General features: G+C 47.8%; 2 protein-coding genes, 1 long non-coding RNA gene and 1 pseudogene across 3 annotated transcripts; 2 read left to right on the forward strand and 2 right to left on the reverse strand.

Annotated features, from left to right (window-relative positions):
- Nucleotides 1–25175: 25175 nt before the first annotated feature.
- On the reverse strand, nucleotides 25176–25451 carry LOC123934377 (60S ribosomal protein L37a-like). Its single transcript, XM_045994439.1, has one exon. The coding sequence runs from the start codon at nucleotides 25449–25451 to the stop codon at nucleotides 25176–25178; it is 276 nt and encodes a 91-aa protein (XP_045850395.1).
- A 3803-nt stretch (nucleotides 25452–29254) lies between these two features.
- LOC123935568 (uncharacterized protein CXorf49 homolog) lies at nucleotides 29255–33033 on the reverse strand. Its single transcript, XM_045996505.1, has 6 exons — nucleotides 31738–33033; nucleotides 31009–31165; nucleotides 30392–30474; nucleotides 30085–30130; nucleotides 29449–29490; nucleotides 29255–29342 (listed from the first exon to the last, which is right to left on the reverse strand). The coding sequence occupies exons 1-5, from the start codon at nucleotides 33031–33033 to the stop codon at nucleotides 29450–29452; spliced, it is 1623 nt and encodes a 540-aa protein (XP_045852461.1). The 3' UTR covers nucleotides 29255–29342; nucleotide 29449.
- An 8473-nt stretch (nucleotides 33034–41506) lies between these two features.
- Nucleotides 41507–42723, forward strand: LOC123934788. Its single transcript, XR_006816826.1, has 4 exons — nucleotides 41507–41584; nucleotides 41846–41891; nucleotides 42488–42529; nucleotides 42636–42723. It is a non-coding gene; the product is annotated as an uncharacterized LOC123934788 (long non-coding RNA).
- Nucleotides 42724–60560: 17837 nt separating this feature from the next.
- Nucleotides 60561–61068, forward strand: LOC123934664 (annotated as a pseudogene).
- The last annotated feature ends 9903 nt before the right edge of the window (nucleotides 61069–70971 follow it).

The raw sequence follows: 70971 nt of genomic DNA on the forward strand, positions 1-70971 counted from the left end.
TATTTATATTCCTGTTTTAAAGATGAGGAAACAGATGCAACTAAGTTAAGTAACTGGCCCATGGTTCAACGACTAAGTGACAGAGCCTGGATTTCAAACCAAGCAGTCTGGCTTCAAAATCCACACTTTTCACCACCCTCTTCTACTGTCTCAGGTTTGAAGAGACCATGATGTGAATTTAAGAGGAGCAGAGGAGCCTGAAGCTGACCCCCTAGCTGGGCCTGGCAGGAGGGGTGTGTTGCTCATGAAGCATATCCCCAGCCAGAGTTCCAGAGTGCCTGAGCCCAAGCAGGGACTGGGGCAAGGCTCGGGAGAAACCAAGGCAGGGCCCCTTCCTGGAACAAGGGAGCAGGCACCTTGGGCATGCCACAGCTGTGTACCAGCACAGATAAATGAAGCACAGGAGTCTGGAACCATCGGTGGTTACCATGGAAACCAACGGGTGAGGTAAACTCAAAGCTGAGCCTGTCTGGGTCTTAAAAAAAACAACGAAAAACCAGGCAGGCAAATGATATTTTTAAAAAATTCTAGATTGTTCTGGAGGATGGCTTAGGACAAACCCTCTGCAGCATGCAGATGAATTTGTAGCATATTTGCTAGTGAATAGAGGTCTTTCACACCCAGAGTATCTGTAAGTTACTGTAGCTTCTAATACAGCTGGAGAAGCACTTGCATAGGAAGAGGCCCCAGATGGGATGGATGGGACACAGGAGGAGGAAGAAGAGGAGGAGGAGGGGGAGGAGGGAGGTGGTGAGGTTCGGAAGCTAGTTGGAAGAGAGTTTGGGAGCAGGTAGGTGTAGGGAAACAGGTTGGAGGGAGACTGCTAGCTGAAGTGGGGGTTGTGGGTTTGGCAGGGAGGGGACAGAAGGTGATCCAGAGCCGGAGTCCACAGCACTGACTCGCCAGCCCCAGCCCAGTCTGCCTCCAGTGGGTCTCTGCCCACCTTCGCCACGAGGATGGCATCCACCATGGCCTCTCTGCTTGCCCTCTACCTTCGTGTCAAGTCTGGGGAGTCCAGCATAAAAGAGGTCTGTTTAGGGGCACCTGGGTGGTGCAGTTGGTAAAGTGTCTGACTTGATTTTGGCTCAGGTTGTGATCTTGTGGGTCCTGGGATCGAACCCTGCATCAGGCTCCACACTCAGCATGGAGTCTACTTGAGATTCTCTCTCTCCCTCTCGCTCTGCCCCTGCACCCCCACTGCTCCCCCGCCTCAAATAAATAAATAAGCAAATCTTTTTTTTTTTTTTTTTAAGAGGAGGATCTGTTTTAGTCTCTTTGAACTCCACCTTCCTGGAGGGGAACCTTTATTTTCTCACATAAAGCCTCTTCCTGTCACTGCTATTACTATCCTGAACTGTGAGTTGTCTGCAGTTCAAACTTTGGCAAACACCAACCCAGAGAACGAAAGCTGTTCTGTGATCTGGCCCCAGCCTCCTGCCCAGCCAAGTCTTCACTCTGCTTTGAGTGTCCTATGTCCCAGGCAAACCGGGCCATATGCTGTTGCAAACATACCCCAGGTATCCAATGCTTGGCTCATCTCTGCCCACATCCTACCCGCCCAGAGTATCTGTAAGTTACTGTGCAGCCCAGAACCAGTGAGCCATAAAAACTCAAAACTCTCTTTATCTGGATCTCATGGCCCTGCTCTGAGGGCCCCAGCTGATGGAGCAGGACAGAAAGGAAAGGTGAGATGACACAGGGGGGAGGAAGTGGGAAGTTTCAGTATCCTGCGCCTACCTTCCCAACACAGAAACAGACTGAAAAATTTCATTTTTAAAAGATTTTATTTATTTATTTGACAGAGAGAGAGGGGACGAGAGAGGGAACACAAGCAGGGGGAGTGGGAGAGGGAGAAGCCCGCTTCCCGCCAAGCAGGGAGCCTGATGGGATTTGATCCCAGGACCTCCGGATCATGACCTGAGCCGAGGCAGATGCTTAACTGACTGAGCCACCCAGGCACCCCAGACCGAAGGAATTCTGCAGGGCAAGTGTCTGAAGAGAAGTAGCCTTTGCCAATCCAATCTCCAGCCTTCTCACCCTCAGAACCATTCATTCCACTGTTGTGGACTGGCCCACCCCAGGTTCTGGAGGCTCTTGCTGTGAGTCCAGCTGAGTACAGACATGATATAGCACACTACTGGTAAATGGACTTTAAGGGCAGTCATTGGTGTTGTTCAGGCCTGGATTTCAATCCCATATTAACCACTGAACAGCTGGATGATCTGGGCAGGTCACTGCACTTCCCTGAGCCTCAGTTTCCTCCTCGGCAAAATGGAGATAATACCTACCACACATGGGGAAGAAGAAATGGTTGTTGAGAAGATTAACATGTGATTAACGTAGGAAATCACCTAGTGAAAGGCTTTACCCAATCTAAAGGAGCGCCCCCCCATCCCTCTCTACCCTTTCAGCTCATTTTATGCTCTTCTTACTGTCAGTCACTACCTGTTATTTATTCGCTTATTTGCTTACTGACTGTTCCGTTAGAACGTACTTTTCACAAGAGACATGATTTTTGCTTTTTGTTTTTATTATTTTTATTTTCACTATTTACTTATCTCTTTATTTTTTGAGATTTATTTATTTGAGAGAGAGAGAGAGAGAGAGAGATTGAGAACACGACCAGGGGAAGGGGCAGAGGGAGAGAATATCCAAGCGCACTCTGGCTGAATATGGAGCCCGACGTGGGGTTCGATCTCAGGAGCCATGAGATCATGACTTGAGCCGGAACCAAAAGTCAGACGTTTAACCGACTGAGCTACCCAGGTGCCCCTATTTTCGCTTGTAAAATCACTATTTTTCGTGGCTTGAGGCTTGAATAATTTCTGATACATAGTGGGTGCTCATAAATATTTATTGAATGAGTTTATAAGCAAGTGCGTAGTAGGTTCTGAAAGGTAGAGGCACGATGAATCTGTGGGTGGCTATAGTTCACACATAAAGGTCTTGCACACAACGCAGCCTGCAATGCTGTGAGTTCCGCTCCCTGCTGCTTGGCTAGCATGTGACCTAGCGCAAGGTGCATTCCGGGGAGCACCCGTCCAGGGCCTGTGTTTGAGAAACATGCCCGTTAGCATAGGAAACATTTGGTGAAGCTATAAAAACAAGAGCTGGGGTGCCTGGGTGGATCAGTCGGCTAAGTGCTAAGTGCTAAATGCCTGCCTTGGGCTCAGGTCGTGATGGTGGGCGTGGTCCTGGGATCAAGTCCTGCATTGGGGCTCTTTGCTCAGCAGGGAGCCTGCTTCTCCCACTGCCTCTTCCCCTGCTTGTGCTCTCCTTCTCTCTCTGACAAATCAATCTTTAAAAAAAATGAAGAGTCACCAAACTTATTAGGTCACTGTATCAGCTTCCTAGGGCCACCATAAGGAATGTTCACACACTGTGGGGAGGGGGACTTAAAAACAACAGGAATTTGTTCTCCCACATTCTGAAGGCCAGAAGTCCAAAGTCAAGGTGTCGGCAGGGCCACACTCCCTCAGAGGCCCTCGGGGAGAATCCATTCTTTGCTTCTTCCAGCTTCTGGTGGCTGTTGGCCAGCAAGCCTTGGCTTGTGACCCTGTCACTGCAGTCTCTGCCTCCATCTTCAGATGGCACCCTCTTCTGTGGATCTAATCTCCCTCGGTCTCTCTCTTATAACGGCACTTGTTGATGGCTTTTGATGTCCACCCAGATAATCTAGGAGAGACTCCTCATCTCAAAATTTCTTTTTTAAGATTTGTTTTTTTAAAAAGATTTTATTTATTTGAGAGAGAGAGAGAGAGAGAGAGCGTGGGTGAGAGAAAGCATGAGCGGTGGGAAGGGGCAGAAGGAGAGGGAAAGGCAGACTCCCCGCTGAGCAGAGAGCCCCACAACATGGCACTCTATCCCAGGACCCTGGGATCATAACCTCAGCCCAAGGCAGCCACTTCACCGACTGAGCCACCCAGGCGCCCCACGTCTCAAAATTTTGAACTTAATTACGTTGTGAAGACCCCATTTCCAAGAAAGGGTATCAGATAATGTACATAGTTTCCACGGCTCTTTGGGAACCATTCAGTTTTCCACAACTCCCCGGCTATCACTATAGAGTATATTTTGAGCCAGGATAACTTGTGAAAAATGCGCTTTTGGAAAGAATGGGCGTGGAGACAGAAGCAGAGTACAGGAAGAAACAACTTGAAATTTGGAAAGGATACTACAGATTGTCAGACCCTTCTCAGCATGGGAGGAATGGGGCTGGATACCGATGGAGCTCTCCTGCTAATTCTTTTTGTGGGTCAAGGACTGGGACCCACTGCTTACAAAGATGTGGAGAGGTAATTATGCCTGATGGAGAGTAATGACTGCGCTATGCTTCTCATTTAATTGGGCTGGGGAGGGTGTCTGGGTTTGGGCGGCTTTCGAGAGCTCTCCAGGTAATTGTAATGCATAGCAAGAGTGGAAAACCACTAGACCGGAGTGCTGAGGAGATGCGCGGTTCAAACATGGCTGTTAATGAATATCATATTGAAGAGTGGTAATAAAGTTCACAATGTTGACATCAATTATTAACCCTCTTGACCTTCTTGGGGGAGATAATACCGGATGTGAAAAGTGCCAGGAACACTAGCTGCCTGGGGGGAGGGGGGTTGTGGGGTGGGATGAGGGCGGGGATGCTGGGCAAGGGGGAAGTGCGGACAGAAAGCAGAAAGCCTAGTGGGAGCCAGGGATAGTCAAAAGCTTCAGGCCCTGGACAGAGACTACAGGGCCAAGGCTAGGGCATGGAAATAGGGAGCCAGCAGAGAACTGCCAGGACTTGTGAGGAAGAAAGAAGAGGTGTTAATTTATTTTTTTTAAAGATTTTATGTATTTATTTGACAGAGAGAGAGATCACAAGTGGGCAGAAAGGCAGGCAGAGGGAGAGGGGGAAGCAGGCTCCCTGCTGAGCAGAGAGCCCAGGACCCTGAGATCATGACCTGAGTTGAAGACAGAGGCTTAACCCACTGAGCCACCCAGGGGCCCCAATTTAATTTTTTTTTAAGGGAAAGCCCTTGGGCAGGGCCCAGCAGTCAGTGGCCTCCAGTCCCTCCTGGCCCAGTAGACTAGGGCACCCTGTCCATGACTGCTGAGGCTGGAGTGGAGGTGGTCAGCAACTCTGCAGGCTCTCAGAGAGACAAGCTGGCCTTTAGGAGAGGCCGAGTGCTTTTAGCGCCCAAGTATTTCTTTCGAGTATTAAATGTGAGGTTCAAGCCAACTGATCTGAGGCCTTACAAAGGATACCTGAGCCCCTTTTCAGGCTGGGGCTGCCAAAAAGGAATACTCTTCCCTTTCTCTATGGGGTCCTTATCCAGGGCTTTCTTATCTCCCGAAGTTCCCCAGCTTCCTGGGGAGAAAAACCACGTAGCATTATTGTTATTTTTTTTTCTCATTTTAAAAACGACAGAAAACTTGCCATTTTAACCAGTTTTGGGGACAAAGACTCCCAGATACCTTTTTATGGTAGGCCATGCCTTGTTCATAGAGAGAAAATCACATTAACCTCAACATCTCTAATCATTTCGGTATATTGAAAGGATAAAATGGGATGATGGCTTTGAAGCTAATCTGTGTAAACTTTAAGTTCTAGAATATGTTGAATCCTTATAAATACCAAGAAGAATACACTAATTATTACCTGTTAGGTCCCTCGGCCTTCTTCCCCCACAGTGATGGGCAGGAGTGAGACCTGTATGTCAACGTGGAATCAGACTCTTTGTTTGAGTTGTTTCATTTAGACAGTTTAGGATTTTATTTTATCATTATGATTTTTAAAGATTTTATTTATTTGACAGAAAGAGATAGCTGAGCAGGGAACCTGATGCAGGGCTCGATCTCAGGGACCTTGGATAATGACCTGAGCCAAAGACAGGTGCTTAACCGACTGAGCCACCCCAGGGGCCCCGACACTTACTATTTTAACATGAGTGTTTTACTTTAGTAACGGGCAAGTCATTTTAAAAACTACTAGCAAAATATGCATCACTTAAAGTTTACCATCTTAACCACTCTTTCCAAAGATTTTATTTCTTAAAAAAAAAAAAAAAAGATTTTGTTTCTAAGCAATCTCCACACCTGACGTGGGGCTGGAACTCACAACCCAGAGGTCAAGAGTTGCATGCTCCACCGATTGAGCTGGCCAGGCACCCCTTGTCGGAGTCATTTTTAAGAGCAGAGCTCAGCGGCGTTATGTATGTTCACACTTTCTTTTTTTTTTTTTTTTTCCTTTTTATTAATTTTTTCAGCGTAACAGTATTCATTCTTTTTGCACAACACCCAGTGCTCCATGCAAAACGTGCCCTCCCCATCACCCACCACCTGTTCCCCCAACCTCCCACCCCTGACCCTTCAAAACCCTCAGGTTGTTTTTCAGAGTCCATAGTCTCTTATGGTTCGCCTCCCCTCCCCAATGTCCATAGCCCGCTCCCCCTCTCCCAGTCCCACCTCCCCCCAGCAACCCCCAGTTTGTTTTGTGAGATTAAGAGTCATTTATGGTTTGTCTCCCTCCCAATCCCATCTTGTTACGATTCCACTTGCATGAGGTGCCCAGAGGAGTCCAGTTCATAGAGACAGAAAGCAGAATGGTGTTTGCCAGAGGCTGGGAGGAGACGGGAATGGGAATGTGTATTTAATGGGTGCAGCCTCAGTTGAGGAAGATGAAAAGAACTCTAGACATGGATGTGGTGATGAGTGCATGAAAGTGTGAATATATTTAATAAATAAATATATTAATATATTAATAAAATAATAAATAAAATAATAATAATAAATAAATAATAATAATAATAAATAATAAATAAAATAATAAATAAATATATTAATATATTAATAAATAAATATATTCACACTTTCATGCACTCATCACCACATCCATGTCTAGAGTTCTTTTCATCTTCCTCAACTGAGGCTGCACCCATTAAATACACATTCCCATTCCCGTCTCCTCCCAGCCTCTGGCAAACACCATTCTGCTTTCTGTCTCTATGAACTGGACTCCTCTGGGCACCTCATGCAAGTGGAATCGTACAGTCTTTGCCCTTTTGTGACTGCTTTATTTCACTTAGCAGGTCTTCAAGGTTCATGCGTGTTGTAGCAGGGGGTAGGATCTCCTTCCGTTTTATGGTTTAACCCTTGTGTGGGTAGACCACGTTTTCTTTATCCATTGGTGCGTCGACGGGCACTTGAGTTGTTTCTACCCTTTGGCTGGTGTGAATACTGCTGCTGGGAGCTGGGATCATTACTTTTCAGGAAAGTAAAATGAGGTTCGAAATGATCACACAGCCAATAAAGGGCAGGGCCGGGATTCAAAGGCAAGTCGTCCCCCGTGGCTGGGCCAGCCACCTCCAAGGATGCAGTTGCCCTGCAATTCACCCTTCCACACCCAACAGCCCTAGCGATCTATCTTTTGAGCTGGGAGCTGGCCATTTATACCCCCTGGGAGGTTGGAATGGGCCCCCTCGATAAGACTCCCCTGGAAAAATCCTTCTCTTTACCTTGCAGAAGCCCCAGGGGCCAGATGGCTGGGTTCCTCTGTGTGGGTGATATTTGTGCCTGCTTCCAGCCAGAAGGAAGATGCTGGGGTCTCCTTGCCTAATCTGTGTCCTGCCTCTTAATGCTTCCTAACCACTCTGGTCTCCAGCAGGGCCCATTTATTCTTGAGTCACCGCAACAGTCCCCAGGAGGTGCTGCAGGGAGAAAGAGCCTGGCCATTGCCTGCCTGGCATTTTCTGTCCAGGCTAGGTCTGAGAAGCCAATCTCTTACAAGCTCTATGGTCCTCCTTCCACCCGTCTCCACCACCCCCCGCCCCCCTGCGCTGCTACCCGACAGGTAGAAAACACAACTTTGCAGGATGCTTTTGAAAACTCAGGTTGCATTTAATGTGCAGGCAAATGACCTAGCTTTCATGCCTGCCTCTAAGGAATGCCAGCCTCTGCAACAAGCCCAAAAGTTAGAGGAGGCATCAACACTCTCTAAGGCTTGGCATTAAACCTTCATTCGAGTGGTGTTTCAGCCACAAGGCTTGCTCCCTTGGTGTTGCGGCTCTACCATAACCCAGGTGGTCATCTGGCCAGGAGTGTGGGAAGGAGTGAAAGCAGAAAACCCACTACTCAGAGCGAACCCCAGTATCCCAGCTGGTGCGGGAGGAAGCAAGATATTGAGCTCAGGATGCTCTTGTGGAGAGGCAGGTTAAAGCTCGGGCTGACCGTGTCTCTGGTGCCCTCTTCTATTTGTCTGCCTGACAGCCATGCTCCTCTCCTCTTCCACTAGAAAACCCTTTCAATGTCAGATACTCACTTTCCCAGACTCCCTGGCAAGCAGGAGTAATCATGTATGACGACTGAGTTCTGGACCATGCTATGTAAGGGGAAACCAGCTGGCTGGCTTTGGGCAAAGGGCTCCCCTGTTTTAAAAAAGAGAAATAGGTAAAGTAGCTTTCCCCCTTAACTTGTTGTCTTTGGACATGGCTGGAAGGAGAATCTGTTTGCAGATCCAAAAACTGTTAACACTCATCTTTGGTCAAGACTTGGTTTCTAGATGGCTTGGAGGGCAAAGAGAGGACATCGATTGTTTAAAACGCTTTCTCAAAAAATATTTCATTTATTTGAGAGAGAGCGCGCACAAGCAGCGGGAGTGTCAGAGGGAGAAGGGAGAAGCAGGCTCTCTTCTGAGCAGGGAACCTGACTCGGGGTTCCATCCCAGGACCCTAGGATCATGACCTGAGCCGAAGTCAGATCCTTGACCCAGGCACCCTGAGGACGTCAATTTCTATAAAAGCCCAAGCAGGCAGGGCTAGAGGTGGGCCATCTGCTCTAACCACACCATCTACCACCGAGGCATGGGAGCAAACATGATACCGGTCTTGCCCAGTGCTGCCTTCGAGCCCTGGGATGGAAGCAGTTATGCTGGAAACAATGATGAGAAATTCACAAGCTGGATTCTCCCTTGTCAGCTTGTACTCCCTATTGTTGCTTTAACAAATTATGACAAACTCAGTGGCTTAAAACAACACAATTTCATCTTACACTTTTGGAGGCCAAAGTCTGAAATGTGTCCCACTGGACTAAAATCAAGGTGCCTGCAGGAGGCCTTTCTGGAGGCTCTAAGGGAGAATCTGTTTCCAGCTCCTAGAACCGGCCGCATTCTTTGGCTTATGACCCCTTCCTCTACCTACAAAGTCGGCAATGTCAGGCTGAGTCCTTTTCAGACTGTCATCTCTCTGGTTCCTTCACTCTGGCTCACCTCTTCCACTTAACAGAAATCCATGTGAGGGGAACCTGGGTGGCTCTGTTGGTTAAGCATCTGCCTTCGGCTCAGAGCATGATCCTGGGGTGCTGGGATGGAGCCCTGTGTTCGGCTCCCTGCTCGGCGGGGAGCCTGTTTCTCCCTCTCCCTCTGTCCCTCCTCCTGCTTGTGCATGCACGCTCACTCTCTCTCTCTGTGTCAAATAAATAAAATATTTTAAAAAAAGAAAAATCCATGGGATTATATTGATCCACCCAGATAATACAACAGAATCTCCCCATCTCAAAGTCAGCAAAGCTTAATTACCCTTTGACATGTAATATAACATAAATTCACAAATTCTGGGGAGCAGGATGTGGACATCTAATTTCATCCACCACACAGGCGTAGGAAGAAAAGAAATTTTGCTCCTAGGAGCAAAATTGGATGCCCCATGAGTACGTGATATGGGGCTAGAAGCCATTTTAAGTGTCTTAAAGTTAGACTGGATGCTGGAATTTTTAAATTATTTTTTAAATCCTAAGCTCCCATATCGCTTTACTCTGATACTATATCAGTTTTCATAAAGCCACTAAGCAGCTAATCACCTCATCTTTGTAGACACCTTAGGCTCAAGGGTGTATTTTTCCTGCTTGTATTTTTCCCTTTTCTCCCCACCGCCCTCCCACCAAAGTGAAGCTGGCTCTGCTCCTCACTGCCTCACTACTTCAACAGGTCAGGGAAGGTATGTAGCCTGGCAGGGGGGAGAGAGAGCACTGTGGGTCTCTGGACCCAGCTTTCTAGCAGTGCTCTGAGGAGCTGGTAATTCCCCAAAGTGTAGTGCTCCCCAACCCCCCGCCCTGTTCACACAGAAACACAAGAGCTCCCAGCCGTCTGACAGATTTCCTCAGCTCCCCCCGACAGGGACAATGAAAGGGTTAGTGGCAGTTTATAGACTACTGATAATCGATGATGAGATGGGGCTCCCTCAGATGTCTGGCACTGTGGAAGTTTCCAAGACCTAGTCTTGATCTCAGGGAGGCAGGAACTGCAAGAATGACTCAGGTAGAATTTCCCAACACTCTGCTGAGATGGGGTGCAGAACTGAAATTGAGCTGATCTAGAAAAAAAAGAGAGAGGTGCCTAGGTGGCTCAGTCAGTTAAGCGGCTGCCTTTGGCTCAGGGCATGACCCCAGGATCCTGGGATCGAGTCCCACGTCGGGCTCCCTGCTCAGTGGAGAGCCTGCTTCTCCCTCTCCCACTCCCCTTGCCTGTGTTCCCTCTCTCGCTGTGCCTCTCCTTGTCAAAATAAATAAATAAATAAATAAAATTTAAAAAGAAAAAAGAAAAAAAAAAAACCCCAGGAGAGAAGGATAATATTCTTCCATGCCCAGATTTATGATCTGGAACTAATAACAAAGAGACATGCCTTTCAATCTGCCAAAGGGCTTGGACACACAGTTACATGGGAAACCACACGCTTAAAATGAAGCTTTTGGGTTTCTTTATCCACAATCAGAGAATACAATCTACTTCACGGAGCAGCGTATACAAACAAGCATTCTAGGGAGACTGAGGGAGAATGGAAAAGCATTGCAGTACTTGAAGGAACTCACCTGCATACACCGGCTGCCGGTGTTTTTGGAGAGCAGCGAGCCATATCCGCTAAGCAGGTGTATCTCCTATGATTCCGTGACCCCGACAGCACGAGCGCTCAAAATTACCTGTGCAAGCTGCCTCAGATCCGTTTCCTCCTCTCTAGCTTTCCTCGCATGGCTCAAGCCAGAGTCTCTCACCTGGCCTACTGTGAATAGCCTCCTCTCCAATTTTCCTGGGTCCAGACTTTCTTCTCCATGGAAAAGATTGTTCAGAATACAAACCTAATCCTATCACCTCCTTGTTCACCTTCCTGTTCAAAACTCTCCAGAACTCTCCTCTACTGCCTTCCATAAATAGACTGATGTTCTGTCCCTGTGATCTGGCTTCTTTTTTTTTTTTTTTAAGACTTATTTATTTACTTGAGACAGTGAGAGAGAGAGAGAGCATGCACACAGAGGCAGAGGGAGAAGCAGACTCCCCGCTGAGCAGAGACCTCCCCCCCCCACCCCCGATGCGGGGCTTGATTCCAGGACCCTGGGAACCTGATCTGAGCCAAAGGAGGACGCTTAACAGACTGAGCCACCCAGGGACCTCTGTTTCCTGGCTTCTTAACAGTGACCCAGTTTTGCAAGCATGCTGCAAGGTTTGTTCACCAGATGGGTCTAGAGGCTCTTGTCTGTGTCCCTGGGCACACTGTTCCCATTTGCTATTCCCGAACTCAGTTGCCTTCTTACCCATCAGGATGCTCTTCCTGCCAGAAGCCGGCTTTCAAAGCCCAGCAAGGTAGTGGTTGTTTCTCCCTGGGGCTCCCACAGTACAGTGTCTACCAGGATGGTATAGAAGCTAGCATATTGGATTGCTATTTTATTTTTTTTTAAGTTTTTTTTTTTTGACAGATAGGGAGTACAAGTAGGCAGAGCGGCAGGCAGAGGGAGAAGCAGGTTCTCCACTGAGCAGGGAGACCCATGCGGGGTTCAACCCAGAACCTGAGCCGAAGGCAGCCACTTAACCAACTGAGCCACCCAGGCACCCCTGGATTGCAATTTTAAAAACAATTCTTTCTCCACCTCGACACTGATGCATTCTTTGAAAGTACAGGCTGTGCCATTATGTTTGTATTTCTGTAATTTTAGAAGAGTCTCAGTAATACTCTCCAACTACGTGGTTTCAAGCATGCAGGGCTCTCATTTTCCTAGACCACCCCCTTCTGGTCCCAGACAATTCAGGCTGAAGGTGCTAGAGCTAGAGATTTCTTCAACACTGAAGGGATGGTGCAGGGAGGGGGGGGCGGGGTTGTAAATCCTACTTACAACACAGTGTCTGGACTGCACCCCTTCATCTGTCACTTCCTGTGTGATTACGGGCAAATCACAGTCTATGAGCTTCTGTTTCTCCCCAGGAGGACAAGCATAATCATGCTAGCTACCCTCAGAGACTGTCGGGAAGGCACCCGAGCGACGAAGTGAAAGTGCTCACCAAATTGTCATGTGTTACACGCGGATAACCTCCAAAGAACCGCTTTTGTTAAAAGTGGCCCCGGAGAAAATGAACTTAAAAAAAAATGAGGTCCCAAGTGTAAGAACCTGGTTCATACTGACGAAACCTTTCTTTTTCATCTTATTTTCATTTATTTATTTGGGAAAGAGAGAGAGAAAGCACGAGGTGGGGGCGAAGCAGAGAGAGAGAGAAAGAGAGAGAGAGACAGAGAAACAGACTCCCTGCTGAGCAAGTCCGATGCAGGACTCGATCCCAGGACCCCGAGATCATGCTGAACCGACTAAGCCACCCAGGCACCCCCGGGCCAAACTTTCCTTATTCCTTTTCCATTGTCCAAACTAACTTTGTGCTTAATTCTACCTTCACCTGCCCTCACCTGGGGAACATCGTCCTCCGTCCATGCCATCTGTTTTATTCCAATTCCCTGTTGGTGGCAGGAGAGCACTGTGTCCCTTTCAAGATGGCAAGTCACAGAGTCACAGATCTGGGTTCAAATCTCAACCCCGCCATCTCTCTGGACCGGCTGCCTCACCTCTTTGGGCCCAAGTTCTGTCATCTTCTGGGTCCTCGGTATGTGATGGGGAATAGATGACTCCATAGAACTTTCCCTTTCAATTTCAGTAATTTCCACCTCTGCTCTTAGTCAGCCTCCCACGGGTTTAATCACACCTAGGATGCCTTCTCCGCTCAACCCAAGTTTCAAGTTTCATTTTCAAATATTTAAACTTGGAAATCCTCTTTTCTGAGTTCCACCTCTGGTTCTTTCAGTTCTCTTCCTTCTGCCAAATTCACTCTGCCTTCAGCTTGGCTTCCAGCCTCTCCAGCCAACCTTGTTTCCCCAGACAGCCTCAGGGACAGCCTCAGTCGCCTCTCTGCCAAGCCAGAACCTGAAGCCTTAGCCACGTCGCCGTGCCCTCAACCGCTGCCTCACATTTCCACACTCCCTTTCCCTGGGTGGCCTCTGGGCCCAGATAACTTTCTGCTTACTGTGTCAGCTTCCAGATGTTCACGTTTGCAACCAACAGGTTTTTTCCTTCTCTGCTGGGGGAACACACTCATCAGCAGAATGCCTGTCTCCCTCTCCCTGACTTCCTTGTGCCATAGCTGAGGGAGAGTCATCCCCCTTCCCTGCCAGCAGTCTCCTCTGACAGGCACCCAAGCTCCTACCCCACAGCCCCTCCAGCAGGCCTTGATTCAGAACGATCCCCTCTATCATTCACCTCTTCAGCTTCTTCTTTTTCCCTCTCCTCTCCTGCATATAGCAACCCAGATCTCCCCCATTCCAAGATGACCTTCTCAGGTTTCCTCTCCAGATACCACCTTAGATGTGCCCGTGGTACCATCTGGGTTCTCCTGTGTGGCCATGGATTTACCTTTACCAGAGATCTTTCCATTTTGACATGGCTTCACATAGCTGTTTACCATCCCTTGGTTTCAACTTGAAGGACTCCTTTTTAGCACTTCTTGTACAGCAGGTCTTGTGGTAAGAAACTCCCTCAGCTTTTGCTTAGGGGGGAAACTCTTCCGGCCTTGTTGACGGAGGGGGGCGGGCAGGACCTGAGATGATGGTGCAAGGGCCATAACGGCCACTGTAGGGGTGAGGATAGCTTCCTTTCATCTCTATGTCTCTCCCCTGTGTCTGTTCCGGTGATCCACCCTTCTGTGTAGACAGGTTAAAAAATACATACATGTTTTTTAAAAAAGAGTTATTTATTTATTTGAGAGAGAGGGAGAGCAGGGGGGAGGGGCAGAGGGAGAGGGAGAGAGAATTTCAAGCAGACTCTGCGCGGAGCATGGAGCCTGACGTGGGGCTGGATCTCACAACCCTCAGATCGTGACCTAAAATGAAATCGAGAGTCAGAAGCCCAACCGACTGAACCACCCAGGTGCCCCATATACAGTTTTAAAAATAACCTAACTGCCCTGTCCTACAGCTTTGGTTGGTACAGAGCCCACTTTTAAAATTACCACAGGCAACATTGTTTGACCAAATGTTTCACCACCAAGTAACTAAGGGTGATAACTTTCTAATCTTCCATAGTTTTACCATTATGGCTCCAAGCCTAATCCTCCTTATTGAGCCAATTCTAAAATTTTGGATTTTGTACCTTGTAGCTCCTACTTTGAGGTACTACATTCCAAATCAATTAGAATCTGAATTTAGCTCCAATAACTGGAACTCCAAAGCCTGGCCCAAATGAATAACATAAAAACATATTTTCCCATGTAAGGAAAAGTCCAAAGATGGATAATCAAGGACTGAAATGGTATCTACACAATGTTTTCAGAAATTCGGACTCTTTTTGAATTTCTGCTCAGACAATGTTAGAACATTTAACCTTCACAAGATGGCTGCCTGACTGCCAGCCTTCACATCTGCCTTCAAAGCAGCAGAGAAGAAAAGTTAATGACACAGGAGATAGGTCAACTGATTCAGCTCTCTCATCTGTGTTTCTTTGCACAAAATATACATGTATAACCATTCAGTCACTTTTTGGTGGGAAAGATGATACTCAGATTTCACTGTTAGGTTCAGTAGAACATAATGTCAAAGGATGACATATCCAATGTGACACACTGAAAAGAATGTTGAATAAAGAGCACTTAATCTTCAAAGAAGTTTATAATACTAATTTAAAGCTTCATGAATAAGGGTTGTGCCAATTTAAAACACTCAGAAATAGGACTATCATGAGAAACAAAATCAGCCTCTGAGGGTATGAAAAGGGATGTAGGGCAAACAAGAAGAAAATTAGCATTCATTGAGTTACGAATATGAGCTTTCCATATGATGAATATTAACTATTATTCAATGGCAAACCTTGCAAATACAGAATAAAATCCAAATTACTGGTTATACAGCAAAAAAAAAATATCTACTTGTGACAAAAGCAAGGTTATAGATTCAGGTTCTCATCAAACATTTCTTGCACTAACATTATCTACAGAAGCATCTGGCCAATTTGTACCATTTTTTAAAAAAAGATTTTACTTATTTGAGAGAGAGAGAGAGATGCCAAGAGTGAAAGAGAGCACAAGCAAGGCTGGTTCAGAGGGAGAGGGAGAAGCAGACTTCCTGGTGACCAGTCTGCCAGAGGTGGGGCTCGATCCCAGGACCCTGGCATCATGACCTGATCTGAAGGCAGACGCTTAACCTACTGAGCCATCCAGCTGCCCTGTACCTAGTGACTCCTTATGCATACAGAATGGGATTCAGGTAAAATGCCACTATGTGCAAATCTGTGTACAAAGCTGAAAGAGTGTTCTCCGTTTCCTGGAGAAATTATCAGTATATAGCAGGAGGTCTAAGGGTTCATATATTTGTTGCTTCATCATAATCCACATGCATTTCTGGGTGTGATTTTAATTTTGCCCAAATGAATATGTGCCTTGAATATGTGCCCTATGGTCACACTTATCAATGAGAAGAAAACAGACCTCCAGCTTTGAGGAGCTGACACACTGCAAGCCGGCTGTGGGATATTACCTTGTGGGACATACTGAGGTCACCTTGCTTCCTGAGGAATTTTCACAAAAGTTTAATGCACCAACTTCTACTGACATCTCACTAGCCAGAATTTAGTCATGTGGTTATCACTCTTTGAGGGAACTTGGGCAATGTAGATTTCTAGCTGTTACGTGTTGCTGTCGCAAACAAAATCAGGGTTTGCTAACGAGGAAGGAGGGAAAGGAGAAATCTCAGATGGGCTCTAACTAGTTGGGGCAGAAAGAAATTTATCTCCTGCAGAAATGTTAGAAGAGCTATAGAAGCAGGTCTAGGCAAAACTCTCAGAAACGACATTGCTTAGTTAGTCTGATTAACCTCAGAAACACTGCCTCTGCTGCCATCCATGCCCGCAAAGCCAGTGACCTCTGCCCAGCTGTGACCCATGTCAATTCCGAATCAAAGCTTTCCACAAGGACATCTTATTGGTAAGAACTACATCACAGGCACGCAAGGGACGTTGGGGAATGAAGTTTAGGAAAAATCTATCTGAAGAGGTGGCATTCGCAGTAGTGGTGAGTAAGCGTATTTCATTGATTCTAGGACACACATTTTTTCCACATTTTTATGCTTCTGAAATGAGTGTACTTTTGACAGGTCAGTGATGGCTGTTGGGCATCTGGTGATTTTGTGATGTGGCTGCCATTGTTTGTATGTCCGTTATACCCCCTTATAAGAATGAGAAAACATTGCCATTGAAAGGTTCCTAATGGGGGTTTCAATAGGTTGGAAGGAAATCCTGGACCCAAGAGTGAAGCACTCTGTTTAAATGCCATCCTGCCAAAGAATCCCACAGGGTACAAAATTAGCAACACAGACAACTCTGAGTTCTACACTAAATATAAAGCACTTCTAGAAATAAGTTAACTGATTTATTTTGCTTTAAAAAATATTTCATTTATTTATTTGACGGCAAGAGAGTGAACACAAACAGGGGGATTGGGAGAGGGAGAAGCAGGCTTTCCACCAAGCAGGGAGCCAGATGTGGGGCTCAATCCCAGGACCTTGAGGTCATGACCTGAGCCGAAGACGGACACAATGACTGAGCCACACAGGTGCCCTGATTTATTTTGCTTTTTAATGTATTCACAAGAGATTGACACCTAAACAAATAACTCTAATTGATAAGAAAAAGAAAAGACTATTGGTTCAGTTACATCACTCTCAGGATTTAGCCTGAGAAAATAATTTAAAAGAAAAATATTCTCAGGGTGCCTGTGTGGGTCAGTCGGTTAAGCGTCTGCCTTCGGCTCAGGTCATTATCCAAGCTTCCTTGGATCCAGCCCCCGGGCGGGCTCCCTGCTCAGTGAGGAGTCTGCTTCTCCCTCTGCCCCTCTCCACCCCTTGTGCCCTCTCTCTCAAATGAATAAAATCTTGAAAAAAGAAAAAATTTTAAAAGTAAAACAAAGTGTATATGCACTATAACCACAACTATGTAAAATATGTGTGTGAAAGGTTTGTTTGTTTGTTTGTTTTTAATATTTTATTTATTTGACAGAGAGATCACAAGTAGGCAGAGAGGCAGGCAGAGAGAGAGGAGGAAGCAGGCTCCCCGCGGAGCAGAGAGCCCGATGCGGGGCTCGATCCCAGGACCCTGAGATCATGACCTGAGCCGAAGGCAGAGGCTTTAACCCACTGAGCCACCCAGGCGCCCCAGGTTTGTTTATTTTTTTAAGACTTTATTTATTTGTCAGAGAGAGAGAGAGAGAGCACAAGCAGGGGGAGGAGCAGGTGGAGAGAGAAGCAAGCTCCCTGCAGGGAGCCTGATGCAGGACTTGATCCCAGGACCCTGGGATCATGACCTGGCAAAGGCAGATGCTTAACTGACTGAGCCACCCAGGAATCCCTGTGTATGAAAGGTTAAAAACTCAGGAAGCCTGCAAAATATCTAGAAGCATGTTGCAGTAAAACATGAATGTCCTGGATGGGTTCCTGGGGACCCGTGGGTTTATTGGCTCTGAATCTTTTTTTGGGGGGGGAGGGCTATGAATCCTGTATTAGTCTCTTCAGGCCACTGAAACAATACCACAGGCCAGGTGGCTTAAATAATTTATTTTCTCATAGTTCCAGATACTAGAAGTCCAAGATCAAGGTGCCAGCAAATTCAGTTCCTGGTTAGGCTCTCTTCTTTGCTTGCAGATGGCCACCTGCTTGCTGTGTCATCACATGGCATTTTCTCTGTATGTTATGGAGAGAGAGAGAGACAGATCTCTGGGGTCTCTTTCTCTTCTTATAAAGATACCAGTCCCATCAGAATTGGGGCCCAACCATGTGAACTCAGTTAACTTTCTAAGTTTTAAAAAAGATTTTATATTTTTATTTAATTGACACAGAGACAGTGAGAGAGGGAACACAAGCATGGAGAGTGGCAGAGGGAGAAGCAGGCTTCCCGCTGAGCAGGGAGCCCGATGTAGGGCTCGATCCCAGGACCCTAGGATCATGACCTGAGCAGAAGGCAGATGCTTAACAACTGAGCCACCCAAGAAACCCTTCATTTAACTTTCTAAAGGCCCTGTCTCTAAATACAGTCACAATGAAGGTTAGGGCTTCAATACAGGAATTTTTGAGGTGACAAGATTCAGCCCGTAACGGGCCCCTTTGAGAACCTGATGAAAGTTCTGTGCACCCTCCCCGGAGTCTGCATACATCTCCTCCCACAACGTTGCACACAATTTCAGGAAGTTCATGGACCCCAGGTTGAGCAGCGTTGTTCCAGGCCAACTTCCTCTTTTCACAGATGGAGAAATGGTGCTTCAGAAGAGGGAAGTGATTTCCCATAGATTCGGAGAGAGCCAGGTCTCATGATTCCTCATCTAGTTCTTGCCCAAGTTTTCTCCGCCTTCTTCTGAGCCTGTTAGATCAGCCACCAGGATGACCCCAGCATGAGCGCACCACAGGTCCTCTGGACAGGGTGGAAGGGTGCAGCAGCCACTTCTTCTTCTTCTTCTTCTTCTTCTTCTTCTTCTCCTCCTCCTCCTCCTCCTCCTCCTCCTCCTCCTCCTCCTCCTCCTTCTTCAGATTTTATTTATTTATTTGACGGAGAGACACAGCGAGAGAGGGAACACAAGCAGGGGGAGTGGGAGAGCGAGAAGCAGGTTCCCCGCTGAGCAGGGAGCCCGAGGTGGGGCTCAATCCCAGGCCCCTGGAATCATGACTTGAGCCGAAGGCAGACGCGTAACGACCGAACCCCCAGGCGCCCCAGGTGCAGCCACTTCTTCACCTGGGGTACTCACACGGGTTAACAAGGCTCTAGCTGTAACGGACAGCTGTAACGGACAGCAAGGGGGATGGATTTCAGTGTCTCAAACTAGTCAGGAGCTTGTGAAGGAGCTGCGCCAACTTCAATATTCATCCACAAGAGACCTGAGAGTGAGGAGGGGGAAGGGCTCTGGTCTTGCTGAAAGGCAAAGTGGAGAGGACGAGGCACAGCCTTAAACTATCTGGTGGCCTTGATGTGGCATTGTCCCCCTAGGTCTGATTCCTCACTTGGACACTGCCCAGGAGTTGGGCTATTTGATTTCTCCAAGAGTTCTTCTGGCTCTCAGATTCTGTACTTTTATGATACTGGGGCAGGAAGCAGGAGGAAAAATGAGTTGAGGCATTTGGGTTCTTAATTCTGGGGAAAGTAATTTTTTTTTCAAAATGTCTTCTAATGGTACCATAGAATTAGAGATAAAGAAAATGTTGTTTGGGGCGCCTGGGTGGCTCAGTGGGTTAAGCCGCTGCCTTCGGCTCAGGTCATGATCTCAGGGTCCTGGGATCGAGTCCCACATCGGGCTCTCTGCTCCGCGGGGAACCTGCTTCCCTCTCTCTCTCTCTGCCTGCCTCTCTGCCTACTTGTGATCTCCTGTCTCTCGCTGTCAAATAAATAAATAAATAAATAAATAAATAAATAAATAAAAAAAAGAAAATGTTGTTTGGGGGTGCCTGGGTGGTGCAGTTGGTTAAGCATTTGACTCTTGATTTTGGCTTGGGTCCTGATCTCAGGATCAGGAGATAGAGCTCTGTGTTGGGTTCCATGTTCAGTGGAGAGTCAGCTTAACACTCTCATTCCCTCTGCCCCCACCACCCCCTCTCTAAAATAAATAAATCTTTATTTTTTTATTTTTATTTTTATTATTTTAAAAATATTTTATTTATTTATTTGACACAGAGAAAGAGAGAGAGAGAGAGAGGGAGGGAATGAGCACAAGCAGGGGAAGCAGCAGAGGGAGAGGGAGAAGCAGGCTCCCCGCTGAGCAGGGAGCCCAATGTGGGACTTGATCCCAGGACCCTGAGATCATGACCTGAGTGGAAAGCAGATGCTTAGCTGACTGAGCCACCCAGGCGCCCCATAAATAAATCTTTAAAAAGAAAAGAAAAAAAAAAAAAGAAAATGTCATTTGAAGAGATGGAAAAGCCCTAAGAATAATCTGAAAAGACCCTTTAAATACTTGGTCATTTAACGTAAAGTTTTGACATAAATGTTTCCTTTGTTTCTGCTTCAGGCCCATTCCTTAAGTAAGAGAGGAGAATTAGGGTAGCTGGACTTCTTCTTTTTTTTTTTTTTTTAAAGATTTTTATTTATTTGTCAGAGGGAGAGAGAGAGAGAGTGAGAGCGAGCACAGGCAGACAGAGTGGCAGGCAGAGACAGAGAGAGAAGCAGGCTCCCCGCAGAGCACGGAGCCTGATGTGGGACTCGATCCCAGGACGCTGGGATCATGACCTGAGCCGAAGGCAGACGCTTTAACCAACTGAGCCACCCAGGCATCCCAAGGGTAGCTGGACTTCTAAATAAAGGTGCTAAGAGAGTGGGGCAGTATTTATAATGGGAAATGCTATGTATCTTTAGGCAGAGGCGGTGGCCCCAGAGGATCATTTTGTTCCATTTCATCTGTCAATGAAATAAACAACCATGACATTCTTTCTACTGACCCTCTCAAAGCCACAAAGCAGCGTGGAGCCTAAACTTGAGCCACTTTGGGGGAAAGCAAGACTAGAAACAAAAGCAGGGGAAACTCCTGGGGTGAGGTCTAACTTTTCAGGAATATTCTTCTAGCTTTGTTCCCTACCAACAATAAGGCCTTGAAGGGCTGCCCACACCCTCCTGCTGTTTCTTCTGCCTGTCCATGCCCCCACGCCTAGTCTAACACATCATTGGTCTCAGTTTCTGTCTAGGGAGAAGAGGAAGAAAAGGGTTGCTGATGGGGAAGCAGGGGTGAAGGCTGGTGTTAAGAAGGAGGTGTCAAACAGGCAAGGGAAATGCGGGGCACCGCCATTACCACGCCCACCACCTTTATTGGCGAATAACCCCTTCAGTCCCAGTGGCTAATCGGCTAACTACGAAGGATGGGAGGAACTCCAAAGGCGTGGCATCCACCCCTTACTTCCCAACAAACAGCCTTGGACGGCACTGCCCTCAGCTGGTCAAATCGTCGTATTACAACGCAGGTCCATTGTTTTGGATTTTCGGCCTTCATTTCTTGCTCTTGGTCCTCCACCGCTGAGAGGAAGTGGATGGGGAAGGTAGAAATTTCTGAAAAGCTGTAACCATAGTGCAACACCTTTGTGGGTTTTCAGCACAAACTCACAATTAGATTCCGAGTGAAAACATACCACTCAAATATGGAGTACCTATTAAAAAACTGAGATTGATTTACATGTTATAATTATGTAAACATCATTCCTGTCATTTTTAGTAAAATCTATGAAATTTGGAACATAAGGCTATCAATATAAATGAAATGAGGTTACTAATCTTAATGAGGCCTGTTGTAAATAAAGGAAATAATTTTAGTTTTACTTCTGGATATAACATAATTACAATATGTTTATACTACTATGTTATTTCCCTGAGCATTGTTCTTTCACCATTTATGGTGAAGGGTAACATAGATAGGGAAAATGTCATGATTATATGCATATTTTAGTAAATGATTATCAAGTTAATGTCTATGTAAACTCCCCAGGTCACAGAAGAGAACGCTGTCAATATCCCCCAAGGCTCCTGAGGTTTCCCTGCCTGGTTTCAGGCCCATTTCCTCCTCCAAAGAGGAAATCCACAACCTTACTTCTGTGAACACACTTTCCTTGCTTTTCCTCATGGTTTTATACATAATGCATGCGTCTTTATTTTGTTTTATTTTTCAGGAGTTGGGGGAGAGGGAGGGGGAGACAGAGAGAGAGAATCTTAAGAAGGCTCCACGCCCAGCATGGAGCCCGACACGGGTTGATCTCACAACTCTGATATCATGTCCTGAGCAGAAATCAAGAGTTGGACCCTTAACCAAGTAAGCCACCCAGGTGCCCCTATATGTGCATTTTTAAATGAGACATCAATACTGCCCATTATTTACGGTTATATAAATGGAATCATTAAATATGCCCGTATTGTTTCTTGCTTCTTTTATTCACTCTCATATTTGAAAGATTCGTTCTTATTATTCTGTATAGTGGTACCTTGTGCATTTTTGCTGATGAAAAAGTATTCCCTCATATAAATGTGCCACAAATCATTGATCCTGCCCACAAAAGTAGAAATTTGTGTTGTTCCCTATTTGTAACAGAATGATAGCAAAAATGCTACTCATAAACCTTTCTGTCTTGCCATTAAAGGGGTATTTGTAATGCATATGTTTAAAAGGATAGTTGAAAGTTAATGAAAACAGTTAGAAAAAAAGCAATATAAACTCAAGAAAGGATGAAGGAAGGAATAAAGGTAAAAGAAATTAGTGAAAGAGGAAACAAGTATACAAGAGATAGAATCACAAAGGCAGGAGTTGGTTCTTTGGAGAAGAATAAAATTGGTGAAACTCTAAGGAGCTTGGTCAAGGAAACAAGGGAGCAAAGCACCAACATCGGAAAAGAGGGTAGAAATAACTACAAAACCAAATGATCAAAATTAAGTTGTGGGACAACTGACATCAAGAATATCCTGGGGGCACCTGGGTGGCTCAGTGGGTTAAGCCTCTGCCTTCAGCTCGGGTCATGATCTCAGAGTCCTGGGATCGAGCCCCACATGGGGCTCTCTGCTCCGCGGGGAGCCTGCTTCCTCCTCTCTCTCTGCCTGCCTCTCTGCTTACTCGTGATCCCTCTCTGTCAAATAAATAAATCTTAAAAAAAAAAAAAGAATATCCTGGTGTCATGCACTGAGAAGGACAGAACATCACCTGTATAGCATTCCTGCCTGACGTGTTTAACCTGAAACTAAACAGGAGAAAGCAATCAGACAAATCCAGCCTAAGAAGCTTTCTGAACTCCTGGACCAGATCTTCAAAAGGCAATGTCATGCAAGATAAAAAAAAAAAAAAGTCTGGGAAAATATGTTAGTTTAAATACTAAGGAGACCTGACAACTGAAATGCAATGGATGATCTTTACTTGGAAAGATAAGGGTTTTTTGTTTCAGACATCAGGTACAAAGAACAATATTGGGACAATGGGAAATTTTGAGTGAGAATCTAAATTAGGTATTGTATTGTTTCATAATTAAATTTTCAGAGTGTGATATCTGCATTAAGATTTTGTAGCAGATCACGATTTTTCTTAAGAGATGTATGTTGTGGGACGCCTGGGTGGCTCAGTGGGTTAAGCCTCTGCCTTCGGCTCAGGTCGTGATCTCAGGGTCCTGGGATTGAGCCCTGCATTGGACTCTCTGCTCAGCAGGGAGCCTGCTTCCCCCTCTCTCTGCCTGTCTCTCTGCCTACTTGTGATGTCTCTCTCTGTCAAATAAATAAATAAGTAAATAAAATCTTTAAAAAAAGAATAAAAAAGAAATATATGTTGTGTACTTAGGGACAATAAACCATAATTTCTTCAAGTAACTCAAATGATTCATGAAACATTTAAAACACACACACAGAGGGGAGGGACAGAAAATGACATACGTGACAAATAAGAACGGGTAAATCCAAGTGAAGGATATATGAGTGTTCGTTGCAATTTTCTTGCAATTATCTGTAAGAGAGACATTTTCAAAAGTAAAATTTGGGGGCGCCTGGGTGGCTCAGTCTTAAGCGTCTGCATTCATCTCAGGTCCTGATTCCAGTGTTCTGGGATCAAGCTCCGCATCAGGCTCCCTGCTCAGCAGGAAGCCTGCTTCTCCCACTCCCCCTGCATGAGTTCCCTCTCTTGCTGTCAAATAAGTAGATAAAATCTTTTTTTAAAAAAAGTAAAATTTGAGGAAAAAGCAGATATTAAATGCCATTTTATGTCTATTAGTTTGCAAACTCAGAAAAAGGTGACCAATATCTAGAAAAAAAAGCTTGCCAAAAGTCACTCACAAAGGAGTAGCCAACCTGAATTGTTCTATAGCCATACAGAAATATATCACTAGTCAAAAAGCTTTTTAAAAAATATCCAGGTGGGGCACCTGGGTGGCTCAGTGGGTTAAGCCTCTGCCTTCAGCTCAGGTCATGATCTCAGGGTCCTGGGATAGAGCCCTGCATGAGGCTCTCTGCTCAGCAGAGAGCCTACTTCCTCCTGTCTCTCTACCTGCCTCTCTGCCTACTTGTGATCTCTCTCTGTCAAATAAATAAATAAAATCTTTAAAAAAAATCCAGGTTCAGGGTGCCTGGATAGCTCAGTTGTTAGGCATCTGCCTTCAGCTCAGGTCATGTGGGATCAAGCCCCACATCGGGCTCCCTGGTTAGTGGGGAACCTGCTTCTCCCTCACACTCTGCCCTTGCTCGTGTTCCCTCTCTCGCTGTCTCTCTCTCTCTAGCAATTAAATAAATAAAAATGTTTTTAAAAATCCAAGCTCCTCCATTGACTTTGGACAAATACTTTAAGTAAAACCTTTTTTTTTTGCAGAAACATTTTTAATGTGACATGAATTCATAAAAAAACGGGAAAACAAAGGACACTCTGCAAAACATTTTGAGGATACAATAAATAAATCCTGTCAAGGACAAGCTGAGAAAGGAAAATCACTGATCAATCACACACTCATGATAAAGAAGCAAAAATCAGTAACAGAATATTAGCAAACTGAATTCTACAGGATATACGAAGGAAACCAGAATGCGCTATGACAAAACAGGATCCATCCCAGACACACAAACTTGATTTAACTTCAGAAAATAAATTGCTACAATATTCCACATTCACAAATTAGAGGAGATCATTGTGAACCTCAAATTCAGAAAAATAATTGGTAGGATACATATCCATTCGTAATGTATTTTTCACAATTTTTTCAAAGTACAAGGTTATTTTTTTATTTAGACGATTTTTAATTTCCGAGTCTTTTGAGAAAGCAAAATTAATGCAACACAAATCAGAAGATCTAGTTAATAAATTTAACAACAAGCCAAAGTAATTTTGCTACATGAAGGAACCCATTTATTATAGGCTAGCAGTGTCTCAAACGCTGGAGCTTCTACTGCTCTTTCAACTCCTTCAGTCTTATGATGGCCCACTTTACTGTGACTGCAGAAGTGGTATTGTACGTCCAGGCAACACCAGCAACGGTTTTCATGCAGGAGCCACAGTGCCAGATCCCCACAGCTCGTCTTTTCATCTTGGTTTTGCCACAAAAGGAGCAAGTGTACTTAGCATGCTGCTTTATTTCAATCTTCAGCATTTTCCCGAGGGAGGCACCGTAACAGGTCCCATATTTACCCGCAGTTCCAACCTTCTTGGTGCATTTAGCCATGTGGCTGCAAACTAGGTCTGAGCCCAGAGAGCAAAGTTCAAGATTATTGAGATAGAATTTGCGTTAAGGTCTATGAGTCCTTCCAAACTCATACTGTTAGGGAACCATGACCACAGACTACAAAATTTGCATCACCCGCCAAACCCGAAGTGCTCTGAGAGTTAAACCCCTTCCTTCAACCCCAGACACTGGCAACCACTGATCTGTTGTTGTCTGTCCCTATGGCTTGGACTTTGTAAGAATGTCACAAAGAAGGAATCCTACGGTATGCAGACTTTACACTTGTCCTTCAAGAAAGGGAGCCACGCATATGGCATGTCAGGAGGTGCCATGAACCATTCCTCACCTGGGTAGTAGTTACATGGCTTGATCACTTCCTATCCATTTGTCAAATGGCAGGCTTGCCACAATCATGTATACATATGGTGTAACATAAATATAATTAATCCTTACCTTCCTGTAATTTATCCTATCTTTGTAAAGGTTATTTATTAAACAGCGATTGTTTTCCTTTAAAAGAAAGTGGAAAAGTCAGGACAGCAGTCACCTCAAGGAAACTGGGGAGACAAGTGACTGGCATGGGGCAAAAGGAGGGTTTCAACTTACTGTCAAAATTTCTCTAAATCTGAGCGGTAGTTACTAGGATTCCAACCTGACAGGAGCCCAGGGCCGCTGAGCACCCTCTAGTGATGCCGATGGTGCCCGCGGGGATCATGCAGGTAACAGGTCACATGACCACCCTGACACCCACAATGTGCGGGGGAGCCAAACCCAGCGAACACGGGCGAGAGTCTCCCCACCTTAAGGTCAGCTGAGTTGCGCCCAGAATTACATCTGCAACCTTCACCCCACCGCCGCCATGCAAGGTAACATATGAGCCGATTCCAGGAATCAGGACGTGGACATCGTTGGGGACCATGCCTGTGCCCTCCACACCCAGCGCCGTCTCTGGCCCTCCTTGGGTGTGCCCATCCCCCCCAAGCATTGGCAGAGAAAGGGTGGCCAGTGGTGCTGGTGCTGGAGGTGGAGAGGGAGGCATCTGCCGGGCGCCTGGGCAGGCAGCAGAACGAGGCAGGGCGGGGCCTAGGGCTCCCCAGGCCAGTCGCCACTGCCTCCCTGGCTGCAGAGGAGACGTGAAGGGGAAAGCGAAAGGGGCACGAAATAAGGGCAGGGGACCCACCTCCTCCTTTCCCCTGGGGCCCACACAGACTCCCTTAATCTGTGCCTCACCAACTGCCACTCACTTCCCCCTGGGATGGGAAGGTGCCGAGCCACAGCCTGTGATGCACGTGTTTACAGCAACATGCCTGCGGGCTACACGGTCTGAATATGGGCCAGAGATCGCGTGCTCGGACGATAGAAGGGAGGCTGGCAAAACCAGTCAGCCAGGACTGTGACCAGACCATCCTCGACCCACTCTCCCCTTCCTGGCGCTGGCCACCATGGCTCTGTGTCCCCGGGGGCGCTGTGGGTGTTGGACTTCTCCCCACTCCCCACTTGACCGCACGAAGGCCCGCGGACACCCCAGCCAGAAGGTCTCTCCCAAACACATTCCCGCAGACGACAGCGCACCGTGTTACCCCGCCAAGAGAGAACCACAGGGTCCGGGTGAAGGCCGGAGCCCCAGCAACCAGGCCCGCCTTCTCAAGTGAGGGGTTTGGGAGGACACGACCGAGTCCCACGGATGTGCTTCCCCAGGCTGAGGTCTGTGCTTGTCCCACCCGGTGCGGGATGGTCTGGCCACCTGAGTTGGTGGCACAGACCTGCGAGGGAAGGCAGGCTGAGAAGAGGGCGCAAGGGGGGAACCAAGTCGGTCGGCCCAGTTCTCCACGGGGAAGCCTGTCTCTACTTCCCATCCTCACTGTGCCCATCCTGCCCTTGTCCCCGTTAGCTCCCGGCAGAGCAGTCTCCGGAGCGAGCACCCTGCTGCTAAGATGAGGCCCGTCCCGGCCACTCCCAGGTAGCCTTCCCCCCCACTGTCCTTCCTTCAACACACCAGGGAGGGCTCAGACCTCAGAGGATCACAGAGTCGGATCCACAGCCTCCTCTGGGGGCCCGTGACACTGAGCATCCCCGCACCCTGTCCGGGGCTCTGGGGACTTCCACGTCATTTCCCTCCAGTTATAGGCATTTAACGGCACCCCCGAAAGGTAGAGCCGCCCCTTGCTCCCGCTCGTTCAATCCCTTGCAGGCCCTTGACCACAGTCTCCCCTCCCTTAACACCCTGAATCACCTCGCTCTCCCTCCACGGAGATTATCTTATCCCTGATTAATTTTATTCTCTCTCTCTCTCACACACACACCCCAATACACACACCAACCATGACCATCGAACCCCTCAGCCCGCTTTCTGTGCCCGAAACACCTGGTCTCTCGGGAGGGGTGTCTGGTCTGGCAGAGGCGACCCTCACCTCACTCAGACCCAGATCTGACCCTCTGAGTCTCAGGCCAGCACAGCCCTGGGCCCCGGCTGAAGGAAGGAAGCCATCCCCGCCCATCAGCGAGGGCGATATGAACACGGAGTCCGGACTAAATCTCCTGTGACCTGAAGGAGCAGTCGGGGAGCCTGAGCGGGGACACAGAAATAGCGCCTCCAGAAAAATCTGGATCATGGTGGAGGTCGAACAGCATTGGAAGAGGACTACGTGGGCACATGGAGACCCCTCACCCACCCTTGCCATAGAAGGGGATGGCCACGTTGCAACCAAGGGACCAGAGACGACCAGGCTGGAGGAGAGGGTGAGGTGATTTGGACAGGAGGGAAGGGAGAGCTCTGGTGGCATGCCCATCCTTTTCTGGCTGCTGGCAGGCTCCTTTGCCCCAGGTCGGCCCAGAGCACCCACAAGCCTCATCGCGCCCACCTCCAGCCCAGAGACGAACCTGTGCTTTCCTGCCCGGTTCCCTTACCTCCCCTCCCTGTACGGGTTCCCTGGACCTGCTCAACAACCCCACCGGGCTCTGGCTTCTGCCTCCAACCCACCACTGAACCCAAGGAGGGTGAAGCGACAGGGTTGGAAACCCAGCCTCAAGGCCCAGGGCTAAAGAGGAGAGGGGAGGGTGCGCCAGTTCCCGCGCCAGTGGTCCTTGTGCGCGGTGGCACCAGAGGGAGGGAAGGACTCCACAGAGGGCACTGGGCCCAGGAAAGGCCAAGAGGAGCTCAGCTGTGCTTTCTCATGCCTGTTGAAGCACAGGGGCAGGGAGGGCCAGCGAGGGAAAGCCACAAGCCACGGGAGTGATCAAGGACGCTCAGACTGGGGGGGGGGGGGGGGACTGGGAGGAGCAGGACAGCCATCCCAAGGAGGGAAGGGAAGGGGGACTGCAGCTCTGGCAGGGGTCCTGAGGTCCTGAGTTCCTGCTGAAGGGGGAGGGGTCGGGGGCAGGGGATGAACGGAAGCCCCCCACCCCCCCAACCCCCCCCAACGCAAAGAGAGGGGGACATGAGGGAAGAACCTGAAGGGGACCTGCGGCAGGGGGGGGGGGGAAAGGGAGCAAATGCTCAGGTGGCCAGACAGAGCCCACGCAGACCGCAGAGGGGGCACCCAGCACAGGCCCACCCACTCTCCCCACAAGGAGAAGGCCTACCACAGGACCCAGGAGGTCCTGTTCTGGCAAAGGCTGGGACAGGGAGCAGCTCCCTGCTCTGCCCCTCCCCTCCCCGCTCTCACCCCTCCCCACTGCCCGGCCCAGCCCCCTCACCCCACAGAGAGGGCAGACCACAGACCTGAGAGGTACTTTAATTTGAAACTGCTGGGAACGGGGCTGGGGAGGGGGGCAAAAGAACAGGGAGAGGAAGTCTTTTCTGAGGTCGAACAGGAGGGAACCGGCTTGGCCACAGCTCCCTGGCTCCAAAGGCACCAGCTGCTCCTCGTGCGCAGAGATGCTGGGCTCAACCTGTCAGACAGAGCAGGCTCAGGGAGGAGCAGCAAGCCAGGGCCAGCCCCCGCCCTGCTGCACGGACTGCCACCGTGCAAAGGGGGATGGAGTGTGTAACACTCACTTCAAAGGCTCTGGAACTTGTCAGTCAGGGACCGCATGGCCGCTGAAACAGAGACAGGCTGTAAGCAGACCCTCCAGACGTGGGGAGGGAGGAGCCCGTCCCCCTGTCCCTGTGGGGAACCGCCTAGCCCTGCAACTGAAACCCCTTCCAGCCCCTATCCCAGGAGGGCAGGCCTGACTCACTCACCCACCACCTCCATTCACTATGGACATGTCCTCTAAGGGAACGGAATGTGCCGCTACTTCTCCAGCTTTGGGGCACATCCGACTCAGTCAGACTAGGCCAAACACACACACACACACACGCCTTGCAAGCCATACCAAGGAACTGTTAAAGGGGAAATCAAGGCAGCATCTGCAAACGTCCTAAAGGAGGGAGACCTGTGCCACCTGTTCCCGCCGGCAGAGCGGCCACACAGGCGAGGCACGACTGAACCGCCTGTGAGCACACCTAGCTGTACACGCACTGTAGGCTCCCGGGCCAGGCCTGCCAGGGTCTCCTCCCCACAGGAACGGTGGTCCCTGGGAGGCCGCCTGCACCTGCAGCCCATCCCGGGTCCTGCCCTGGGGACCCCCACCCCCCCCCCCCGCAGCCTGCCTCTGCCCCAGCCCGGCCCCAGCCAGAGGTTCCTCATACCAAGCTGCTCTTTCAGATCGTCTATTTCTCTCTGTAGCACGAGACACTACGCCGGCAGACAGCAGACACAGACAGAGAAACCATTAGTATCCTCTGGCTTCCTCTCTCCTCCACCTCCCCCTCTCCCGCGGGTACTACATCCCCAGGCCCAGTGGCTAGACCCCCACAGGCTCCTCAGTGGAAAGGCAGCACCTTCCCTCTGTGGCCAGCAGATCGGGGTGGGGGGGCACCCAGGTCAGTCTAGCCTGGACCCGGATCCCACCCTCTAGTTTGGGCCTGCCTTTCTAGGAGCCACAGGAAGCATTACCCGAGGACAGTCCTGTGCGCCAGCTGCCGGCTGCTGCTGCTGCCTCTCCGGCCTTGAGGCCTGGTCAAGTGGCTCCTGGTCACCTGAGAGGGAAAGAACATCAAATCCAGCTTCCAAGGCCCCCAGGGAGGTGCAAAGGGCCTCAGCGGGGTCCAACGTGCGGCAGCACCACCCTCTGCTGGCGGCCAGGGGATCCTGCTCCGCCAGGGGCTCCAACCTTCTCTCTGGACCACCCTCCCATCCCCCAGGGGCAGCCAGCCCATCCTTGAGGGTGGGCCCCAGGGACCGTGGCTCTGGCTTGGACTCTCCCAGAGCGGCAGCCACAGCCAGCCCCTGGCAAGAGCAACGTGCCCAAACAGGACTCATCAAAAGAAAGGCTCTGTGCTGCTGAAAGGCTGTGTCCGGGGCCACAGTTTGGGGCGCTGCCACGCATCACCCCTGCTGCACAAACCCCACGTGGGGGAGGACGCGGCTTAAGGCCCATCCTGTCCACACCCCATGCCCTGTGCGAGAAGCTGCCCGGGGAGGCAGGGCGCAGAGCTGAGCCCCCAGCAGAGCCAGAGGTTTCCCTCCTCCTCCCCTCTCCCCCGCACTCCTCTGACACCCACAAGACTCACCGGAGGGTGCAGGCCCTCTGGGCAGGACGTCTCCCTGGCTCGGGGCCAAGGGTTCCGAGCTTCCTGGAACTTGGGGGGCTCTGGCGTGGAGGTCGCCAGTGCTGCATTCTCCACGATGCATGCACAAACAAGATGGCCCTGGCCTCTGTTTTGGAAGCTAAAAGAAAAATTTCTCACCCATCTGGACTTGAGAGGGGGATGTGTGGGTGGGGGTGTGTGTTAGGTGTACCCACGTGTGTATAAGAGCTGGGGTGAAGCAGGGAAGGGGCAGGGGAACTCCGAGGCCGATCTGGCTGGCACCTTCTCCCTCAATCAGCCCCAGGCCAGGAGGCAGGGCTGAGCCAGGGAGACGAGTAGGCCACTGACAAAGCCCAGGCAGCTAAAGCCTGAAGGGTCGTGGTGCAAACTTTGAAGGGGTTCCTGGCTTCCAGTCAGCTACCAGTCCTCCCTCCCTTCATGCAGACCCGTCTCTGGGGGAACGAGGCAGGAAACGTGCCAAGGGTTCAGAACGGTGCCGGGCTCACACGCAGTGCTACCCCAGGTTAATACCTGCCCCTCTGAAAACGACCCTTGAGCCGACCTGCCACCCCAGTGATCCCAATGACCCCGGGGGCACCCCCGGCAACCCATGAAGTAGGAACAGTGGTGGCATGGGTAAGGAAGTGGGCAGAGTGGGAGGGGCAGGGGGAGAGGAAGGGTACCTAGAGAGAAGGAGCATGGCCTACTCACCTGGCCCTTTGGGAATGCGTCTCTGCTTGAGTCAGTGCCTTCTCCTGCCGACGCCACCACCTCCGCCTCCCGTGTCCTCCTGGCCACCGATTTCTTGCCGGCCCCCGAGTGCTTGGGCTGTTTGATTCCCCAAGGGCCCACGGAATGCTTCTTGGACTTGCCAAGCAGCGGGACACCAGAGATTGGGGGGAAGGTGGCCGGTTCCAGGGGAGCTGCCGAGACTCTCTGCCCCCAGGAAGGAAAGCTTTTCCCCGAGGTGACCCTGGAGGGGCCCCCTAGGGATTTCTTCTCCTGGGTCACCTTCCTCCTAGAGGTGGCCCGGGGCAAGCCGCCTGCAGCGGCAGCAGCAACAGCAGTAGCTCCCCGGTAGGTGGGCCTGCTCTCCCCCTTCCCCCAGACCACACTTTGCATTTTCTTGGAGGAGGGCATGTCCAGCTCTCCGATGGCCTGCCTCTCCACAACCGAAGTGAATCCTCGGGGAGCCGAGGTCAGGAAAGGGCCCGGCACGTGCAGGAAATTCTCCCTGACGCGGAAATTCGAGTGTCTGGGTGTGCCCCCGGGATCCTCGGGGCTGCTGGGCTTGGCCTGGCCTCCTTCTTTGGAGTAAATGCTCACCCTCATCAGCTGTATCTCCCCGAACTCATCGGAGGAGGACTCCGGGTCGGAAGGCAGCGGGGTGCCCAGGCCTTCGGCGGCGGTGGCGGGGGGCCGCTGGCGATCCGCCCTGGCATTCGCCCTGCTCTTAGCGCCTCTTCTCGGGTTCCCCCAGGCCCGGCCGCCCTGGGGCCCAGCCACGCGCAGCCCGGCGGCGGCGGAAGGCGGCTGCGACTCCACGCGGCCCAGGCCGAGCGCGCCTCGCCCACTGGGCCCCGCGTCAAGGCCCGCCCAACCGCCCGCCGCTTCGGCCGCACAGCTCTCGGGGGACGGGTTTCTCCGCAGGCCCAGGGCGTCGCGGTCTGTCAGCGGCTGCACGATGTCCGCCGCGGACTCGTCAGCCAGGTGGGCCGCGTAGTCCGGGGCGTCCCCCTTGTCGTCGGCCGGGGAGCCGGGGCGGCCTTCGCGGCCCCACAGCACCGGCCCTCCCGCTTCCAGCACTTCCCGCTCGGACTCGAAGCCCTCGGCGTCTGTGAACCCGCCCTCGCCCTCGCCGCTCCGCGGCGGGCCCACATCCACACCTAGTCCCGGGGCTCGCGGGGCCCGCGGGGCCCCGGGGCCGGAGGGGCGGATGCCGGCCTGCTCCCCGCCCTCGGGGCCGAAACCCGCTCCCCAGACAGACCCTTCATCTGGAGTGCTCATGCCGGCGACGCCGCGCAGCCGGGCTTTGAGGGAGACGACCGCCCTGGTCCCGGCGCGACGGGTGAGAGGCGAGGGCGCCTGAGGGGCGGCGGGAGTCGCTCGGCGTCGGGACGACGCAGGCCCTCACCACAGGCTCCACGCCACGCGGTGTGGCGTTGAACCGCTCGAGATCGCCTCAAACAACGCGTGGCTTGCGCGCGCCTCAGACGGGACAGCGGCAGCTTCCCCATTGGTCCGCCCCCCACCAACCAGCGCGCCCCTTGTTGGCCCGCCCCTCGAGGCCCTAACCAATGGGGTCGAGCGCCGTTGGTTCTCCCTGCAGCGGGCGGGGGCTGGGTGTCCGTGAGTCCTGGTGTTGCTTGGGTCCCCCCTCCCTTGGCCAGAACCTGCTTTCCACTTGGAGTCACCGCGCTGAGCTTCTGTCTCTCCATCCACCGAGCCGGGTGCGGCGGTACCTGTCTCCCGGGTCTTGGGGACGAAAGGTCAGGACGGAGGTGAGGCACGGAGCGCACAGAGGATTCGCCGGCCTGTTTTCCACAGTGGCACTCAGGACCCGATGGGAAACTGGGCACGGGAAGCCCGCAGTCACCGATCAGGGGATGGGGGGCGGGAGGCGGGCGTACTTTCCCTGCGAGGGGCCCGAGAGCAAACGATGTCATATTTACGCGCCTTTCAGTCTTTGTCGCAACCACTCGACCACGATGGACCATCAAGTTGGTCCGTGACTCTGTGCTCCGGGAGCTGTATTGGCAGGCAGGTCCGGTGCACAGGCCGGGCTTTGCCCCCCTCCTGCCGGCCCCTCCTCCTCTCCGAGGCAGTTCAAAAAAAGAGGGAATCCCAGCGGCCAGTGCAGGCACCAAAAGATGCTCACCATCACCATTGCCGGAGGTGTGAACTAAAACCTCGAATCGGTGTTCACAGTCTGGACTTGGGCCGATCAAAGAGCTGAACCATTCCAAGGGTGGCAGTGGTTGTGAGCAAACCGGTGCTTTTGCCCACTGCTGGGGGTGGGGGTGGGGGTGGGGGTGGGGGCCCAGGGCAGCCTTTTGGGAGGGTATTTGGCAGAATCGATGCAAAGCAGCTTATACAATAGGTGCTACCGTGCCCGGTGCTCACGTAAGCGCTGTAGTTAACTCGTCACGCACCCACAAGACACGCGTAGGGTTGAGGTACCCACGATTACCGTCCTCTTACAGGGGAGGAAACGGGCACTGAGAGGTTGAGCCACTGGCCCAAGGTCATTAGGATTGCTGGGATCCCTGGCAGGATCAAAAGCACGCAGTTTGGGGGCAGAATGCTCGCTTTGAGCGGAAAACCTTAAAGCGGAGAAGACCCACATTCCGTATCTACCATCCAGCAAATCTGCTGCCGGCTGCTTCTGGAGACTCGCTCGTTCACGCAGGGGGTAAGGAAGGACACGTGCGCTAGGACGTTGGTGATGAGTTCCCAGTCCCTGGGAACACTCCAAGTTCCCAGCAGTGAAGAGAGAGATGCAAGCAACGGGAAGTGTGCATCCCGAAGACGGGAAAGGTGGCAGTCAAAAGGAACGCGAGAGGCCACGTTCACAGACTTCAAAGCACCCTCGTGACTGAATAGAGCAATGTGGAGGTCAGTGGAGCTGGACACACCTTGGTAAATAATGAAATGAACTGAAAACCACCAATCACTCCTATATTGAGACTAGGTAGAGGTGTAGGTACAAGAATGTCCAGAGGTCTGGAGCAAGGCACAGCTAAGTAGGCCCAAGTAGTGGGGGTGGGGGTGGGGCACCAGTGGTCTCTCAGATTTTCCTGACACTTACGGGTTCCCAGCTTCTCTGAGCTGAGCAGTCCTGACATCTGCGGAGTGGTCCCTCTCTCCCTTGGCTTCTGTGAGGTCCCTGCCTATTAGAATTTCCCTTGCTTGCCACCCAACCCCTACTCCAAGGGCCCTCCATTCCTTCCGTGCTTTTCCTTCCTCTTTCCCATTCATGCTCTTCTGTCTGCCCCTTGCCTCTCCTTCCCGCATCCTACTCTGGCTGATCCCCAAGAGAGGCCTGGGGTGCCTGAACACTCCTCGCCTGTGTGAGCTCCGAGGCCCAGTGTCACTGGGTCTGCACCAGAGAAGCCTACCGTGCTGGAGAAGGTCACAGAGCAGGGGAGACTGGGCCCACTCTAACTCTGCGATGAGCCTCCTCCTCCAGCGTGCCCCCCGCTGTCCCTGCCTGTGTGTGGAAAACGCCCTCCCCCCCCTTCTCCCACTGACTCTTGAAGTCATGGTGCTGTTTCAGACGTGCTTAAATTGGTCACGGAGGATACAGCAGCATCTCTTCTCCCCACCGCCCTCGTAGGGAACATTGCCGATGGAGCCAGTGGAAGCCTCCTTGTCCCTGTCCCCCGCAGACAGAATCCTGGAGACTTTTCGCACCTTCCGCACTCTCGTCATCCCTGGGGCTCTCGTGTCTCTTCTTTGCTTGCACCCTATAGGTCTCCACCGGCGTCCGTGAATCCCTGCTGACTCCCTCCCTTCAGCCTCGCCCTGCTCCGACAGCGGTTTCAACTTACCTGTTTGGTCTGCGGCAGGACCAGTGTCAGAGCATCCACTTGGCCGCCCTGGCGTGATAGCTTCTTACCACACAGACCGGTGACCCAGTGTGGGGGGTTTTGCCCCAACTGCCACGTGTACCAGTCGTCAGCTTGAGGAGTGGAGAGGTGACCACTGCCGTGGTCCATGACTGGGTCTCTAGTCCCAACTCCATTTATTACCAGGGTCTCCTCAGCCCCAGTCTCGCCGGGCCCTGTCGTGACACTGCGGGGCTCCAGAATCAGTGTCACCTCAGACCCTGTGTCAGATGGTTCCAGGCATGTCTGAGTATTCCTCTCTCCCCAGGGCACCATCCCCTGAGAAATGGCAGTCCTTTTCTGTAGAGAAGGACAGTGGCGTCACAAACCGTATATATACTGACCGCCTAGTTTCCAGACCCTTCCTCCTCAGGACTCCTCTACCTCTTGGGTCAGTGGGGCCGGTCTCAAAACCGCGTCAGGACCAGGAACTGAGCAAGAAATTGTGACTCTTTCCTAGGACGACCACCCTCTTCCTCTTGCCTTTTTCGGGCCGCCGTTGCCCCGAGGGAGCCAAGCTGTTGGAACCATCCTCTCAGCACTGTGCCAGTCGCCCTTGCCAGCTGTTGCTAGAAACATGGTCTCCTGGAGTCTCTTGGTCAAGAGCCACCCCAGCCCTCTGTTATGTCAGCGCTCCCTCACTCCCATGGATGGGGATGAGCCCGGGCCAGGACCACCTTCCTTCCGTCATCTGCCCTGGCCTGCAGAGGAGAGCAACCGCCGAACTTCTTGGTGATGCTGCCCCCTCCCCCACCAGAACACTCCTGATGGCTTTGGTGCATGGCGTGTCCTCTCGGCCCTCCCGTGGCGCGTAACCATCTGGCCATGGGCCTGGCCTCACGTGTTCTATCTGTTCCACCAGGCCTGCCTCGCTCAACCTCTTTGTTCCTTCCTCTGCCACCTGCTCGTCCAGGGCAGGGACTCGCACTTCTCTCCGTGTGGGCCTTCAGCTTCTTGAAGCTTTGGAGGGCCACGCTGGCGGTCAATTTGCTCCCTCTCCTGGAGTCCCTGCCAGTATGGGAAATCCCGTGGGATGAGAAAGTGCCCCCCACTCAGTAAAACCTGCTTATCCAGTCTTCTCTTCCTGTCCTTGTGATCCAGCACCCTCAAACTCCAATCCCAAGGCTATTTCCCCTGCTCCTGCCAGTACAGAGCAGCTATTTCTGGAAACTGCCTCAGTGTATCATTTCTTTTCTCCCTTCTCAGGCTTGGCATAGCCCCAGCGAGGTTATGGAGAGAAGATCAGGGCTTCCGCTGGGACGGGCCCCTGCGGTTGGCGGGGAGCATTCTCCGCAGCGTCTATCAGCACGGGGCACATGCTGGGTCTTGCTAGGGAGCGAAGGGCCACCCTGAAACCTCCGAGGCCTCAGGGGCTGGGGCCCCAGCACCAAGGAGTCAAGTGGTATATGAGAACACATCTATCTAACCGAAAAGATGGTAGTCCTAGAGAAACAGAGGCACAAAAAGACGTAAGAAATGTATACAAGTCACAGCAAAGCAACATCTGTAAATTCACCCCTAGTTTGAATGCATTCATCGCCAGGTGTAGAGAGGGTCAACCCAGTGTAAGACACGGTGCATTCCACTGTATGCTCTGGTCAGGCGAGGTACTTCCGATAACGCTCTAAACCCACTGAGAAGGAAAGACTGAGGACGATCTACCGAGAGGTCAGCCTCTAGTGTGCGCCATCGTGGCCATCATCACGACACACAAAGTAGCCCTGTAAGGCAGAACGTGTTCCCAGAGACAGAACTGGACATTTTTTTCTACAATTCTATTTACTTATTTGAGACAGAGAGAGTGCGCGCACAGTGGGAGAAGCAGACTCCCCCCCTGAGCAGAGAGCCCTAGGTGGGGCTCGTTCCGAGGACCGTGGGACCATGACCACAGCTGAAGGCATTCTCTTAACCAACTAAGCCACCCAGGCGCCCCCGGAATTGGAGAGTTTATAATGATAAAAGGGTCCACCAGTATGGGAGACATCACAGGTGTCAACTTAGATGCGCGAAAGTACAGAGCCTCAAAATACATACAACAGAACTTGACAAAATTGATGGCAGAACTAGCACATTCAACGGTGATATCCGGAGGCTTTAATACTCTGTCTCGATCATGGATAGAAGGACTAGACAGAAAACCTGTGAGGATATAGAAGACCTGAACAGTCTTGGTTTTAGCTTGAACTAATGGACACCTACAGGATGCTCCATTCAAGAGCTGCTGTGTACACCTCCTTTTCTTTTCTTTTCTTTTTTTTTTAATTTTGTACTTAAATTCAACGTAGTTAATGTATATGGCATTATGCCTTTCGGGGGTAGAACTTAGTGATTCGTCATCAGCTGCATGTAACACCGGGGGCTCATTTCATCAAGTGTCCTCCTTAATGCCCTTCCCCCAGGTACCCCATCCCCTACGCACCTCCCCTCCAGCAGTTCTCAGAACTCGGGGATTGTTTCCTAGAGTTAAGAGTCTCCTCGGGTTTGCCTCCCTCTCTGTTTTTGTCTTAGTTTTTCTTCCCTTCCCCTAGGTTCATCTGTTTTGTTTCTTCTATCCCACATTCTTTTCAAGTCCACGTGCTCATTTCCTGGGACAGAACATGCTGAGGGCCATGAAGCTGATCTCAACAGCTTTGAAGGGATCTGAATTATGCAAGGATGTAACGCTCTCGTGGTAGATGAGTGTGTGAGACTCAGTGCCACCTAAGAAATGCTTCAAGGAAAGTAATGATCTTAGGGAACAGCCAGCTTTCGGGTCGAGGAGGACGATTTGGGGGACATCTGGAGATGTTGAGGATATTCGGGTCCTTTCTGTTCACTCACCCTCTTCACTCCCACCTGATGACCCTGGTTCCCATTTTCCTGAGAGTAGAGGGCAACTGGCAGAAAACTTCCTTCTGTCCTTATAAATGTGTCCCTCCATTTGGGATCACTCGTATCCATGTACCGTCATGTCATGTCTCTTAACTTTAAAAAAACCCTCTTCTGATCCCACTTTCCATTTGAGCGCCCCCACATTTCCCTGCTCGGCCTTACAGAAGAACTCCTTTGAAGAGTTGTATCAGGGCACCTGGGTGGCGCAGTCCCTTGAGCATCCGACTCATGATCTGGGCTCAGGTCGTGTTCTCGGGGTGGTGAGATCGAGCCCTGTGTTGGGCTGGGCGCTGAGCCTGGAGTCTGCTTGAGATTCTCTCTCCCTCTGCCCCTCCTGATCATGCTCTCTCTCTCTCTCTCTCTCTAATAGGTAAATAAATCTTAAAAGAATAAGTTGTTCGTACTGTTTCAAGTTCCTCTCCTCCCGTTCAGTCCTCCTCTCTGTTCGAATTTCGCAAAGCGTTACTGAATGCTTGCCACCTGCTGGGCACTGTTCTAAGACCTGGAGCTACATCGGTGAACAGGGCTAAAGGAACTTCCGTTTCTGTCATAGACCTACCATCCATCTCTTCCGAATCTTCAAATATCTTCATTCCTGGGGCGCCTGGGTGGCTCAGTGGGTTAAAGCCTCTGCCTTCGGCTCAGGTCATGATCTCAGGGTCCTGGGATCGAGCCCCACATCGGGCTCTCTGCTCCGCGGGGAGCCTGCTTCCTCCTCTCTCTCTGCCTGCCTCTCTGCCTAGTTCTGATTTCTCTCTGTCAAATAAATAAAATATTAAAAAAAAAACTTCATTCCTTTGTTTTTGGAGTATGCCTTCCCAGACCATGCTCCAATCTTTATTCATTGCTAAGGGTGCTGCATCAATCTAGGACATTCCTTTGCTAGGTGCGCAAGTGAGGTCTGGGGCCTCTTGGAACCCACTTTTTTCTTGTTGTTTACTACAGCGTTTTTGATGAGACACATCCTCTGGGTACTTCCTGAGAAAAGACACATGGTAAGTAACTTCTTTTGAGACTTTACCTGGGCAAAGTTTGTCTTTATCTCATTCTTAATTGATACCTGGATTTAGAAATTTCAGGCTGAAATTTCCCCCCAGGGATTTTGAAGGCCTTGATCCGCTGTTTCTTTATCTTCCAATATCACTTTTGAGAAGCGTGCCATGATTTTGAATGGTATTTTGTGTCCCATTGTTTATATGTCGTGCATTAAAAAAATTTAAATAATAAATTTTGAATTGTTATGGTTAAATTAAGCATTTTTCCTTTATTGGTTTTCAGTACCCTGACTTTTAATATATGGGTAAAACACGTAACTATTGCCTTAATCAAGATACAAAACTGTTTTTGCTGTTTTGCAAAACCAGCTTCCTTGGGGACATGTATGGGACATACCCTGGCCAGAGTTAAGAATCTGGCCTTTTTCCAAAGAGGACCCTCAACTTCCTATAACAGGCCTGTGTTGGTTGAGGATGTAACCCCCTCTGAAGTTTTACCTGTATTACTACCATGTCCTCTGTGGGGTCCTCGGTGTGTCTCCTGTTTCTCTGCTGTCTGAAAGGGCCTTTTTATAAGTTACCAAGGAAGCTCTGTGTGTCTCACGCTTAGCCCTTAACTCCTTGATAATGTTCCTTAGTTACAATTATGTCTCTTCAGGGCATCAGTACAACTTAGTGATGACTGCCACTTTTGGCCTTCCTTGGACTTTGTGCCCTTCATACCATTCAAAGGCCTGAATCATCTCACAAGCTAGGGTAAAACCCTCCACCGTGATGTTTCCCCAGGTATGTAAGTGAAACCTTAAGCAATCAGGAGTTAACCTTGTGCTATTAATTATCCATGCCACACAGAATATTCAGGATGGTCCTGTTGTTGCCATTTGGGTAACAAGGAAGCCAGTTCATAAACCCCATCTTCCAGCCTGTTGCCAAGACCACTCCTGACTACCACTGTCGTTAGTTTGGTTTCTACAAAAATATGGATACCAAGACATGATTGATTGTGAAAGATCATTATGGGGGAATGGCATGTGAAGAATAAAGGAGAAGCCGCGGGGGTAAGCAGGAAGACTATTTAAAATGTGATGCATGTCTGACGTCTTTAAGAGAGATGTGGGAGAATGGGGGGTGGGGGAGTCAAATAGGAAGAATTTCAGAAGCTGTTTAGTTCTAAAACTGAAGTGTAGACTTTAGTTTATTCAGGCTCACACGGATTCCCCACCCCACAGCCAACAGTAAGTGGATTCCTGTCCCCCAGCAGTATGTCCCTGCCATGCTTAGTCATTGGCTGGGAATTTCCCAGAGATGTGTAGTCTTGTGTAGTGGTGGAGCCAAAAAGTGACAGCTAGGGCTTGTCATTCCACAATGCTCCCTCTAGCAAGAGATCTGACAGGCACATTTTGGGGGTCCCTGCAGGCCAAAGATGATGCAGAAGTCAAAGATGACCAAAATTCCTGTTTCTGAGTTATTTCGTGGTAGGGAGAATTCACTAGCAGAGGGACACAGGAAGAAAGGAAGTTTGGGAAGAAAATGATGGGTTTGCACTTTGGATATGGCAAGGTTGAGGTATTTATAGGATATGCAGGTATAATTATCCAAAATGCACTTAGAAACTGGTCCTGGAGCTCCAGTGAGGCCTCAGAGCCAGAGAGGCATTTTTAAGAGTCACTTACTCCCTCAATAAACACAGCCTTTCAGCAGCACAGAGCCTTTCTTTTGATGAGTCCTGTTTGGGCACGTTGCTCCTGCCAGGGGCTGGCTGTGGCTGCCGCTCTGGGAGAGTCCAAGCCAGAGCCACGGTCCCTGGGGCCCACCCTCAAGGATGGGCTGGCTGCCCCTGGGGGATGGGAGGGTGGTCCAGAGAGAAGGTTGGAGCCCCTGGCGGAGCAGGATCCCCTGGCCGCCAGCAGAGGGTGGTGCTGCCGCACGTTGGACCCCGCTGAGGCCCTTTGCACCTCCCTGGGGGCCTTGGAAGCTGGATTTGATGTTCTTTCCCTCTCAGGTGACCAGGAGCCACTTGACCAGGCCTCAAGGCCGGAGAGGCAGCAGCAGCAGCCGGCAGCTGGCGCACAGGACTGTCCTCGGGTAATGCTTCCTGTGGCTCCTAGAAAGGCAGGCCCAAACTAGAGGGTGGGATCCGGGTCCAGGCTAGACTGACCTGGGTGCCCCCCCACCCCGATCTGCTGGCCACAGAGGGAAGGTGCTGCCTTTCCACTGAGGAGCCTGTGGGGGTCTAGCCACTGGGCCTGGGGATGTAGTACCCGCGGGAGAGGGGGAGGTGGAGGAGAGAGGAAGCCAGAGGATACTAATGGTTTCTCTGTCTGTGTCTGCTGTCTGCCGGCGTAGTGTCTCGTGCTACAGAGAGAAATAGACGATCTGAAAGAGCAGCTTGGTATGAGGAACCTCTGGCTGGGGCCGGGCTGGGGCAGAGGCAGGCTGCGGGGGGGGGGGGTGGGGGTCCCCAGGGCAGGACCCGGGATGGGCTGCAGGTGCAGGCGGCCTCCCAGGGACCACCGTTCCTGTGGGGAGGAGACCCTGGCAGGCCTGGCCCGGGAGCCTACAGTGCGTGTACAGCTAGGTGTGCTCACAGGCGGTTCAGTCGTGCCTCGCCTGTGTGGCCGCTCTGCCGGCGGGAACAGGTGGCACAGGTCTCCCTCCTTTAGGACGTTTGCAGATGCTGCCTTGATTTCCCCTTTAACAGTTCCTTGGTATGGCTTGCAAGGCATGTGTGTGTGTGTGTGTGTTTGGCCTAGTCTGACTGAGTCGGATGTGCCCCAAAGCTGGAGAAGTAGCGGCACATTCCGTTCCCTTAGAGGACATGTCCATAGTGAATGGAGGTGGTGGGTGAGTGAGTCAGGCCTGCCCTCCTGGGATAGGGGCTGGAAGGGGTTTCAGTTGCAGGGCTAGGCGGTTCCCCACAGGGACAGGGGGACGGGCTCCTCCCTCCCCACGTCTGGAGGGTCTGCTTACAGCCTGTCTCTGTTTCAGCGGCCATGCGGTCCCTGACTGACAAGTTCCAGAGCCTTTGAAGTGAGTGTTACACACTCCATCCCCCTTTGCACGGTGGCAGTCCGTGCAGCAGGGCGGGGGCTGGCCCTGGCTTGCTGCTCCTCCCTGAGCCTGCTCTGTCTGACAGGTTGAGCCCAGCATCTCTGCGCACGAGGAGCAGCTGGTGCCTTTGGAGCCAGGGAGCTGTGGCCAAGCCGGTTCCCTCCTGTTCGACCTCAGAAAAGACTTCCTCTCCCTGTTCTTTTGCCCCCCTCCCCAGCCCCGTTCCCAGCAGTTTCAAATTAAAGTACCTCTCAGGTCTGTGGTCTGCCCTCTCTGTGGGGTGAGGGGGCTGGGCCGGGCAGTGGGGAGGGGTGAGAGCGGGGAGGGGAGGGGCAGAGCAGGGAGCTGCTCCCTGTCCCAGCCTTTGCCAGAACAGGACCTCCTGGGTCCTGTGGTAGGCCTTCTCCTTGTGGGGAGAGTGGGTGGGCCTGTGCTGGGTGCCCCCTCTGCGGTCTGCGTGGGCTCTGTCTGGCCACCTGAGCATTTGCTCCCTTTCCCCCCCCCCCCTGCCGCAGGTCCCCTTCAGGTTCTTCCCTCATGTCCCCCTCTCTTTGCGTTGGGGGGGATTGGGGGGGTGGGGGGCTTCCGTTCATCCCCTGCCCCCGACCCCTCCCCCTTCAGCAGGAACTCAGGACCTCAGGACCCCTGCCAGAGCTGCAGTCCCCCTTCCCTTCCCTCCTTGGGATGGCTGTCCTGCTCCTCCCAGTCTCCCCCCCCCCCCCCAGTCTGAGCGTCCTTGATCACTCCCGTGGCTTGTGGCTTTCCCTCGCTGGCCCTCCCTGCCCCTGTGCTTCAACAGGCATGAGAAAGCACAGCTGAGCTCCTCTTGGCCCTTCCTGGGCCCAGTGCCCTCTGTGGAGTCCTTCCCTCCCTCTGGTGCCACCGCGCACAAGGACCACTGGCGCGGGAACTGGCGCACCCTCCCCTCTCCTCTTTAGCCCTGGGCCTTGAGGCTGGGTTTCCAACCCTGTCGCTTCACCCTCCTTGGGTTCAGTGGTGGGTTGGAGGCAGAAGCCAGAGCCCGGTGGGGTTGTTGAGCAGGTCCAGGGAACCCGTACAGGGAGGGGAGATAAGGGAACCGGGCAGGAAAGCACAGGTTCGTCTCTGGGCTGGAGGTGGGCGCGATGAGGCTTGTGGGTGCTCTGGGCCGACCTGGGGCAAAGGAGCCTGCCAGCAGCCAGAAAAGGATGGGCATGCCACCAGAGCTCTCCCTTCCCTCCTGTCCAAATCACCTCACCCCCTCCTCCAGCCTGGTCGTCTCTGGTCCCTTGGTTGCAACGTGGCCATCCCCTTCTATGGCAAGGGTGGGTGAGGGGTCTCCATGTGCCCACGTAGTCCTCTTCCAATGCTGTTCGACCTCCACCATGATCCAGATTTTTCTGGAGGCGCTATTTCTGTGTCCCCGCTCAGGCTCCCCGACTGCTCCTTCAGGTCACAGGAGATTTAGTCCGGACTCCGTGTTCATATCGCCCTCGCTGATGGGCGGGGATGGCTTCCTTCCTTCAGCCGGGGCCCAGGGCTGTGCTGGCCTGAGACTCAGAGGGTCAGATCTGGGTCTGAGTGAGGTGAGGGTCGCCTCTGCCAGACCAGACACCCCTCCCGAGAGACCAGGTGTTTCGGGCACAGAAAGCGGGCTGAGGGGTTCGATGGTCATGGTTGGTGTGTGTATTGGGGTGTGTGTGTGAGAGAGAGAGAGAATAAAATTAATCAGGGATAAGATAATCTCCGTGGAGGGAGAGCGAGGTGATTCAGGGTGTTAAGGGAGGGGAGACTGTGGTCAAGGGCCTGCAAGGGATTGAACGAGCGGGAGCAAGGGGCGGCTCTACCTTTCGGGGGTGCCGTTAAATGCCTATAACTGGAGGGAAATGACGTGGAAGTCCCCAGAGCCCCGGACAGGGTGCGGGGATGCTCAGTGTCACGGGCCCCCAGAGGAGGCTGTGGATCCGACTCTGTGATCCTCTGAGGTCTGAGCCCTCCCTGGTGTGTTGAAGGAAGGACAGTGGGGGGGAAGGCTACCTGGGAGTGGCCGGGACGGGCCTCATCTTAGCAGCAGGGTGCTCGCTCCGGAGACTGCTCTGCCGGGAGCTAACGGGGACAAGGGCAGGATGGGCACAGTGAGGATGGGAAGTAGAGACAGGCTTCCCCGTGGAGAACTGGGCCGACCGACTTGGTTCCCCCCTTGCGCCCTCTTCTCAGCCTGCCTTCCCTCGCAGGTCTGTGCCACCAACTCAGGTGGCCAGACCATCCCGCACCGGGTGGGACAAGCACAGACCTCAGCCTGGGGAAGCACATCCGTGGGACTCGGTCGTGTCCTCCCAAACCCCTCACTTGAGAAGGCGGGCCTGGTTGCTGGGGCTCCGGCCTTCACCCGGACCCTGTGGTTCTCTCTTGGCGGGGTAACACGGTGCGCTGTCGTCTGCGGGAATGTGTTTGGGAGAGACCTTCTGGCTGGGGTGTCCGCGGGCCTTCGTGCGGTCAAGTGGGGAGTGGGGAGAAGTCCAACACCCACAGCGCCCCCGGGGACACAGAGCCATGGTGGCCAGCGCCAGGAAGGGGAGAGTGGGTCGAGGATGGTCTGGTCACAGTCCTGGCTGACTGGTTTTGCCAGCCTCCCTTCTATCGTCCGAGCACGCGATCTCTGGCCCATATTCAGACCGTGTAGCCCGCAGGCATGTTGCTGTAAACACGTGCATCACAGGCTGTGGCTCGGCACCTTCCCATCCCAGGGGGAAGTGAGTGGCAGTTGGTGAGGCACAGATTAAGGGAGTCTGTGTGGGCCCCAGGGGAAAGGAGGAGGTGGGTCCCCTGCCCTTATTTCGTGCCCCTTTCGCTTTCCCCTTCACGTCTCCTCTGCAGCCAGGGAGGCAGTGGCGACTGGCCTGGGGAGCCCTAGGCCCCGCCCTGCCTCGTTCTGCTGCCTGCCCAGGCGCCCGGCAGATGCCTCCCTCTCCACCTCCAGCACCAGCACCACTGGCCACCCTTTCTCTGCCAATGCTTGGGGGGGATGGGCACACCCAAGGAGGGCCAGAGACGGCGCTGGGTGTGGAGGGCACAGGCATGGTCCCCAACGATGTCCACGTCCTGATTCCTGGAATCGGCTCATATGTTACCTTGCATGGCGGCGGTGGGGTGAAGGTTGCAGATGTAATTCTGGGCGCAACTCAGCTGACCTTAAGGTGGGGAGACTCTCGCCCGTGTTCGCTGGGTTTGGCTCCCCCGCACATTGTGGGTGTCAGGGTGGTCATGTGACCTGTTACCTGCATGATCCCCGCGGGCACCATCGGCATCACTAGAGGGTGCTCAGCGGCCCTGGGCTCCTGTCAGGTTGGAATCCTAGTAACTACCGCTCAGATTTAGAGAAATTTTGACAGTAAGTTGAAATCCTCCTTTTGCCCCATGCCAGTCACTTGTCTCCCCAGTTTCCTTGAGGTGACTGCTGTCCTGACTTTTCCACTTTCTTTTAAAGGAAAACAATCGCTGTTTAATAAATAACCTTTACAAAGATAGGATAAATTACAGGAAGGTAAGGATTAATTATATTTTTGTTACACCATATGTATACATGATTGTGGCAAGCCTGCCATTTGACAAATGGATAGGAAGTGATCAAGCCATGTAACTACTACCCAGGTGAGGAGTGGTACATGGCACCTCCTGACATGCCATATGCGTGGCTCCCTTTCTGTATAAAGGACAACAAGTCCAAAAGTCTACATATCGTGGGAATCCAATTTTTAAAAAGATTTGGTTATTTTAGGGGAATCCATTTTTTAAAAAGATTTGGTTATTTTAGGGGAAGAGAGAGAGTATTCATGCATGAATAGGGGAGGTGTGGAGGGAGTGAATCTTGAGGGAGAATCCCCACTGAGTTTCTAGCCCATCGCAGAGCTCCATCCTACCACCCATGAGATGTACCTCAATGTTCATAACCAAGGGAAAACCAAGAATCCGTCACTTAACTGACTGAGCCACTCAGGCGCCCCTGACAGGTTTCCATTTTGGTGACATTCTCGCAAAGTCCAAACCACGAGACAGAGGACAGATCAGTGGTTGCCAGTGTCTGTGTTGAAGAGAAGGGGTTTAACTATCAGAGCATGACAGGTTTTGGAGGGTGATGAAAATTTTTTATAGTTTGGTTGTTGTGGTGGTTCCCTAACAGTATGAGTTTGTAAGGACTCCTAGACCTTGATGTAAATTCTATCTCAATAATCGAATTAAAAAATTTTTTGAAATGTACATCATGAATGGATATTGATACTTAACTCATTATTTTTTTCTGAATTTTAGGATCATAATTTTGTTTTTTACTGTCTGTATGATGTATCCGTTGCTCAGAGTGGGATATTGAAATCCTGTACTCTTTGTGTTGTTGTCTAACAGATATTTGCTTAATATATATTGAGCTTCACCTAAATAAGTAAAACAGTAAGAAACATAAATAACTAATTGATAACAATAAGATAATAGTAAGGTCTTTAACACCTCACTTATACATGGACAGATCATCCAAACAGAACAAGATGGAAATAATGGCTTTGAATGGGGCGCCTGGGTGGCTCAGTGGGTTAAGTTTCTGCCTTCGGCTCAGGTCATGATCTTAGGGTCCTGGGATCCAGCCCCGCATTGCGCTCTCTGCTCAGCACGGAGCCTGTTTCCCCCTCTCTCTGCCTGCTTGTGATCTCTCTCTCTGTGTCAAATAAATAAAACTTTAAAAAAATAATAGCTTTGGGGCACCTGGATGGCTCAGTGGATTGGGCCACTGCCTTGGGCTCAGGTCATGATCTCAGGGTCCTGGGATCGAGCCCCGCATCGGGCTCTCTGCTCTGCAGGGAGCCTGCTTCCTCCTCTCTCTCTGCCTGCCTCTCTGCCTACTTGTGATCTCTCTCTCTGTCAAATAAATAAATAAAATCTTTTAAAAAATAATAGCTTTGAATGACCCACTGGAATAGATGTATTTAACAGATATAGTCAAAAGATTCCATCCTAAAATGAGAATATGCAGTCTTTTCAAGTGCACATGGAACATTCTTCAGAATAGATCACATATTACCCCATAAAACAAACCTTAGCAAATTCACAAAGATTGAAATCATACCACACATATTTCCTGACCTCAATGTTATGAAACCAGCAGTCAATCAAAATAAAATGTCTGTATGGACAACATATACTTGGAGGTTAAATAACATGCTACTATACAATGAATGGGTCAACCAGGAGATCAATGAAGACATAAGAAAGAATATGAAAAAAATAAAAAGGAAAACACAATGGTCCAAAACCTCTGGGATGCAACAAAAGCAGTTCTAAAGGGGAAGTTTATAGCAATGCAGGCCCACCTCAAAAAGCAAGAAAAATTTCAAACAACATAACCTTGCACCTAAGGGAGTTAGTAAAAGAACAACAAACAATCTAAAACCAGGAGAAGGATTGAAATAATAAAGATGAGAGCAGAAGGAAATGATACACAAAATGAAAAAAAAAAAGAAGTGATCAATGAAACTGAATTTGTTCTTTGAAAAATGCAACAAAATTGATAACCTCTAGCCAGTCTTATCATGAAAAAAGGAGAAAGGACTCAAATAAATAAAATTACAAATAAGAGAGCAGAAATGACCAACACCACAGAAATACAATTATAAGAGAATATTATGAAGAGCTATATGCCAAAAAATGGACAACTTAGAAGAAATGGATAAATTCCCACAGACATGTAAACTAGCAAAACTGAAACAGGAGGAAATATAGAATTAGAACAGGCTGATAACCTGGAAAGAAATTGAGTCAGTAATCAAAAAATTCCCAACAAACAAAAGTTCAGGAGCAGAATGCCTCACAGACAAATTCTACCAAGCATTTAAAGAAGAATTAATACGTATTCTTCTCAAACTATTCCAAAAAGGAAGGAAAACTTCCAAATTCATTATATGAGGCCAGAATTACCCTGATGCTAAAACCAGATAGATGCCACCATAAAAGAGAACTACAGTTCAACATCCCTGATGAACATGGATGCAGAAATTATCAGTAAAATACTAGCACACCAAATTGAACAATACATTAAATAAGACATTCATCACAATCAAGTGGGATTTATTCCTGGGTTGCAAGAATGGTTCAATATTCACAAATCAGTGTAACACATCACATCAATAGGCGAAAAGATAAGAACTCTGTGACCATTTCAATAGATGCAGAAAAAGCATTTGACAAAGTACAACATCGATTTGTGATAAAAACCCTCAACAAAGTATGTTTAGAGGAAACATACCTCAATATGATGAAGGCCATATGTGAAAAACCCACGGCTAACATCATCCTTCATGCGGAATATCTGAGAGCTTTTCCCCTAAGTTCAGGAACAAGACAAGGATGTCCTTTCTCACCACTTTTGTTCAACATAGTACTGGAAGTCCTAGCCGCACCAATCAAACAACAAAAAGAGATAAAAGGCATCCAAACTGGTAAGGAAGAAGTAAAGCTTTCACTATTTGCTGATGATATGATACTATATGTAGAAAACCAGAGGGGCACCTGAGTGACTCAGTCGATTCAGCATCTGACTTCAGTTGAGATCATGAACTCAAGGACTTGGGGTCAAGCCCTGTGTGGGACTCCGCACTTAGGGAGGAGTCCATTTGCCCCTTTCCCCCTCCCCTTGATTGTGCGTGCACTTTCTCTCTCAAATAAATAAATAAAATCTTAAAAAAAAAAAAAGAAAACCCAAAAGACTCCACCAAAAAGCTGCTAAGCCAATACATGAATTCAGTAAATTCTCAGGATACAAAAATCAATGTACAGAAATCTGTTGCATTTTATACACCAATAATGAAGCATCAAAAGGAGAAATTAAGGAAACATCCCATTTATATTTACAACCAAAATAATAACTTACCTAGAAATAAACCTAACCAAAGAGGTGAAGAACCTGTACTCTGAAAACTATAAAACACTGATGAAAGAAATTGAAACCAACAGAAGAAAACAGAAAGACATTCCATTCTCATGGATTGGAAGAAAAAATACTGTTAAAATGTCTATACTGCACAAAGCAATCTACACACTCAATGCAATCCCTATCAAAATACCAATAGCACTTTTCACAGAACTAAAACAATCCTAAAATTTGTATGGAACCACAAAAGACCCCAAATTCCCAAAGAAATCCTGAGGAAAAATAAAGCAAAGCTGGAGGCATCATGTTTCTGGACCCCAAGTTACATTACAAAGCTGTAGTCATCAAACAGTATGGCACTGGCACAAAAACAGACCCCTAAATCAATGGAACAGAGTAGAAAACCCAGAAATGGACCCACAAATATATGGTCAACTAATCTTCAACAAAGCAGGAAAGAATATCCAATGGAAAAAGAGACAATCTCTCCAATAAATGGTGTTGGGAAAACTGAACAGCGACATGCAGAGGAATGAAACTGGATGACTTTCTTACAGCATACACAAAAATAAACGCAAAATGGATGAAAGACCTAAATGTGAGACAGGAAGCCATCAGAATCCTAGAGGAGAAAATAAGCAACAATTTCTTTGACCTCGGCCATAGCAACTTCTTTTTTTTTTATTAACATATAATGTATTATTTGCCCCAGGGCACAGCAACTTCTTACTAGACGTGTCTTTGGAGGCAAAAGAAACAAAGCAAAAATGAAATATTGGACTTTGTTAAGATAAAAATCTTCTGTTCAGTGAACCAAAAAAAAAAATCTTCTACACAGCATAGGAAGCAACAACAAAACTAAAAGGCAACACATGGAATGGGAGAAGACACTTGCAAAAGACATATTCGCTAAAGGGTTAGCATCCAAAATATATAAAGAACTTATCGAGGTCAACACCCAAAAAACAAATAATCCAGCTAAGAAATGGGCAGAAGACATGAATAGGTAATTTTCCAAAGAAGACATCCAGATGGCCAACAGACACATGAAAAGATGCTCAACATTACTCATCATCAGGGAAATAGAAATCAAAACCATGATGAGAGACCACTTCACACTTGTAGAGAATGGCTAAAATTAACAACATAGGAAACAACAGATGCTGGCAAGGATGTGGAGAAAGGGGAACCCTTTTAACGCTGTTTGTGAGAATGCAAACTGGTGCAGCCACTCTAGAAAACAGTATGGAGGTTCCTCAAAAAGTTGAAAATAGAGCTACCCTATGACCCAGCCATTGCACTACTAGGTATTTACTCAAAGGGTACAAAAATACAGTTTTGAAGGGGTACATGCACCCTGGTGTTTATAGCAGCATTATCAACAATAACCAAACCATGGCAAGATCCCAAGTGTCCATTGACTGATGAATGGATAAAGAAGCAATATTGGAATATTACTGGAATATTACAATGGAATATCACTTAGCCAACAGAAAAGAATGAAATCTTGCCATTTGCAATGATGTGACTGGAGCTAGAGTGTATGATGCTAAGTGAAATAAGTCAGTCAGAGAAAGACAAATACCGTATGATTTCACTCCTGTGGAATTTAGGAAACAGAACAGATGAACATATGGGAATGGGGGGGAAAAAGAGAGGGAGGCAAACCATAATAAAGACTCTTAAGGGTAGAGAACAAACTGAGGGTTGATGGAGGGAGACAGGTGGGGGATGGGTTAGATGGGTGATGGAGATTTAAGAGGACACTTGTGATGAGCACTGGGTGTTATATGTGATGAGTCACTAAATTCTTTTTTTTTTTAATTTTATTTATTTATTTGACAGACAGAGATCACAAGTAGGCAGAGAGGCAGGCGGGGGGGGGGGGAAGCAGGCTCCCCGCCGCGCAGAGAGCCTGATGCGGGGCTCGATCCCAGGACACTGGGATCATGACCTGAGCTGAAGGCAGAGGCTTTAACCCACTGAGCCACCCAGGCGCCCCACTAAATTCTAATTATAAATCCAACATAACACTGTATGTTAACTAACCAGAATTTAGATAAAAATTTGGAAGAAAAAAACTTTTTATATACATATATATAATTTTTCCCTCTCTTTCCCCCTTATCACATAACATAAGCTATATTGACTTTACAACACAGTATTTAAGTATTGTTAACTTGATTATTTTTTCCAGTTCTATTAAGATATAACTGACTTATAACATTGTATAAGTTTTAGGCATACACATAATGACTTGATATATGTATATATTGTGAACTGATTACCAGAATAAGTTTAGTTAACATCCATCACCCCAATAGTTACACATTTCTTTTTTCTTTTTTCTTTTTTTTTTTAAGATTTTATTTACTTATTTGACAGAAAGAGAGATCACAAGTAGGCAGAGAGGCAGGTAGAGAGACAGGAGAAAGTAGGCTCCCTGCTGAGCAGAGAGCCCCATGCGGGGGCTTGATCCCAGGACCCTGAGATCATGACCTGAGCTGAAGGCAGAGGCTTAACCTGCTGAGCCACCCAGGCGCCCCCATAGTTACACATTTCTTTCCTGTGATGAGAACCTTTAAGATCTACTCTCTTAGCAACTTTCAAATACACAACACATGGTTGTATTGTTAACTACAGTCACCATGCTGTACATTACATCCTCGGAACTTATTTCTCTTAAACTGGAAGTTTGTATCTTTTGACCGCCTTCACCCAACTCCCCCATCCCCACCCCTAAGTATTGTTAATTTTACGTCATAGTATTTAAGTTATAGTATATCAAGCAGAAGAGTGACCATCATTCAAGAACTATGCTTCCTCTTCTGGGCAAAGGGTTAGTGTGTTTTGGTTGTACGCAGGACAGTTGTATCCTGTTAGGCAGAAGTATGACCTTGCTATTGTCTTTATTTGGAGATTAAATATGGTTTAAGGAGATCTGTATTGGTGTCAAATCGACAAGGGCTGGATATATGATGGTTAATTTTATGTGTCAACTTGACTAGGCTGCAGTGCCCACATATTTGGTCAAACACAAATCTAGGTGTATTGTAAAGGTATCTTATTTTTTTATTTTTAAGATTTTATTCCTTCATTTGACAGACAGAGATCACAAGTAGGCAGAGAGGGAGGCGGGGGGGGGGGGGAGCAGCCTCCCCGCTGAGCTGAGAGCCGGACGCAGGGCTCCATCCCAAGACCCTGGGATCAGGACCAGAGCTGAAGGCAGAGGCCTAACCCACTGAACCACCCAGGCGCCCCTGTAAAGGTATTTTAGATGAGATTAACATTTAAATCAGTAGACTTTGAGTAAAGCAGGTTATCCTTTATAAATTGTATGGTTCTCATCCAGCCAGCTGACAACCTTAAAAGAAAAAGACTTAAGAGAAAAGAGGGAATTCCGCCTCCAGAATTCTTTCAGATTTAAGCTGCTGCAATGTCAACTTTTCCCTTGGTCTTCAGTCTTCCAGCCTGCAATCACATAGGCCAATTCCTTAAAAATTTCTTTCTTTCTTTCTCTCTCTCTCTCTCACACACACACCCTCTCTGTCCCTATCTTCTCTCTTCCTCTCCATATACATACATCTTATTTTTTCCATTTCTTTGGAGAGCTCTGATTAATATGCTGTAAGGGGACTATTCAGTGGATGAACATCCTAACCATCATAAAGCCATTCGGCATGGCTTACATGTGAAGTACACTAGCCACCACAACTGGGATGTTCCACTTGACACTTACAGGAAGAGAAGATAAATCATTCCCCACCCCCCACCAAGGTAAATAAACCTTATAGCAGCTTTTTAAAAAAGATTTTATGTATTTATTTGACAGAGAGAGATCATAAGTAGGCAGAGAGGCAGGCAGAGAGAGTGAGAGGGAAGCAGGCTCCCTGCCGAGCAGAGAGCCCGATGTGGGACTCGATCCCAGGACCCTGAGATCATGACCTGAGCGGAAGGCAGAGGCTTAAACCACTGAGCCACCCAGGCGCCCCTTATAGCAGCTTTTATCCAGTCCATTAGACTGTTTTCCTTGGAAATAATCTGCTATGTCTAGATCACTTATAACGAACTGTGTGTGATTGTTTAGTATGACCTGTGAGTCCTATATCAATTAAAGCGTGCGTTTTCGCTCTGCAGCTTCAAAACCAAAGATACTGCCCCCAAATTAGTCACAGTACACCTTCTGTTTTAGTACATGTTCTTCATGAAGCTGATAATACTGATCCACAAAATTAGACACCTCCTTGACACTATATCCTCTGTTTTCGGTAGTTTCTTGGTTTTGCTTCCCCTCCCTGGATTACCTTATTGGTGAACAGAGGTCATAGATGAACGGTCTGTTGTCTCAATACAATTTATCCTTTAGGGGTAGATCTCAGTCTAGTGTCATAGCTCAACCTGACCAAAATCAGAGCTTGGCCCAGTGTTAGAATCTACCTTAGCACTCTCTTTTACTTTCATTTTAATTATTGCAGAAAACAATAACCAATTATATATTTGGTGTGTTTCTTGTTATTTGCATTTCTTTTTTTTAATTATGTTCAGTTAGCCAACATACAGTACATCATGAGTTTTTGATGTAGTGTTCAACGATTCATTAGTTGTGTATAACACCCAGTGCTCATTGCCACATGTGCCCTCCTTAATACCCACCACTCGGTTATTCCATCCCCGCTTCCTTCTATAACCCTCAGTTTAGTTCCTGGAGTCCAGAGATTCTCATGATTTGTCTCCCTCTCTGAATTCCTCCCATTCAGTTTTCCTTTCCTTCTCCTATGATCCTCTGTGCTATTTCTTACATTCCACTTAAGAATAAAACCATATAGGGGCACCTGGATGGCTCAGTGGGTTAAAGCCTCTGCCTTCGGCTCAGGTCATGATCCCAGGGTCCTGGGATCGAGCCCCGCATCGGGCTCTCTGCTCAGTGGGGAGCCTGCTTCCCTCTCTTTCTCTGCCTGCCTCTCTGCCTACTTGTGGTCTCTGTCTGTCAAATAAATAAATAAAATCTTTAAAAAAAAAAGAATAAAACCATGTAATTGTCTTTCTCTGCTTGACTTATTTCACTTAGCGTAATCCCCTCCAGTTCCAACCACGTCAATGCAAATGGTGGATATTCATCCTTTCTGATGGCTGGGCAATATTCCATTGTACATATGGGCCACATCTTTATCCATCCATCCACTGAAGGGCATCTTGGCTTCTTCCATAGTGCATTTCTTTATGTATCTAGTCAGCCAACACCTTGAGAGTTGGGTCTATAATATCTAGATTTCACCAGCAGTTTTTACCTTTAGTAACCAGTAATAGTGCAGCTACAGTTTCCTACTATGGGTGAATAGAAAGCCATTCAGGTTTTTGTGTTTTTAAATGTTCAGTTAGCCAGCATATAGAACATCATTAGTTTTTGATGTGGTGTTCAATGATTCATTAGTTGCCTACAACACTCAATGTTCATCACAACACATGCCCTCCTTAAAAGCCATCCAGGAATGGGGCACCTGGGTAGCTCAGTGGTTAAGCATCTGCCTTTGGCTCAGGTCATGATCCCGGGGTCCTGGGATTGAGTCCCGCATCGAGCCCCTCATTGGGGTCCCTGTTCAGTAGGAAGCCTGCTTTTCCCTCTCCCACTCCCCCTGCCTGTGTTCCCTCTCTCACTGTGTCTCTCTCTGTCAAATAAATAAATAAAATCTTTTAAAAAATACTTTATTTATTTGACAGACAGAGATCACAAGAAGGCAGAGAGGTAGGCAGAGAGAGAGAGAGAAGGAAGCAGGCTCCCTGCTGAGCAGAGAGCCCAAAGCGGGGCTCGATCCCAGGATCCTGGGATTATGACCTGAGCCGAAGGCAGAGGCCTTAACCCACTGAGCCACCCAGGCGCCCCATAAATAAATAAAATCTTAAAAAAAAAGCCATCCAGTTAAAAAAAAAAAGAAAAAAAGAAAGAAAGAAAAGAAAGCCACCCAGGAATCAAAGGCTCCTCATTCTCCCACCCTTTCAACTTTTTCTTCCCAAACCACAAGGTTTAGTGATTCAGAATTGTTTCAAGAAGTCTTATCTTTTTTCAGACACCAGCTACCTGGAGCAAGGCCAAACTTCACAGGTGAAGTGGGCAGTCCTCCATAAAACTGCTCTCACTTCAGACACCAGCTACAGGTTTGGGGGTTCTCAGGTCACCCTCACTTCTGACCACCTGGCTACAAATTCAGGGGTCCCCACTATCCCTTTAGGTTTAGTAATGTGCTAGAATAACTAACACAATGCAGGAAAACATTGTATTTATGACTTCAGCTTTATTACAACAAAAGGATAAAAATCAGAACAAGCCAAAGGGAGAGATGCATAGGGTGAGCTATGGGAAGGTCCTAATCACAGTGATGTTTTACCCTCCTGGAACATCAATGTGTGACAATACACAGAATGTTGTCAGTCAGGGAATCTCACCTGAGTTTTGGTGTCCTAAGTTTTTATTGGTGTTTAATTATGTAAGCATGATAGATTAAATCATTGGTCATGTGGTTGAGCTCAGTCTCCAGCCCCTTCTTTCTCTGGTGACTAGGTTGATATCACAAGGCTCAAAGCCCCAACCCTCTAATCAGTGGTTGTTTTACTGGCATGGCAAGCCCCTATTCTGAGCCATCTTATTAGCACAAACAATCTAGGGCCCACCAGGAATCACCGTGTTAGCATAAATTATGAGATGTGCTCTGTGGGGTCCACCATGAATAATGAAGACACTCGTATCACCTTGAAAATCACAAGGTTTTACAAGTTATCTCCTAAGAGCTGGGGACAAAGTCAGTCAAATTCTTTATTATTATTTATTTATTTATTTATTATTATTATTTATTTATTATTATATGCTAAATAACAGAAAATGCACATCATAAAAAATTCACTTTACTGGAATATTTCTAAATCTCTGCAATATAGAAAATGTACAGACAAATAGGGGAAAAGATGATATAACAAACAATTCAATGTAAATTTAACAACTTAGACAAAATGAACCAATCCTTTTAAAGCCACAAATTAACAAAACTCAACCAATATGCAATAGATAACTTAAATAGTTCTTGAAAGAAATTGAATCTATCATTAATTACCTTCTAAAAAAAGATTCCAGGCCCAGGTGGTTTCACTGACAAATTCCACTATGCACTTCAAGAACAATTAACACCAATTCTATAATATCTCTTCCCAAAAATGGAACACTTCTCAACTGATTTTATGAGACCACCATTACCTTGATAACAAAACCAAAGATACTGTTTTTTAACAGTACAAAAAGAATCAAGTAAGAAAGAGAATACAGACTGATTAACTCCATGAACAAAAATGCAAAAACCATTTAAAAATTAGCAAATTGAATCTAGCAATGTCCAAAAAGAAAAAAAATATATAGTTCATGTGAGGTTTATTCCAGAAATGCAGTTAAAATTAATTAATTAAATCCATTATATTGTCTATAAAAGAAAAAACATAATTATACCAATTGATGTGGAAAAAGTTTTTGACAAAATTTAACATACACTCAAGATAAAAAAAAAAATCTCAGCAAACTAAGAATAGAACAGAACTTCCTCAAGCTGATAAAAGACATCCACACACACACAAAAAATCCTATGGCTCACAACATACTTAATGGTAAACAATAAAATGTTTTCCCCCTGAAGTTTAGGAACAAGACAAGGATGTTTACTCTTGCCACTCCTATTTGAAATTATAATAGAAGTCTTACCTAGTGTAATAACTCAAGAAAAAGAAACAAAGCTATCCAGATAGGAAAAGAGGAAATACAACTGCTTATGTTTACAGATGACATGATATCTATGTAGGAAATCCCAGGGAATCTACAAAAAAATTCCTAGAACTAATAAATGAGTCTAGGAAGGTCAAAATAATTTTATTTATATACACAATAAATATATAAATGAAAACCAAGAATGTTAAAACCAATGTAACTTATAATAGCTCCCCAAAATGAAATACTTATGCATGAATATAATAAAACATGTACTGGATCTATATTCTGGAAACTACAAAACAGTGACTAAAGAAATCCAAGAACACCTTGTTAAATGGAATAAACACAAATATACAATATTCATGGATTTGGACACTCAATAAATACAGTAATTCTTCCTGATTTTTTTTTAATGAGAGAGAGAGAGAGAGCACGCATGTGTGTGGAGGTGCAGAAGGAGAGGGAGAGAATCTTTAAGTATGTTCCATGTCCAGGTGGGCTTGATCTCATGACCCTGAGATCATGACCTGAGCTGAAATCAAGAGTCGGACACCTAGCTGACTGAGCCACCCAAGCAAACTTCTTCCTGAAGTCTATAGATTTAACACAATAAAATTGAAGAGGCAGAAGGATTTTTTGTGGGTTAAGGCAACATGATTCTAAAATTTATACTAAAAGTCAAAGGAACTAAAGTCATTAAAACAGTTTTAAAAAGAATAAAGTTGGAGACTTACTGTAATACTACAGTAATTAAGGCAGTGTCATTAGTGAAGGGGTAAATCTAAAACAGTGGAACAGATAAGAGACTCCAGAAATAGACCCACAGAAGTATTGCCAATTTTTTAAACTTACTTTTTAGATGAAATTTAACATAATATTAACCACTTAAAAGTGAACAATTTAGTCACAGCACTGTCACAATATCATGTTAAGTATCACTTCTATCTAGTTTGAAAATATTTTCTTCACCCCCCCAAAACCTATCTGTACCCCTTAGAAAATTACTTCCCATCCGCCTCCCTGCAGGTCCTGGGGCCCACTAATTTACTTTCTATCTCTATGGATTTATCTATTCTGGAAATGCCACAAAAATCAGATCACACATTATGTGACCTTTGTGTCTGCCTTCTTTCACTTAGCATAATGTTTTTGAGATCCATTAATGTTTTAGCGTGTGTCAATACTTCATACATTTTTAAAATAAATATTTAATTTATTTATTACAGAGAGAGAGAAAGAGAGACCATGAGAACGGGGAGAGTCAGAAGAAGAAACAGACTCCCTGCTGAACAGGGAGCCTGATGCAGGACTTCAATCCCAGTACCCTGGGATCATGACCTGAGCCGAAGGCAGACACTTAATAGACTGAGCCACCCAGGTGCCCCTACTTCATACGTTTTTAGGGCTGAATAATATTTCATCAGATGTGTGTGCCACAATTTGTTTATCCATCCAAGCGTTGATGGACATCTGAGTTGTTTCCATCTTTTGGCTATCGAAATTGTGTTAACATGCGGTATTTCTTTGAATACCTGGTTTCATTTCCTCTCAGTATATAACTTGGAGTGGAATTCCTGGGTCACATGGGAACTCCATATGTTTAGTTTTTTGAGGAACTGCCAAAATGTTTTCCACAGTGGCTGAATCTTACATTCCCACCAGCCATAGCCATCGTGGTGGGCGTAAAGTAGTATCTCGTTGTTTTGTGTTTTCCTAATGACTAAGAGTGTTGTCTATCTTTTCATGAGCTCTACTAGTTGTGAATCTTTTTTGGAGAAATGACTATTGAAATTCTTTGTGTATTTTAAAAAGTAGATTGTTTGTTGCTGAGTTGTGAGAGTTGTTTGTGTATTTTGGATATTAGACCTTTATCAAATATATGATTTGCCAATGTTTTCCCCATTCTCTGGGTTATCTTTTCATTTTCTTGATATCTTTGATGCACTAACGTTTTTACTTTTGATGAAGTTCTATTTATCTATTTTTTTCTTTCTTTCCGGTACTTCTAGTGTCATAGTTAAAAATCCAGTGCCAAATCCAAGATCATGAATATTTACCCCTACATTTTCTTCTAAGACTTTTATAGTTTTAACTCTTACACTTAGATTGTTGATTTATTTTGAGTTAATTTATCTGTATGATATTAGGTAGAGGCCCAACTTCATTCTTTTGCATGTGGATATCTAGTTGTTCCAGCACCTTTTTTTTTCAGCTTTATTGAGGTATAATTGATAAATAAAAATTGTATATATTTAAGATGTACAACGTGATGTTTTGATATATGTGTATATTGTGAAATGATTACCACAATCATGCAATTTAACATCTCCATCATCTCATATAGTTAGGTATTTTTTATGGCGAAAACACTTAAGACAAAAATTTTTAGCAAATTTCAAGTATATAATGCAGTATTATTATTTTTAAAATTGAAGTATAGTTGTCATACAACTGTTCGTTGCCACACACCAAGATTAATTTCAGATACACAATATACATTTCATAATATACATTGTGAAATGCTTGCCACAATGTGTAGTTATTATCTGTCATCATACAAAGTTATTACATTATTATTGACTATATTTCCTATGCTGTACTTTTCATCCCCATGACTTACTTATTTTTTTAAAAGATTTTATTTATTTATTTGACAGAGACAGACACAATGAGAGAGGGAACAGAGGCAGGGGGAGCGGGAGAGGAAGAAACAGGTTTCCTGCTGTGCAGGGAGCCTGATGCGGGGCTTGATCCCAGGACTCTGGGATCATGATCTAAGCCGAAGGCAGACGCTTAGCAACTGAGCCACCCAGGCGCCCCAGGACTTACTTATTTTATAGAAAGTTTGTACCCCCTAATCTCCTTCACAAATTTCACCTATCTCCTTCCCCCACCCTTCCATCTGGCAACCACCAGTTCTCTGTATTTATGAGTTTGTTTCTGGGTTTTTGTTGTTGTTCATTTGTTTTCTTTTTTAGATTCCACGTAAGTGAGATCATATGGTATATATCTTTCTCTGTCTGACTTATTTCACTTATCCTAATGCCCTCTAGGTCCAACGGTGTTGTCTGCAATCCAGTATTATTAAATATAGTTACTAGGCTGTACATTAGATTTCCAGAACTCATTCATCCTGCATAACTGAAACTTTATGCCCTTAACCTACATCTCCCATTTCCCCTGGCAATCAATAAGCCCCCTCCATGTGCCCTCCCACCCCTTTCCCCAGCCCCCTGGGCTGTAGTGGCTGCATGAATTGCACCCTGGAGGAGGGCAATTCTGTAGTCATGTGTACTGAGTGCTGCCTTTGGGGGCTGCGCTTGCCTCCCTGGAAGGGCAGGGGAAGCTGCTGCATGCCCTGCTGCAAGGTCATGGGATTAGAAATTTGCTTCAATGAAAAGAGCCACAGAGAGCAAGCCAAGACTGAGAGACGCCCATGAGCTTGAGCTACCAACCCCTTCTGAGACAGCAGTGGGAACCTACTCCCCCAAGATCTACTGGCCCAAACACACTTGCATCTCTGAGCTGAACGCCTAGGTAGTGATGAAAGACTGGCGGAAGAAGCTGATCCAGTTTAAGTTTGTGTGGGGAGCTCAGAACACTGTCCCCCTCCGGACCCCCGCCCTGCCCCTTGAACCTGAGATGAGACAGGAACCTTAGTAGGGTCCCTGCTGTGGACATACAGATGTCCTCTTGCAGATGGAGCCCTGTGCTGTGTACCTACCCAGCGGTGACCACAAAGGATTCTATAAAAGAAAGCAGTACAACCCTTCCCTTGGCCACACATGTGGCATCTGCCAGTATGTGGACGAGCACAGGGTAAAGCTGCCAGGCATGGAGTTTGTCGATGGGGACTTTCCTCGTCACATCTTTTATTAACTTATTTTTTGACTCATTTATTTATTTGAAAAAGAGAGAGAGAGAGAGCACACGAGTGGGATGGGGGCAAGGAGAGAGAGAGAAAGAGAATCCACAAGCAGACTCCCAACTGAGCACAGAGCCTGGCGTGGGGCTCGATCCTTAGACCCTGAGATCATGACCTGAGCTGAAACCAAGAGTCGGATTCTTAACCAACTGAGCCACCCAGGCACCGCTCAGTGTCACATCTTTGATCGCAGCAACTTTGAGTGATGAATCACTCACCCTTCCCTTGTCCCAACCCACCCCCAGTCTTAACTCCAGCAAGTCTCCCTCTACCTGGGGAAGCTACTTGTTTAATCTTACTTAAGGGTAAATATATATATTTGAGGAAACTGAGGACCTTGGAATCTCTGGCATGGTGTTCACTTTGAAAAATGGCAGCAATGGTAATGCAAAGAGCTAAGGAAAAACCCCTGCCCCTTTCAAATGGTTTTCTTTTTTCTTTTTTTTTTTAAAGATTTTATTTATTTATTTGGGAGACAGAGATCAGAAGTAGGCATAGAGGCAGGCAGAGAGAGAGGAGGAAGCAGGCTCCCTGCTGAGCAGAGAGCCCGATGCGGGGCTCGATCCCAGGACCCTGGGATCATGACCTGAGCCGAAGGCAGAGGCTTAACCCACTGAGCCACCCAGGCGCCCCTCAAATGGTTTTCTTTTTAAGGCAAGTGAACAAATGGGGAAGGGAAGAGAGAAGGAACAAGAGAAAGAGAAGGGAGGAAACCACATGTGTAGGAGAGAGGAAAAGATTGTTAGAAAAAGGAAAAGAAGAATTATGGGTGGGAAGGAAAGACCACCTGGAACATGGTTGGATTCATCTTTCTGTCCAGCCCTGGATGGAGCTGGGGAGACGTTTGGGCACTAGAAGGTGTGGCCCAAGATGTGGCATTCAGTGACACATCTGGAATTTTCCCAGTTTGGATTGGTCAGCAGGGGGAGAAAGGAAAAGACAAAAGGTATCAGTGCGTCTCCTGGATCTGTCTCCTCCTCTTGCTAGCAATTTGGATGGCTTGAACCCTGACCTTCCTTTTCTCTCACCCTGCAGAGTCTCTCTCCCCGCGAATTTATAACAACTAACGTGTATTTCCATTCCTCTCAAAACATGGCAAATGAATAACCTAGTGATATTAGATAGGTTTTCCTGAGAAGCTACATAAATATTAAATATGTGTATATTTCACTGCCTGTACAGACTTCTAGAGATCAATACATACTCCAGTAGTGGGGAGACTTGTTTTTCCATGGTAACTAAAAATCCCTACTGAAACATGTGGCTTCAGCCCCTCACTGCATTCTGTTCACAACTAGTGCAGCCTTTGTCAAGGAAGAGAGGCTGAAAAAAATTGTACTCATCTACAAGATTCCACTAGTCATATATGGGCATATAAATCTACTTTCCTTATTCCTTTCTCTTTCAAAGGTTTGTATTAACTTTTCAAAGTAGTTCTCATTCACTCTTTCTCTCTCTGTCTGTCAAATAAATAAAATCTTTTTTAAAAAGGAGGGGGTGCACCTGGATGGTTCAGTTGGTTAAACATCTGCCTTCAGCTCAGGTCATGATCTCAGGGTCCTGAGATGGAGCCCCTGTATCAGGCTCCTTGCTCAGCGGGAAGCCTGCTTTCCCCTCTTCCTCTGCTCCTTCCCCTGCTTGTGTGCTCTCTCACTCTCTTTGTCAAATAAATAAATAAATAAATAAATAAATAAAATCTTTTTAAAAAAGTAGTTCCTGGGGTGCATGGGTGGCTCAGTCATCCCAGAGTCCTGGGATCGAGCCCCGCGTCAGGCTCTCTGCTCAGCGGGAAGCCTGCTTCCTCCTTTCCCACTCCCCCTGCTTGTGTTCTCTCTCTTGCTCTCTCTCTCTCTCTCTCTCTCTGTGTTGAATAAATTTTTAAAAATCTTAAAAAAATAGCTCCTATGGAGGCATTAAGGAGCTTCCTCATTTTGGGAAAGGAAAACTCATATTCTTCTAATATAACACATAATACTAGTTTTGCCTGCCTCCCATGAGCAACAAGCTCAATTCTTTGTGGGCCAGTGTTGGATTTTTAAATGATTTCCCATGTGCACGTGTGTTCATAGGTACCACCAAGACAGGTAGATAGGAGCACTCAATGGTACACTCACCATGCTTCCCAATACAACCCATCGTACCCTTCCAAACTTCTGGAAATAACTACCTCTGAGCACCACACCAAAGGAACCAAACAGGTCTGAGTTTGACCGACTGGTCCTGCCTTTCCATTTCATCTGAACAGAACTTGCATTCTGAAAGCCTCTCTCAGTCTTCACACTGGCAGAGCAGGAGAGAGATGAAAAAGGGAGATGGCAAAGAGATAGATGGAGGTTAAAAGGTTTAAATACAGGGAAGCAGTAAAATTGTTCAGGTCAGAGTAAATGGAGTGAAGGGACAGAGGGCTGGAAGAAAAGAGGGTCGAGGGGCGCCTGGGTGGCTCAGTGGGTTAAGCCGCTGCCTTCGGCTCAGGTCATGATCTCAGGGTCCGGGGATCAAGTCCCGCATCGGGCTCTCTGCTCAGCAGCAAGCCTGCTTCCCTCTCTCTCTCTCTGCCTGCCTCTCTGTCTACTTGTGATCTCTCTTCGTCAAATAAATAAATAAAATCTTAAAAAAAAAAAAAAGAAAAGAGGGTCGACTGCCCCATTCTAGCTTTGGAGCAAAGCAACAGAAAGGGGGACAAAGCCAAGAGAAAGTTCCTTGGATTCCCACCCTATAAGCCTTCTGGGATTCAAGAGGAAGGAGAGAGGAAAATGAGGGAACAGGTTATATGAGAGAAATGAGTTGAATCCAGGTCATAGAGCCAGGGAAAGTGAGTACCTTTGGGTGGATTCTAGACTTTAGAAGCGGGATGGGAACAAGTATCAGTAGAGACTGCTTATGCTTTGGAAGGGACAGGACCACATACTTAGATAACCACCTTCATCTTGCAATGAGGAACTGAGGCCAAAGAGTCTTTCAAGCTCTTCATCCACTCTGGCCAGTCCATGTTTTCTCCCTTGGGGGTGGAGGATGGAATAAAGGTCCAGGACAGCCAGGGAAGGGATATTTCAGAGATGCTGTCATTTGACAGCCAGATCCTGAACCAAGAAAATTCCCATTCTCCACTGACTCCTTCAATAAATTGGCAGCTTCTGGCTGTCCTCTGAGGCTGGAGATAGCCTGCCAGGTAAGGGGGTTTGGACACGGGCAAAGGAGACCTTTTCTCTCTGTGAACACATCTCTATCCCTCTTTCCTGATGTCATGGCACCATGGAGACCACTTCCAGTGCCAAACTTGGGACAATGAAGAGAGACAACAAAGAAGCAATCATTTACTTCAGTAGTGAAAAACTTGCAGCTATGGAACTTGGGGGATGTCTCCTACTCCTCTGGACAGGACAGTTGGCTGGGGATGGAAGTGGTGGCTCGTCATAGGACAAAGGGCCTGATGGGGGTGGCAGCCCTGAGGACCCGTTGTGTCACCATGCCTCATCTCTGCACCATTGTCCCCAAAACCCGAACTCACATTTCTATAGCTAAGCTAGTATTGTAAACGTTTCCCACGTCACTCTTCTTTCTTTGAATCTTGAGCAGTCATCTAACCGCGATCTGCCAAGTAGATACTGGAGTACCATTTCCCCTAAGAAAAGACTCCACCAAGAATAGTGTACTCTACATCCACCAATGCCTGGATCTGGTTCATGAGAGGGGGCTCCCCCCAACCCCCACTGTTTACTGGACTTTGAATGGGGCTCTGCTCCTTACATTGACTCTTTGCTGTCAGCCATAAGGTAGAGAATAATGGCCCGGTTTAACTCCACCAGACTCTCCAAGTTTCCAAAGTTCATGCTGACTAACCTAAACCTGTGATTCTCCAGTGCTTGTGGTGAGTGATTCTCATCAGCTGACCACTCCCTAGAGGACACTGAACCTTTATGATGGATGTAACCAAACTTCCCAATGGTACATCTGGCCTGACCCTAGAGTGGGGAGATCAGGAGGAGAGACTCCCTGAGGAGTATGGAGCCCTTCCCTTTGGCAGGGTGGAAGGAAAAGCGGGTGTGGCGTGCTGCCAGCCTGTTAGGTCCTGAGTAGGGACGTATCTGTTCTATTTGCTCACCTAGAAGCCTTAAACTCCGGATTTTCTATGACCTCAATTCGAAGGTCTCCCACCGAAACAGAAGGTCTCTTTCCATCCCACTTGTGACTCATGCCTTCTTCTGCAGGAGTGGAGAAGATACCCATTGTCCCCTCCTGCTGCCAGGTGACTGAAGGAGGCTTCACCAGGGTTTTTCCCAGAACTGCCCTACCCACCCAAACAAATGGGGCATCTGGGAAAGAAGAGACTTAAAGGTTTCTTGGACAGGCAGACCTGGAGACACTCGAGCCCCGCACGGGGGAGGGAGGGAGGCCCTGAATGGTCACACCTCCTCTCCCCCATTGCCCATTTTCTCATCACCACTGCTGTGGTCTCCATGGTAACCCTGCAAAATTAATCTCCTCTGGGGAAAGTGGGCCTCAACCACCATTCTCTTACCACCTAGCTCACTAGCAGCGACAGCGGCAGCTATAGGTGCCACAGCACCTGCCAAAGTGGGACAGTATTCCCCCCTCCCTACAGACCCTAGAGGTCTCCAGTTCGGAATGGGAACTTCAAAGAGGAGTGGACCAAGGAGAAGGAACTCCCTGGTCTTGGAGGGGAATTTTTGGGCTTCCAAGAGAAAGGAGGCTATGTTTGGGAGAAGTAGTGTGGGACAAAGGAAGAAGTTTTTACCAGCCTGTGTGTTGTACTGTCTTTTATTTTTAAAAAACACTAAAGTACAAGCATTGTTTTGCACTTTTCTCCACTTATTTTTCTCTTAAGTTCTTATTTCTTTCTAGAAACTTACTTTCTTGGTTTTCTAATGGTGTATGTAGTTTGGAGATTTCCACAGACTCTGGCCTCCTCTCTTTAACTGAGGAAAGAGAAGGTGGAGAGGGTCACGCAGGAAGGGGTTCCCAGCACCGCTGCGCCCACTCATCCCACTTTTCTGGTCCCTGGTCACCAGCTTGAGTCCCATATCTCCCACAGTCACCACCACCCCACAGTAGCCCACATGGAAAGCAGTTGTCAGACAAGATTCCTTCGGATTCTGTAAACAGAGATAATTTTACTTCTCTCTTTCCAGTTTGGATGCCTTTTGGTTCTTTTCCTTGCCTTGTTATTCTAGATAGATTTTTTTTTGCAGTAAGAAAAAAACATAAAATTTGCCACGTTAACCATTTTTAGGTTTATGGTAGAGTGGTGTTAACTATTTGCATCCCGTCGTACGACAGATCTCTATAACTTTTTTCATCTTGCAAAACTGAAACTCTATATCCATCAAACAATTCCTTTCCTCTGCCTGGACCTTAGAATCCACGATTCAGTTTTCTGTTTCTAAGAATTTGGCTACTTTCGATACCCGATGTAAGTGGAACTATGCGGTATTTATCTTTTCACTGGTTTATTTCATTTACTGTAACAACCTCAAAGTTTACCCATATTATAGCATGTGACAGGATTTCCTTCTCTTTAAAGTGCTGATTAATATTCCATCATACATGCAGACAACATTTTCTTTATTATTCACCCACTGATGGACATTTAGAGGTAGACATCCATCTTTTGATTATTATGAATAATTTCACAATGAGCATGAGTGTGCAAATATCTCTTCAAGATCCCATTTTCAATTATTTTGGATATATAACCCCAGAACTGGGGTTGCCGGTTCATGTGATAATTGTGTTTTTAATATTTTGTGGATGCTCCCTACTGTCTTCCATAGCGCTGCACCATTTTGTATTCCTGCCACCAGTGCACAAAGGTTCCTATTTCTCCATACCCTTGCCAACACTTGTTATTGTATGTTTTGTTTTCTTTTTGATAGTAGCCATTCTAGCAGGTGTGAGGTTTTGATTTGCATTTCCCTGATGATCAGTGATGTTGAGGATCTTTTTCATATTCTGGGCCATTTGTATATCTTCTTTGGAAAAATGTCTACTCAAGTCCCTTTCCATTTAAAAAATAATGATTTTTAGAGCGGTTTTAGGTTCATGTGCTAAAATCAGACATAGAGTTCCCGTATATTCCTTGTCCATAGGCATGCACAATGTCTCTCTCTTTGGACATGCTTGCACCATGGTGGTTATTTGCTGAAACTGATGAAGCTATGTTAGCACATGATTATCACTCAAAGTCCATAGTTTACTTCAGGATTCATTCTTGTTGTACATTCTACAGGTTCTGACATATGCGGAATAACATGTATCCACCATTATAGTATCATACATAAAATTTCATTGTCCTGAAAACTTCTCGTGCTCTGTCTACTCATCCTTCCCTACTGCCTAATTCCTGGAAATACGTCTTTTTTTTTTTTTTTTTTACTCTCTCCATAGTTTTACAGCGGAATCATACAGTATGTAGCTTTATCTGATTGGCTTCTTTCACTTAGTAATATGCATATTAGTTTCCTTCATGTCTTTTTCTTTTTTTTCTTTCTTTTTTTTTTTTTTACTTGACAGAAAGAGAGAGAGAGAGAAAGAGAGCACAAGCAGGGGGATGCAGGAGATGGACATGCAGCCTCCCTGCTGAGCAGGAAGTCCAATGCGGTTCTTTATCCCAGGACCCTGGGATCATGACCTGAGCAGAAGGCAGAGGTTTAACCGACCAAGTCCCTCAGGCATCCCTGCTCCATGTCTTTTTATGACTTGATAGCTCATTTCTTTCTAGTGTTGAAAATATTCCATTTTCAGGGTGTACCACGGTTATCCATTCACCTACTAAAGAACCTCTTGATTGCTTGCAGGTTTGGGCATATATGAATAAAGTTGCTATAAATGGCTGTGTGCGGATTTTTGTGTGGACATAAGTTTTCAGTTCATTTGGATACATACCAAAGAGTATAATTGCTGGATCTTAAGGTAAGAGTATGTTTAGCTGGTCTCCCAGTTTGGCTGTACCATTTTGCCTTCCCCCCAGCAGTGAATGAGAGTTACCGTTGCTCCACATTTTTGTCAGCATCTAGTGTTGTCAGTGGTTTGCCTTTTGGTGGTTCTGATAGGTGTGTTGTGATTTCTCATAGTTGTTTTAATTTGCAAATTCCCTGATGACATATGCTGTTGAGCATGTTTTCATATGCTTACTGACCCTTTATATCTTTAGTAAGGTGCCTGCTCAGGTCTTTCGTCCATTTTAAATTAGGATGTTTTTTATTGTTGAGTTTTTCCAGCTTTATTGAGGTATAATTAACAAAACTGTAAGATACTGGGGCGCCTGGGTGGCTCAGCGGTTTAAGCCTCTGCCTTCAGCTCAGGTCATGATCTCAGGGTCCTGGGATCGAGCCCCGCATCGGGCTCTCTGCTCGGTGGGGAGCCTGTTTCTCCCTCTCTCTCTGCCTGCCTCTCTACCTGCTTGTGATCTCTCTCTCTGTCAAATAAATAAATAAAATATTTAAAAAAAAAACAAAAAAAAACCTGTAAGATACTTAAAGTGTGTATCTGTTGGTCAAGAGGTTAAAAACTTCCAGTTATGAGAAGAATAAGTTCAGGGGATCTAATTTAAGCATGGTGATTATAGTTAATATTGTATTATGTAGCTGAAACATGTTAAGAGAATAGATTTTAAATGTTCTTGCCACCCAAGAACGGTAATTACATGACATGATGGAGATGTTAGCTAATGTTATAGTGGTAAACACTTTGCAATAATAGAAGTGTATCAAATCAACACATTGTACACCTTGACCTCATTCAATATTATATGTCAATTTTTTCTGGATAAAACTGGAGGGCATGTAAAAGCCCAAAATTTTTGAGGCAAAATCTGATAGAACTGCAATGAGAAATAGATGAATCCACAATTATAGTTTAGACTTCAATATCTCTCTATCAGAAATGGACAGATACAGCAGGGAGAACATTAGTAAGGATATAGTTGAACTCAACAGCACCACCCATCAACTGGATATAATTGTAGTCTACAGGCTACTTCATCCAACAAGAGTAGATTACACATTCTTGTCAAACTCACAGGGAACATTTGCCAAGACAGATCATATTCTGGGCCCTAAAACGCAATTCAACACATTTAAAATAATAGAAATCACGTAATGTCTGCTCTCAGACCACAGTGGGATTAAACTAGAAATCAGTAACAAAACACTCTCAAATTTCTTCTTAGTTCTTTTAAAAAAAAATCTCTTTGTTGAACTTCTCATTTTGTTCTTGTATTGTTTTCTGATGTAGTTAAATTATTTATCTGTGTTCTCTTGCAGCTCTGTGAACAATTTTAATGCAATTCTTTTGAATTCATTATCGGAAAATCCTTGGATCTCCATTTTTTGGTTGGGGGGGGCAGTTACTGGCGTTTACCGGATTCCTTTGATGATGTCATGTTTGACTGATTCTTCACGATCCCCATCGTGTTACATGTGCATCTGCACATTTCAAGAAGTAATCACCTCTTCCAGATTTTATGGGTGGATTTCAGTAAGGGAAGTCTTTCACCTGTGGGTGGGGGCATGCTGGAGCACGCTGTGATCCCAGGTCCAGGGTGCTAAGTGTGGGAGCATGTGATGACACATTCGGAGACATGACGTGGGTGTGATGTCTCTTCAGCTCCTGCCACTGACTTTCATAGCATCCACTGTGCAGTCCTTGGCAAGGACTGGGGGCACTCTCTAGCGGCTGTAAGAGCTCTTGGTGTCCTCAGTGGTACCCCCAAGCCTGGTGGCTAGGGACCAGTGTGGGTAGCGTTGGTGGCCAAGGACAGCAGTCTGCCTACCAGGGCCAAGTGCATGTGCCTGTACAGTGGCAGGGGCTGGTTGCAAATACACTGGTGGTGGGGGGCGCAGGGCAAGCAGCAAGGGCTGGGACCCACTGTGGGCTCATTGGCAGCTGCGGAGGCCCTGGCTGTTGGTATGCTCTCCCTTGGCTGTCTGGTCTTACTCCAAGTGAGTGCATGGCGCTGGAGGCCATCGAGGGGCATCAGGTCAGTGGTGTGCAAGTGCACAACTTAAAGGGCTAGTCTCCAATGCTCTCGTAGTGGTGGGGGTCAGCCGTGGGACTCCAGATTGGCATCTTGCACTAGTGTAGTCACAGAGGACTGGGCTGCCTGCTGGGGTGGTTTCCATACTCCAGTAGGGATTGGAGGTGGGAGAGAGCAGGGAGAAGTTCAGGCTTCTGGTGCTAGTGAATGGGAACACCTGTGGGGGGAAAATTGGGTAAAATCTGTGGGGGGTGGGAGATTGAGGTGGCTGTGCTTGTTTTTGGTTTTGTCAGTGGCCAAATCTGCTGGGTTGTTCTGCAAAGCAGGTCACTGTGAACCATGATCACTCCTGCTGTGCAGCTGTTATGGTGGTCCCTGCTTTTCTACCTTGTTCCTAGCTATCCCTACGTCTCTGTATGTCTCAGCTTTGCTGGTTTGGGTGGGACAAAACTAAAGCAGGACTTTTTTTATTTTTAAAGATTTTATTTATTTATTTGATCGACAGTGAGAGAGGGGACACAAGCAGGAGGAGCAGCAGAGGGAGAGGGAGAAGCAGGATCCCCACTGAGCAAGGAGCCCAATGAGGGTCTCATTCCCAGGACCCAGGAGTCATGATCTGAACTGAAGGCAGGTGCTTAACAGACTGAGCCACCCAGGAGTCCCTAAAGTGAGTTTCTTATAGACTACATAGTTGATTCTTGCCTTCTGATCCACTCTGACAAACTCTGTCTTCTAATTTGTGTATTTAGATCTTTGGCATTTATTTTATTTTATTTTTAAATTTTTATTTATTTGACAGACAGAGATCACAAGTAGGCAGAGAGGCAGGCAGAAGCAGGCTTCCCGCGGAGCAGAGAGCCGG

This window comes from Meles meles, chromosome X (genome assembly GCF_922984935.1).
Source record: "Meles meles chromosome X, mMelMel3.1 paternal haplotype, whole genome shotgun sequence".
NCBI classification, from domain to species: Eukaryota; Metazoa; Chordata; class Mammalia; order Carnivora; family Mustelidae; genus Meles; species Meles meles.

What these genes read in the sequence shown, in the direction of transcription:
- LOC123934377 (XM_045994439.1), bottom strand. Translation starts at nt 25,451, where the DNA reads ATGGCTAAATGCACCAAGAAGGTTGGAACTGCGGGTAAATATGGGACC.
- LOC123935568 (XM_045996505.1), bottom strand. Translation starts at nt 33,033, where the DNA reads ATGAGCACTCCAGATGAAGGGTCTGTCTGGGGAGCGGGTTTCGGCCCC. An exon ending in ACGCATTCCCAAAGGGCCAG is followed by an intron (nt 31,166 to 31,737) that starts GTGAGTAGGCCA and finishes TTTTTCTTTTAG; the next exon opens with CTTCCAAAACAGAGGCCAGG. An exon ending in CGATCTGAAAGAGCAGCTTG is followed by an intron (nt 29,491 to 30,084) that starts GTATGAGGAACC and finishes TCTCTGTTTCAG; the next exon opens with CGGCCATGCGGTCCCTGACT.